Source organism: Andrographis paniculata, unplaced genomic scaffold (genome assembly GCF_009805555.1).
Source record: "Andrographis paniculata isolate CXL003 unplaced genomic scaffold, ASM980555v1 Contig76END, whole genome shotgun sequence".
Lineage (NCBI taxonomy): Eukaryota > Viridiplantae > Streptophyta > Magnoliopsida > Lamiales > Acanthaceae > Andrographis > Andrographis paniculata.
Genome location: NW_026137613.1, coordinates 2,762,297 through 2,834,385, shown reverse-complemented (window position 1 = coordinate 2,834,385; position 72,089 = coordinate 2,762,297). Strand labels below are relative to the sequence as shown.

The 72,089-nt window shown below is 33.2% G+C and overlaps 3 protein-coding genes across 3 annotated transcripts; 1 reads left to right on the top strand and 2 right to left on the bottom strand.

Annotated features, from left to right (window-relative positions):
- Window positions 1–39,307: 39,307 nt before the first annotated feature.
- On the bottom strand, window positions 39,308–42,910 carry LOC127266594 (uncharacterized). Its single transcript, XM_051296879.1, has 6 exons — window positions 42,655–42,910; window positions 42,207–42,338; window positions 41,316–41,668; window positions 40,098–40,193; window positions 39,916–39,975; window positions 39,308–39,808 (listed from the first exon to the last, which is right to left on the bottom strand). The coding sequence occupies exons 2-6, from the start codon at window positions 42,310–42,312 to the stop codon at window positions 39,614–39,616; spliced, it is 810 nt and encodes a 269-aa protein (XP_051152836.1). The 5' UTR covers window positions 42,313–42,338; window positions 42,655–42,910; the 3' UTR covers window positions 39,308–39,613.
- Window positions 42,911–58,216: 15,306 nt separating this feature from the next.
- LOC127266509 (uncharacterized) lies at window positions 58,217–62,978 on the top strand. The gene is made up of 3 exons (XM_051296764.1): window positions 58,217–60,044; window positions 61,069–61,813; window positions 62,765–62,978. Exons 1-3 carry the CDS (start codon window positions 58,217–58,219, stop codon window positions 62,976–62,978), a joined length of 2,787 nt encoding a protein of 928 aa, XP_051152721.1.
- A 7,851-nt stretch (window positions 62,979–70,829) lies between these two features.
- On the bottom strand, window positions 70,830–71,227 carry LOC127266582 (peamaclein-like). The gene has a single exon (XM_051296864.1). It carries the CDS (start codon window positions 71,194–71,196, stop codon window positions 70,936–70,938), a length of 261 nt encoding a protein of 86 aa, XP_051152821.1. The 5' UTR covers window positions 71,197–71,227; the 3' UTR covers window positions 70,830–70,935.
- Window positions 71,228–72,089: the final 862 nt, after the last annotated feature.

Sequence of the window (72,089 nt, the reverse complement as noted above, 5' to 3'; positions counted from 1 at the left end):
CTCTCGCCCAGGCTAGGCCGATCTTGTATAATATTTTATTGAATATTAATATATTTTTTCGTATCATTTTAATTGATTTTTTTTTTTTTTTGTCAATTTCGTAACAATTGACACCTTTATATTTTTGTATAAAATTTATTAAATTAAAAATATATTTAACAAATATAAATCAACTTAATTAACTATATAATATATAACATCCTATATTACCTAACACACCTTCAAAACTCCTTTATTTTTATATCTCTCGTAAAAATTAAATATTTTTATTTACATTTAAAATTTCACATCTTTTATAAAATTATTTTATATTAATTATAAATAAATAAACATATCTTTTTATTTACTTTTTTTAATAAGAGTAAGAAATTTAATTTTCTACGAAGTGATATCCATATAATATATATTTTTTTATTTTGATATAATTTTTAAAATATTTAATTATATATTTTATTTTTTAACTCTATATATATTTTTCTAAAACTATCAATATTATTAATTATATAAAAAATAATAAAATAATATTATAATTCACTATTATAATCGAATTAAATATCATCATATTAAATACTATATTATTATTGAAAGTGTTCAATTAAGTCAAGAGAGTGAGAATATTAGATTGACACATTATCATACATATATATCCTAATCACGCAACATCATTAGGTATTTATAAGTATTAATTCACATATATATATTCGAAATAAAATTAAAATTTAAAAGAATCCATTCCATGTACGAATGGAAAATCTATGTAATATTTATTCCCTTATTCCCCAAACTTCAAAAATATTGTATCGATCAAATATGTCAATTTATAAATTTCCATTATTAGTATATGTCGTATACATTCGGTTAACTGTAAATATTTTGGAAAACAAAAAGTGATGTCATACAATTTTTAAATGTATGAAAGACTTTTAAATATATGAAAGACTTATACAGAATTTCCAAATTACCAGTGGATTACAGATATTTTCGCTTTAGTTGAATGATTGATAAACAAACTAATATTGATGACTAATTGTTATTAAATCAAGGCTCTTTTTACGCACCAACAAAATATTTTTAATATTATCTATCTATAATACTACTATCTCGGTTCCAATTATATTGTCTCATTTTGTTTAGGCATAGAATTTTAGGTATTGTATAATTAGTAAGTAATAAAAAAATATATTAGTAAAAATAATTATAGATTAAGATTAAAATGACTAAATAGTTTAATTAAAATTTTAAAAAAATTATATATTAGGAATTTTAAATTGTGATTAAAGTGTATAAAAAAAATTAACAAATTATATGGAACGGAAGAAAATAAAAAGAATGAACAAATTAAGTGGAACAGAGGGAGTATTATTTTTTAAAAAAAAATATTAAAAAATATTTAATTTTTCTTACAAAATAAATATTTAACTTTCCATAGTTCAAAAACTTAACAAAATCATATCCAAATGACACCTAAATTTATTATTATCATTTTTATATACATAAGATTCTGTTCCTTTATTTTTATTTATTTGGAATCAAAATACAAGTTCAAATATACTTAATTAATTTAAAAGTTTTGTGCATCATCAATATATAAAAATCATCCTTGCAAGGAGTATAGATTTGTGACACTGAAGTCACAGTTCAAAATATGCACACCTCTCTTTTTAATCTTACTTTGGTCTTACTGTCAAATAGAATTTGTATTTATTTAGAGGTTTACCCAATAAATATTAATATGTAAATTAATTTTTTAGTCCGAAATTGGACATTTTTATCATTTTAGTCTCACAATCAGAGCACATAACAAATTAGTCCTGTAAATGGAAAAATTTCGCAATTTTAGTTCTTCAGCGCCGCAGATGCCTACGTGACTAACCGGATGATACGTGTCCACTAGGTCATTGACACATGACGAACACGTGGATTTTTATTTTTTTTTAATTTATAATCTTCATTTTTTTTAAAAAAAATAATTTTTTACAAAAAATATATAAATAAATAAATAAATATTTTTTTAAAAAAATAAAATATAAAAAATAAAAATTCACGTGTCCGCTAGGTGTCGCTGACCTGTTGGACACGTGTCCTACGGCGAGCCACGTGAGTGCCATGTAGGCATCTCCGGCACCGGAGGATTATTAATGCGAAAATTTTTCAGTTATGAAACTAGTTTGCGATAGGCTTCAGTTACAGAACTAAAATAATAAAAAGGTCTAGTTACGGAACTAAAAAATCAGTTTACCCAATATTCAAAATATGTTTAAATCTTCTTTTGGGAAGGTTTACGATGTTGATTTGAGAAAATCAGCACTGTATTTTGAGAAAATCAACACCATATTGATTTTTCAGAACTGTACGCGTCAAATAAAAAAACAACACATGTCTTTATTACACATAGTATATCTTGTTTGTAATAAAACAGTTGATGTTTGTTCATAATTACAATGTATGTTGTATAAGAATATTCATGTGCTAAAATCAACTATTGCGTGTATTGTTTGAGTCTATATTGTGTTATTAGTTCATATTTTATTTTTGTATTATATAATATAAATGATGTGCTATCAATAGTAATACCATGTGTGTCTTGTAAGTTTATTGGGTGCTGTTTAGATTCAGCACTGTAGTTGCCGGTTTGCCGCCCTTTCTTTTAGTCTTATTGTTGAATATATTCCGCATTAGAAAAATGTGGGGTGTCCCTTTAGTTTATAAGGGTGAAGAGTCACTTCACTTATCACCAATTAATTTTATGTTGAAAGTTCGGATTACTTTTCTAACACTTACTATCAAATAGGATTATTGTATTCAACTGGATGTTTACCAAATATGCATACGAAACATGTTTAATCAATTAGGTCGCTAATTTTATGACATTGATTTTGATTCATAAATATTTTATAGTATTGGAGAATTTTGAAAATTGAGATAGATAATCAAAACTAACAAACTAGATAACAGAATAACTGCATTTATCACTTTCCAAACATTGTAACATCTTTATATCATATAACATGAATTATTTTAGATAACTCAACAATACACTTCAAAGTTCTTATGGAAAATTGAGTTCGAAAACAAGATTATACTTTCTATGTTCAGCTCTAACTGCCACACTTCAAAGTTCTTATCGAAAATTGAGTTCGAAAACAAGATTATACTTTCTATGTTCAGCTCTAACTGCCACATTTATTTTTTGCATGTTAGATTTTTTAATATTAATTATTGTATCAAAATTTAATACAAACATACGAAAAAATACAAAAATACTTCTATTAGTGTCTTATAATACTAATATAATCATATTTGTACAAAATATTATATAAATATAAGGATATTTTTAATTTTAAATAGAATGACAAAAAAATAAATATAGGCTCTGTTTACTTGTAAGATTTTACCCATAATTTTACTATTTTAACTTTCCTTTCCCTCCAAAAATATCAAATCAAACATCCAATTTTTATTTACTTTATTATATCAATACATATTTATATCACATCGAATAATTATTTCAGTTCAAAATTTTATCATTCAAAATCAAATCTCAAAATCAAAACATCACAAGTAAACACACCCATAATTTTTAGAGAATGACAGAAGTAATATAATTTTACTTGTAATACACTAAAAATCACTTCATAACCATAAAAATTAATTTAAACTTATAATAGGAGTTGTTGGGATTAATTTCGCAATTTTGAATTAACAAAATTTCATTCAAAATGCATCACCAAGGCTATTGTCCCTAGACCCACGAGGGGCAGCTAAATTTTCCGACTCGTATTAAATTTAAATTTGATATTATTTTACTATATACAAGCTAGCATATGATATTGTTAAGTATAAAAAGTTTATAATTAGGGTTTTGGTTCAAAATAAACAGGAAAGTGGGCCCATCGGTGGGCCAAAGAATTGGTGGATTGTGTCGGTTACAGTTTGGGTCGGACCGAGTTCGGTTAGCAGGCAGGGAAGCCCATCCGTTTTGAGAATGTGGGGTGGTTGGAGTATATAACTAACAGGAACTGTCAGTGGTCAGTTGAGGGCACGTGTCATCAGAAGATTGGTTTTTGGGATTAACTGATAGCAGTTTGGTAACCGATTTGGTGACGGTTCAAAGCGGTTCTGACGGTTCAAAGCGGTTCTGACGGTTCAGGGCGGTTATGAAGAAAATATTTAAATATCTAGGGGAATCAAGGGAAGGGGACATCTTCATTCAGTCAAAATTAAGAATTTCATGTTGGAGGTCACCCTTTACTTATTTGTTTATTACTTTACTGCATTGAAAGCTTATGTGTATATTTATTACCCAAATTCGATAGTTTTTTCGAATTTTACTTTGTATTTTTGGAAATATCTTCAACACATTGGCGACCACAGTGGGAGGAGAAACAAAATTGCTGATCTTACTTTTAACGAAGACTTTATACGTTTGTGGTCCAGTTGGATGATTAGCAGAAACATTATGGCAGGCTCTTAATCTCAAACCAGTACCACCGGTGTCGGAGTCTCCGCTGTAACTTCAAATCCGGCTACATCCGTTCCAACTACAGGGGGAATGCCTCAAGTTCAGCCTGAATGACTAACTTATGTTCAACAAATGAACAATCAACATATGACAACCATACAAACAATGTTGCATGATCAATAGAATTTAATGTTGAATATGCTGGACCAGGAATTATCAAGGGTTACGTTGCATTCAAACACGCCCCCAACATTGTCACCTTCGCGTTTCCAGACGACTTTTGCAGGGCCACCATTTGCAAGGCTGTCATACGTTGATAGTACAATCCCTAGTGCGATGGCTCCCAACCGAACAGATAGAGGAAAGACTCCTATAACATTTCCAAACAACATTCCTTTGGGGCCAAGGGTTGAGAATATTCAACCAAACGTTCTAAGAGAAGAAAGACAAGGAGGGCATATACATGATCCTATTCATGTCTCCGATCATCAACCTTTCCGGTTGGATCCCGAAGAAATTGCGCATGTCTTGAGGATTCATTTCGGTATGAATCCTCACGTGGCTAATCGCCCTGCCTATCAAAGACCCTTTCCAGAAAGGATTGTCAATGAATATCCCCTCTCAAGGAATTATCGACCGCCCGACTTTCATGCTTTTTCAGGGGAAGAGGGATCTTCTACTATCGAGCACGTAGGTTGTTTCATAGCACAATTAAGGGAGATCGGTAATAATCCTTTTTACAAGTTGTAGTTGTTTGGATTATCTCTTACTAGGACAACATTTTCTTGGTTTTTCAATCTACCACCAGGGCAAATACAAACCTGGGAGGGATTGAAAATGACATTCCATACCAGATTTTTCAATCCACTACCAACAGTATGCCTCACTGATTTGCTGGAGATGAAGCAAGTACCAGAAGAATCAACCACGTAATTCATCGAAAGGGTGCATTTAATGAAGGGACGATGTCCTACTGCTATTGATGAGAAAGAGATGACCAACTTGGTCGTCAAGAATATGCATGTACGCCTGAGAGAGGCACTTACAGCACATGATGAGGAAGATTTAGCAAGTCTTGCATCTAAGGCAGGGCGTTTGGAGTCCCATTTTCAAGAAAAAGATCAAAATTTCAGGCGCAACAAAGTTCAGCAAATGGCCAGCATGGAAACAGAACCGTACAATCCTGAAGTTGATCAAATTGAAGAAATGGCGGCTGAGATTATTTCTGGAAAACCGTATGTGTGCCCAAAGTTGAAGCTACTGCCAGGAACTGAAGGGATGGATCAACCTACACTTGATAGTTCTAAAGCTGATGAAATCTTTGATATTCTGCTGACAGATGGATAGATTCGTATTCCGAAAGGTCAACGACTAGCCACTAAAGAGGAGATCAAAGGAAGGTCATACTGTAAGCGGCATAATTCTTTTACTCATAATACGAATGAATGCACGCATTTTCGAAAGGAAATTTAAAGGGCCATCAAGACAGGGCAACTCAAATATGTTACCTTAGGAGTTGAACAACAGCCATTTCCAAAGGTTACGATGGCAATGATGGATGTGTGGGCAAACCCTAAATCAACAAAAGGGCATCAATCAAAGAGACAACAAGAAGAAAAGTTCAAGGTTTGTGAAAAACCGGTAGCAAAAAAGTAGGATAATCAGGATGGCTCTTTCGACGTAGAAATCAAGGAACATATGATGGTTCAGGATCATCCAACTCGAAGGACTGGATTATTCGGAGACAAGTGGGCTCAGAATCGTAAACCTTTACCGATTGACATCGACCTTCGGTTTCCAAGTATGAATCGTACTCAAATTCATAATGCCAAGCGCAAATACACTGCCAAATATGGAGAAAAAGGAAATAGGGAATCTTCTGCACCAAAACGGCCGGCTGATATTCAAGTAGTCTTCAATAATCAGTCAAGAAAACGATCCATACAAAAGAAAAAAGAGGAACAACTTAACAAGAAGGCTGAATGTTTCAGATGTCAGTATTGTAAGCGGATCAATGTTGATCTGATTTTCGAGGAATTTCATCTTGGACAACGAAGGATTCAGTCCGGGAATTGGTCAGGGGAGGAGTTATAGCCGACAGAACCTGAGCCAAGGTCTATCAAATCTCGCCTAGAAGCACGAGTCCAATGTCGAATGACAGAAGTAATTGGAATGAAGAAGAACCTTTGTGGGCAAATTTAGTGCTGATTCCTTAGAGGAACCAGAATGGGCTAAATTATCATACCCCAATTTTCAGATAGAGATTCCCTCAATAGTTTTTTCTCATATTCCAGAAGGAACAACTCCTCATTTAAAGCCTCTTTATATCAACGCACACGTTCGTGGGAAACCAGTACTAAGGTTTTCATAGACAACGGAATAGTTTTCAATGTTATGCCTTTGAAGACTCTCAAGAAGTTAGGGAAAGAAATTCACGATTTATCTCCCGTGGATTTCGAGATGACTAGTTTCACAGGACAACCAACAAAGCCGGAAGGTATGATGGTAGCTCAAATTGAAGTTGGGCAAAGGCAATTTCTACCGTGTTTTTTGTGGTCGATGCAGATACCACGTACTCAGTTCTATTGGCACGGGATTGGATACATGTGTCTCAATATGTACCATCATCCTTACACCATCAGTTAATGTTCATTGAGGGTAGTCAGACTTTTAAGATGGAAGCAAATGATAACCCCTTTTGTGCTTCAGAGAGAGTTTAAGAATCAGTATTTTACTCTGGTCACTTACCCCCTATTTCTCAGGCAGTACTGATGAGTGAATACTCAAGAAAGGATTACAAATTCACTAATCAGAATTCAATGTTCTTATGAAAGAACATGCGTCTTTCACGGCTCATAAGATAGCCAAAGTTCGTTTATAAATATTTTAATGGGTAGCACAAGTATAGAAGATTGTAGAGTACTTATTAATCAATATTATTTAGAACAACTATTGAAAAAGGTAGAGAAAACTAAAAAAATGTTTGATTTTCACTATAAAGATGAATAGTTCCGATGTCCAGATTTGTTAGAAAAAACCGAGCCTACCTTTTCGGCTCAAGATCCTCTTCTTGAATTCAATATAGGAACCGATTTGGTTCCAAAAATTGTCAGAATAAGTGGTTGCTTCTCCGGAGAACAACAAGTAAGGATGCTCGAAGTCATTAGGAATAATATCGACTGTCTGGCTTGAGATTATTTAGAAATGCCTGGTTTGGAGCGGAGTCTAGTAGAGCATCGGTTGCCTATCAGAGAAGGATTTAAGGCCAACAAACAGCCCCCATGCCGGATGAGCCCAGACCTAATGCCTCAAATCAAGGAAGAGATCCAGAAACTCCTCAAAGTCGGTTTTATTCGGCCTTGCTGTTATGCAGAATTGTTGGCAAACATCGTACCGGTAACCAAAAAGAATGTCAAAATGATAAAATGTATTGATTTCCGGGATCTTAATTTGGAAACTCCCAAAGACGAGTACGTGATGTCTATGGCCGATATGTTGATTGACTCGGCGGCAGGACATTAAATCCTTAGTCTTATGGATGGCTATGCGGGGTATAATCAATTTTTCTTGTAGAAGAAGATATTCACAAGACAACTTTCACATGTCCAGGGGCCTTGGAAACTTATGAATGGAAAGTAATGCCATTCGGATTGAAGAATGCCGGGGTAACCTATCAAAGGGCCATGAATTCAATCTTTCACGATCTCATCGATAAGTCCATGGAAGTTTATATCGATGATGTGATCATCAAGTCATCTAATTTTTATTGCCATCTTGATGATCTAAAAAATGCGTTTGATCTGATGAAGAAGTATAATTTAAAGATGAATCCGACTAAATGTACTTTTGGGATATCGGCTGGTAATTTTTTGGGTTTTCTGGTCCACGAGAGAGGGATCGAAATCGAGGCTAACAAAGTTAAAGCAATTTTAGCCATCCGACCACCTAAGACGGTCAAAGAAGTACAGAGTCTTTTGGGTAAGGTAAGTTATTTGAGAAGATTCATTGCTAATGCTGCTGGAAAAATTAAACCAATCACTAAATTGTTGAAAGTCTAAGCAACCGACTTTTTTTGGGGACTAGATCAACAAACCGCATTGGACATTATAAAGAAGGCTCTGATTCAACCTCCAGTCTTAATGCCCCCTAGGGAAGGTCGGCCACTTAAGTTATATCTGTAAAATACTCAAGAGGTGGTCAGTTGTTTATTGGCACAAGATGGCGATGATGGAAAAGAAAGGGCAATTTATTATTTGAGCAAAACTCTTACAGGTCCGGAATTAAATTATACTATGCCTAAAAAGATGTGTTACTTTCTGGTATTTGCGTGTACCAAACTCGAGCATTACATGCTTCCTAGGGAAATACAGGTCATCTTAAAGGTTGATCTCATCAAATTAATTTTGCAAAGGCCTACTATGCAGGGTAGACTTATAAAATGGGCCATCAAGTTGGCCCATTTTGCCTTAAAACATTATCCCTTAAAGGCAGTAAAAGGTCAAGCAATAGCAGGTTTTCTGGCAGAGTTTTCAGGAAATGATCAAAGGGAATCAGGCATAGTCCTTATGTAAGTACTCGAACTTGGTTAATGTTTTTTTATGGTTCTAGTTCTGGGAACAGATCGGGTGCGGGAGTGATTTTGGAAGGACCAAATGGTCAAAAGATTAAGTTGCAACTTCAGTTAGAAGCAATGACTCATAATTCGGCAGAATATGAGGCATTAATCTTGGGGGTAGAGGCTTTGATAGCGAGGAAAGTCCAATCGGTAGTAATACGAGGGGATTCTCAACCGGTAATCAATCAGGTAACCATGCAATACGTTTGTAACTACCCTCATTTGCGTAGATATAGAGATTTGGTATTCCAATTGTTATCAAAAATCTCAGAAGTAATGATTGAATTCATTCCTATAGAAGAAAATCAGCATGCAGATGAGTTGGCTCAAAAAACAAGTAAAAGAATTCCACAGTTAGTTTGTGGGGAGGTCGGATCAGGAGAGGAGGATGTGAGAGGACTGAAATTATTATGTATCTGCAAGATCCAGGCGCGAATGTTCCAGTAGGGATTCGAGTGAAGGCTTTGCGGTTCCAATTGATCAAAGGAGTTTTGTATAAAAGGAAGTTTGAAGGGTTACTCTTAAAGTGTCTAGGATCTGAGCAAGCTTTGGAAGTTATGACAAAAGTTCATAGTGGGTTTTGTGGGGCCCATCGAGCAGGTTTGAATATGAGATGGGTTATCCATCGATTGAGATTCTTCTGGCCAAGGATTTTCGAAGATTGTACCTAGTTTGCAAAAGGATGCCAAGAATGTCAAAGGCACGGGCAGTTGGGTCATTTACCAATTATTGAATTACAGACTATGGTAAAACTGTGGCCTTTCAAGTCTTGGGCGATGGATATCATCGATAAGATGCACTCTCCTTCATCCAAACGTCATTGTTTTATTTTGGTTGCTACAAACTATTTCACCAAATGGGTTGAAGCAACTGCATTAAAAAGTGTGGATCAAAAAGAAGTGATCGATTTCGTATTAAATCAGATTATCTATAGATATGGTATCCCTTACTCTTTGACTACCGATCTGGGGTTGGCTTTCACCGGAGAAAAAATTGTGAAATTCCTGGTAGAGTATAGTATTCGGTTAAATCATTCTTCGCCATATTATCCTCAAGCCAATGGACAGGCAGAAACAGCTAATAAGATTATTGTCAGAATCATAAGGAAAATAGTTGAAGGAAATCCAAGAAAATGACATTTATTACTACCTCAAGCTTTATGGGCACATCGAAATAGCAGAAGCATGGCAACTTGAATTTCGCCTTACCAGCTTACTTTCGGACATGATGTCGTATTGTTAGCCGAAATCCAAGTATCATCAGATCGTACAGATTTCACCACTGGAGAATTCACTGAGGAATATCACCAGGTCATGTTGCAACAGTTGGAATAATTGGATGTCAGTCGACTCCATGCAATTGACCAGATGGTAAAGCAGAGTGAGATCAGAGCCAAACATTATGGAAAAAAGGTCTCTTACAGGACTTTCAAAGATGGAGATTTGGTTTGGAAAACCATTTTACCTACGTACAAGAAGGTTGATCAACTTGGAAAGTGGTCTCCAAATTGGGAGGGACATAAGGAAATTGGAAATAGTGTCTTTATTATAATAAATCAAGAAGGGAAAAGAGTACATACTTGTATTAATTCCAGATATCTAAAAAGGTATTTCCCTGTCTTTTCAGGTAAAAAGAATTCATAAATTATTATTAATTTATTTAGAACCCAAAGAAAATGGTTCGAACCCGAGATAGGGTTCATTCGTTGTCAGATAGGTGAATGCATGGGGGTCTCTCTTCTTCCGAGTCAGAGTCTTCATCTCAGTTATTGGAGATTAACTCCGGTTCTTCATCAAGCAGATCTTCGAGATCAGGTCGGTATCGCTCTCATTGATTATGCATTTCTTATATATCGTGATTAGTACAAGCTTTCATGCCCGTTATTGCTTGACGTTCGCGATCAACTAGAACACGTAGTTGGGAAAAGACTACTCGTTGGATGAAAAATACAAGGTCCTAGCCAAGATCTGGAAGTATGGCCATTATATGGTGTTCAATCAGATCCATATGATGGTCAATATCAGGAAGGCAGCTAAGGATGTCGCGGAGAGTCTCATATCCCTTAGACGTGTTCCATTAGACGAATTACACAGTAAATGGTTCTTCTCCCTCGTTGAGAGAACTTGAATTTGAACTCCAGTTGTTTGAGTACATGCACTAAATCTTATGCATGACCACCGACAGGATGATTGCCTATAAGGAAGGGTTGTATGGCACTTTCCTAGTTGTTACAAGGAACATGGGGTCGATATTGTGTCATTTTATTAATACCTCAGGTATGTTCTAGTTTTAGGTTTGAATTGTTTATTTATCATGAAGGGGTGGTATTATTTATAAGGGGAAATTAGTTTAATATAGTTACTTGAGATTCGGAATTCATAGAGTGATCCTTATTGATAGAAGGGGAAATTTTATTAAGTCAAAAAGGATTACATGGGTCAGTTTACAAAAAGGCCCACAGGGCAATTTTAATTTAGGCCCACTACTCTTCGGCCCTGGTTACTCGGTGACTCCTGGCGGCGGTCTGATATTTTCTAATAAACTGAGACCGGGCTTGAATATTCAGCTCTCAACCCAAGCCGGCCTCATCACGTTGGCACCCTTCAATCAGCCGTCGTTCTTCAGATATATGGCCTGTCAGAAAGGTCTTCTCTTGCCGAAGTGCCTCCAATTCTTTCTCATTCTGCTGAATGATTTCATAGTAGCTTGTTGGAAGGCTTCTCTAGTTTTGGCCAAAGAAGCCTCCAGATCGGTCGGGTCGGAGCTTAGCTGGGATGGCTCGGCGGATGGGAGTCGGATGGATGGAAGATTGTTTTGGAGTTCGGTTAACCTTTCCATCAGCCGATGAAGAATTGGAGCAGCCGCCGAATCTGACGAAGTCTGGAATAGTAGGTCGCCAACTGTCTGAGTAAGACCTTCAAGGGATTTTGGCCCTACGTCCGTAAAAGGATGGTTGACTGCTTAAGCAATGATGACCCAAACTTCATTAGAAATCAGGACAAACGATAGTGAGGCAAGATCAAGGCGACCCTGAATGAAGATAATTCAATAAATTATCAGTTTGATTAATGGAATATTGGTGGGGAAAAGGTATTTGGAAGATTTACACTTACTTCCTGACGAACCATGGAAACGGATGGCGCCAAGGAAGTCGAAGGTCAAGGGCATGGAGGTCGGACGGCCAAGACCCCTACTACCGATTCCTCACCGGCAGACGATTGGCCTCGTGGGTTAAGGACTGGTTCGGAGCTCTTAGATCAGAGGACAGAATAGTTAGCAACCGACGAAATATACATACATATGTAAAAAAGTGGTAAAGGCCTTACGACTTCCTCCAAATTCTGGTTGACGGAGGCTTCCCCCGATTCGGAAGAAGAAAGGTCTTCAACAAAATGTTGAGGGCCCTCAGGACGGTCAGCAGCAGGGTCGGTAGGTTGATCTACTGTCGGTTCTTCACCAGCCTCCGGGTTTGGGGCGGCTGCAGCAGAGGCGGCCGGCTCCAAGTTTGAATTTGGTGAAAGTGGGGGTTGGACCACTTCGGCCATTGGTTCACGTATCGGTCGAGCCGCAACTTCAAGGGCTTCTGCAACGTCCGCCGTCGCCTCCGGTTCATTCGTGGGTAGAATCTGCGAAGGCTGTTGGGAATTATTCCAAGTGTGTACGATTAAAACATCCAAGTATTAGCAAGTGTATGATATATGAGAGGCTTACAGAGGTTCTTGGAGTCGGTAGGGGGAACGATTGCCTCATAGTCAGGTCCATCTCCCGACTAATTACTGACAGAGAAGGAAGAGAGGGCCTCCTAGTCGGATCTTCCTCCCGACTAATCATCGGCGGTGTAGTTTGGACATTGGCGGGAGGAACCTATAAGGAGTATGGTGAAAGTTAAGAGTGGTGATCTGAAAAGGAGATGGAAGTATAAGTAAGGTATGTGGGGCTGGTCGGATAGACGGCTTGGTAGCGCGGCCGGAGTAGAAGTCGGTTGATCGGCGGGAGGTGCTGCTGAGGTCGGATCTGTCATAAGGTATAAGAGTACAGTCAAATATATAAAGAACTTTAAAGTAAATAAGGGATTCATATGCTTATTTAGGTGAAAACAGATCCCTGTTGGCAACCAGGCCGTGTCCATAGGAAGGGATATCGAATATTCCTCGATGGCTTGCTGGTCTATTTCTGGGGTCAGAACAGCCTGGGTTAGGGATGTCTTCCTTTTCTTCTTGGGAGCACTGGTCCCGACACCCTGGGCGGCCGCTTTCTTTCGGGGGGCAACTTGTGGTCGGGCCGCCCCTAGCACTAATGCAGGTTGGGGCAAGAGTATGCCCAGCAATTGATTTTTTACAGGGACTAGGAGGGCCCACGTAACCGACCACCAGTCTCGAAATTTCTCTACGGTTTGAGGGGAGATTTGAAAAGGAATATGAGAGTTGGAAGTAATATAGGTTGTAAGTTGGTTAAGGTAGGCGGGTATAAGTTCGGGGATAACCTTGCCGTCCGGGCTTTGGGTTATGAGATGTGGATGGGCAAGGGGACCTGATAAGCCCTGACGACAGCCGAATTGCCGCGCCAGGAACTGGGGTTGATGATTAAAAGTATAAAAAGATTTCTGCATTTTTTTTTATAAAAACTCTTACTGGCGAATAAAGATATGGGCTTGAGGGCTGCATCCCAAGAAAAAGGGTAGGTCGAATGAGGAAGGGGATCTGGATTGGCTATAGGGGAAACTACAAGGAAAGGCCAGAACAGGACGACTGCATAGCGGACATATCTCACATATACGTAAAATCGGGAGTTATTACAATCATCAGAAACAATGGCCGTGATGATAGGGTCCGATGGTTGTAGACTGGCATGAATAGGACATAGTTTGGTCAGAGCTAGTCCTAAAGAGAGTTCGGGTGAAGGATTTATAGAAGGGCGGCCAAAACAAAAAGCGTCGAGAAAGTATAGACGAAACCAGAGTTCTAAAAATCAAAAAGGACCCGACGCAGCCATATCTAGTTTTTTGGTATCTGTGAGGCGGGTGCTAAGTCGGGACAAACCCTCAAAAAGGTTAGCAAGGAAAATGGTGCCTAGTGAGAAGAAACGACCTGAGGCCAAGTGAATTGCTAGATCTAAGTGTGAAGAGAGAACACACTTAGAGGGGGAGACGATAACATACCTACATAGCTAGAACAGGAAAAAAGGCGGTGTGCTCGAGGTCGATTACAGGGGTCCCTTCCGTCCCCTGCTGGTCGGTTGCGAACTTCGTCCAGCTCTATTCTTTTATTTCTGCCAGTGACCACCCAAGGTGGTCTGCTGTGGGCTCCCGTCCGTCCAAGGAGCCCGATACAGGATCTTCACCCACAATGGGGAGGTGGGCGATCAGGGCCACGTCCAACAGGATCGGGCCAATGGGGCCCGATGGCAGGCAGAAGGCCCTTATCTCCATGTGCCAGAAGGCCGTCATGGCCAATAACACCTTCTCGTGCAAATGGAAGGGGAGGGTGGATAGGAAGTGGCTTGGTCGATTTGTTGGTGTTTCCATTGTTCCTGGAAACGCCCAGTTACGATGGTGTACCAGGTGCGATAGGGCTCTTTGGGATCGTTTAAGTGGGTTTTAATACTGTCGTTTATACGGACAACATTATAAGCAGGGTTGTTAATGGCTAAAGGGTTTTCGGCTTTTAGCACTTCCCTCATCCAGTTGGAATCTTCGGGGGTGGTGCAGTAGGGTCGAATGGTGGGGGTTAAAACCTTGGATGATACGAAGGAAATTTCTGGGTCTGATCCATCAATGGGTAGTGCTGGAACGTATTGGTTGGCCATTGTTAGCTTTGGTTGCAGATAGAAAGAAGTTTGAAGAGCATAAGGAAATGCAGATAGAAAGAAGAGTTTTATTGCTAAAGGAGATATGTGGATAATGATTTTGAATTGGAGTATTTAAAACACCACTGATGAGACCTGAAACGGCGTCAGAGCAGTACTATCACTTAAGCACATACTCCCAAACGTCTTATCATACGCCGATCGAGGAATGACGTTTGGGAGTCAGGCGGCGGGGGCAAGTTGTTAAGTATAAAAAATGTATAATTAGGGTTTTGGCTCAAAATAAGAAGGAAAGTGGGCCCATCGGTGGACCAGGGAATTGGTGGATTGTGTCGGTTGCAGTTTGGGTCGGACCGAGTTCGGTTGGTAGGCATGGAAGCCCATCCGTTTTGAGGAGGTGGGGAGGTTGGAGTATATAACTGACATGAACTGTCAGTGGTCAGTTGAAGGCACGTGTCATCAGAAGATTGGTTTTGGGATTAACTGATAGCAGTTTGGTAACCGATTTGGTGACGGTTCAGGACGATTCTAAAGAAAATATTTAAATATCAAGGGAATCAGAGGAATGAGATATTTTCAATCAGTCAAAATTAAGAATTTCCTGTTTGGGTGACCCTTTACTTATTTGTTTATTACTTTACTGCATTGAAAGCTTATATATATATATATATTTATAACCTAAATTCGATAGTATTTTTCGAATTTTACTTTGTATTGTTGAAAATATCTTCAATAGATATACAATCTACTAATTTTTATTATATCTTGATATACTATATTTTTAAAACAAATAGTATTGATTAATTTTATTTATTTTTGTTATATATGTTGATGCTTTTAATAAAAATAAAGATCAACTAATTAAATGTAATTCGAATAAAAATGAGTACTCTTATATAATACTTTTAAGAGAATATTAGTACTATTTAGAAATACTACTTAAAGTATCTCTAATCCAGCACCATTGATACAACTGACGCCAAATCTTGCGCCATTTTTTGGCATTGCTAGAGTGCAATGCCGATTTTGGTATTACACCGTAGCAACGCCAAAAAATGGAATTGCTTTTTTTTATTTTTTTATTTTTAAAATTTTAAAATTTTTTATTTTAAATTTTAAATTTATTTTTTATTTTTCTAAATTTTTAAAAAAATTATTTTAAATTATAAAAATAAAATATTGTTTAAAATAATATGAAAAATTGAATATTTGAAGAATAATAATAAAAATTAAGTTATGGTTAAAGTAAAATTACTTTAGAATTAAAATTGGATAAATTGATGGGTTAGAGATCACCTTATATAATATTAGGAATTGCTCATTAATTAATTTCGTGTTTTTATTTAATTTAGTGGTAAATAATTGTTGGGATGTAATATATGTTTGAATATTGATATACAAAACAAAAATAAAACACAGACCAAACACAAAATATTTTTTTTTAATGTTTTTCCTTTATAAATTTATTGCTTTAATATATTTATATATATTGTGTTATTTATATATACTGTGTTTTTGTATTTCAATCATTGTTTGATACGACATTTTGTAATAGTAATTTTTCTTAAAATTGTGATGAAATAAAATATATATATTAAAAGTATATGGTTTTAGAATTCAATTTTACTTAAAACACGAGTTGAGCATGACGTTGAATCAAAAAAAGCATTATTTAACGAAAAAGAAAAAAAGAAAACTTCATCCATATTGTAAAACCCAATAAATTGTGACCTAATGGAAATAAGATTTAAGTTTATTTTCCCTCAAAGGTATCGTTTAGTATTATACTACTAGTATTTATTATTATTATTACAAATCAAACATTTTTTTTTATTATTTAATACTATCTTTATCTCATATTTTTTTTGTCCGATTTACTGTAAATACAAAATTAGCTAGATAAAATATAATTAGTAATTAAAAAATGTATTAATAAAAATATTTATAAATTAAAATTAAGATAATTAAATAGTATAATTAATATTAAAATATTATAGACTATAAAATTTTAAATATAATTAAAGTGTATAATTATATTTTCTAAAAAAAATAAGACAAATAAAATGGAATGTATAAAAATAAAAATAGTGAATAAACTGAAACGGTATATTAAATAAAAAATTAATTTTTATTTAAAATATTATATCAAATATTATTTAATTTATATTATTATAAATTAACATCAAAGTTAATTCCAATGTTAAATAAACAGACACTACATTATTATTATTATTGTAAGAATGAAGAATTAACGGGTGAATAGTAGTAATGGAAAATGGCATGCAAGAGTTAGTGGAGGAATTTAATATAAAGTGTGGAACACATATATTAGTTGACTACTATGACTTATTGCAACCATTTTTTTATTTTTTTTAAATGCCGTGGGAATTCGCAGCCGCTACTCGAAAGTGCGCATTGGGTAAACCCCATGCCGAACCTAATACTCCGTAAATCAAGTTCGACGGAAAAGTCACACTAAACGAACCATATGTGGCAGGTGGATCTGAGGCGTCGGGGATTTGAACCCATGACCTCACGATCACAAGTCCAACTCCTACACCACCAGGTCATACCTTACGGGACATTGCAGCCATTCTTTCAATTTTCGGGGTGGGGTGGATTATATGAGCAAAGAAGAAATTGCCTCGGGCCGCTTACGTGTCAAGACAATGGGCGTGTTTGGCAATTAACTGATAGCTGTTAGCTGATTCAATTAGCTGATAGTTGTTAGCTGATTCAATTAGCTAGTTTGACTAGCTGATTCGATTAGCTGTTTGTATTAAAATGTTTGGTAAAACAACTGTTTGATATTAGTTGTTTATGCGTAAACTGACAATTGAGGACATTTCTATTTTATTTTTGTTTCTAATATATTCAATTATGTTTTTTTGAGTTTAGAATATTTAAAATTTTTTGTTATTAGTTATTGAAAATTGTAAAAGTGTTATAAAAGTATTTATTTTTATTACAGTTAGATTTAAAAAATAATATATTTTTATTAAAATATATAAATAGTTTTTCTATTGAAAATGCTGTAAAATATAAAATAATAATTTTTTTGTGTATATATTTATTATGTTAGTTATCCATTAGTTCATTATATTTATAATTTTTAATATAGATGATTTATTTACTTTATTTTTAGTATAAAATTTATATAATGTAATTTTAATATAAAAAGAAATTATTAATATTTATATTTTCTATTTTATGTTGATTTTAATATATTTATATATTTTACAATTAAAATAATTTTATATAAAAAATAATTATTTTAAATTTATAAAAGTAAAACTATATTATAATAAAATATTCTAATATAATTAATAAATAATCAAAATATATTTATTTGTGTAAAATGCATAATAAATTTTTAAGGGCATATAAGGAATAAAAAAAAATTTTACAGAAAAGCCATTTCAAAACGCTAGGTAAATTAGCTTTTCAGAAATTAGTTTTTTGAGTCCAAAAAGCTATTTCAAAAAGCTAATTTACCAAACATCTAAATTAGCTTTTTGACTGGTCAAACAGCTAAAAACTGTTCAATAAGTTAAAAACTCTTCAAAAAGCTATTTGCCAAACACTCTCAATATGTGTGTATTTTGGATGTAATTCTGTTTAAACCGTGCAATACTTTTAATTTTGGATGTAATTCTGTTTAAACCGTGCAATACTTTTAATTTCCCAATACACTCATTTAAGTGGCTGTGTATAAACACATCGACTGTGTTTTAAAAATCACACACCACTCTCCATCAAAATTAAATTATAATTGAATGTTGATAATCATACAATTTCTCAAATATCTTAACCAGAAAGTAACACAAATCTCCCTTTATATACACAACATATTATTTAAATGCTTTTATAATAAAATATTGTCAAGGTTAAAGGCATTCAAGATTTATTTTTTTTTAAAAAAAAAAATGCTGCAAAAAAGGTGGTAGAATCTAACCCAACAATATGTAGTCATAACAAATAGTTTGTCATACTCTTCTTATACTCCATCCATCCGTCCAGTTCTATTATGTCACTTTCTTTTGAGCACCGCCGCTAAAAATAATATGTATTAAAAAGTTAATAATTTTTAGTTTAGTTGATTTGATAGTTATAATAAAGTGAAATATAATTATTTATTAATATTTTATGAGTAAAATAGATATTAAATTATTTTGACATAAATAATTTTTTGTATTTGAACAAATAATTTATGTAATTATTTGTGATAATACTATTTATAAAAAAATAATTTAGATTATTTATAACAAATTATTTGTAATTACTTCAAATATAAATTTTTTAAAAAAATATGTTTGGTAAATTCACAAAATTTTACTATTCACCAATTTTTTTCTCTTAAAATAACAAATCAAAGTCTCATTCTTTATTATTTATATTATATTTTAAAAAAAGTTCAGGTCAAGAATATTACATCAATACATATTTATATAATATCAAATAATTATTCAAATTAAGAAATTTTAGTATAAAAAATTTAAACTCCCAGCCAAATACGTCATTAGAGTTATTTACATAATTTTTCTCTAAAAATATCAAATTCAACTTTTATTTTTTTTATATTATATTAAAAATTACTTTCATATCAAAATTAATACATATTCATGTATCATCTAATAATTATTCAAATTAATAAATTTTACTATCAATATTCAAACCTAAAATGTGAATCCCAACCAAATATATTGTTAAGATTATGTAAAAGTATCAAATCAAAATTATTCATATAAAATCATTCATGAATGAGTTTTTTCCCTAAAAAAAGTATCAAATCAAAATCTTATTTTTTATTTTAATATTATATTAAAAAATAATTTAATATTTACAATATCACATCAACAATTATTTATATAAAATAAAATTTATTTAAATTTAAAAAATTTACTATTCAAAATTAAAACAAAAATTTAAACCTCAAACAAAATACACAGTTAGATTTTATTAACTGAAATTTTCCTTCCAAATATATAAAATCAAACCCTTATATTTTATTTCTATATTATATTAAAAATTAGGCAAAAATTGTTCATAAATCCCTTATGATTTTGAAACTCAGAGTAAATCTTCTTTTACTTTAAAAACTGTATGACGTCCCCTTATACTTTAAAAAATATTGCATGAAATCCCACGATAGTTTTAAAACTCAGCATAAATACCCACTTTACTTTAAAAAATTGCATGACGTCACCTTATACTTTTAAAAATATTGCATGAAACCCCCCGCCGTGCATAACATACAGATAGAAAATTATTTTCTCATCATACAAGGGAGTTTTCATGGTGGTGGAATTTTATGCAATATTTTCGAAAGTACAAGGATGTGTCATGCAATTTCTAAAGTACAGAGAGATTTTACGCTGAATTTCGAAATCACACGGGAGTTACGAGCAATTTTACCTAAAAGTTAATTTTAAATTCAAAACATCATTCTAATATATATTTATAATATACCAAATAACTTAACTAAATTAAAAAAAAAATTATTATTCAAAATTCAAATTCTAACTAAACACATCCGTTATAGTCTATTTATCAATTTTTTCTTATTAAAATATCAAGTTAAACTTTTATTTATCATTTTTATATTATATTATATTAAAAATTAAATTTATATTTAAAATATCGTATAAATACATATTTATATTAAATCAAAAATCTATTTAAATTAATTTTTTTATTATTTACGGAAAATCCAAAATTAAAATCTCAAATCAAAATCAATACATCGTTTAAAGTTTATTAATTATGAAATATTTTTTAAAAGATATTTAAATTTAAATTATTTTTTATTTTTTAAAATTTCAACTATGTCCGGCATAAGTTCGAATTTTTATATCATTCTCTAATTGAATTTTCAAATTCTTGGGTCATGTTTATTTTTATCAGTTTTTTTTTTAAAATGAAATTAAAAATAAATTTTTAAAATAATTGTGATTGAAAAAACTAAATAGATAATTTGGATGAGTTAAGATTTGATTGTGATTAAAAATTTTAATTTATGTTTTTAGAAAAGTGAGATAATGAGATGAGACAATTAAAAAAAAAAATAACGTAATTGAGTGATACGAATGGAGTATTTGTTAGTTAAAAAATATATATATATGGCATATAAATAAATTGGATTAAATAGTAAAAATATCCAATTGGTTAAATATTCATTAATATATATATTTTTAGATTATAATTATAATTATAATTATAATTTTTATTTTTTTTTTTTGTAATTACAACTTTTATGATAGAACAGTGGGTGGGGATGACATATATAATTATAACTTTTACTCGAACAATTAAACAAACTCAATTCATTTTAACAGTTCTATGATCATTGAAGGAATATATATGATTGTTTTTATGTATATATTGAATTTAAAGTGTTTTTACGGTAGATATGAGAAGAGCATCAGTAATATAAAAAAATAAAAAAAATTATTTTTTTAATCTTATAAATGATATTCCTTATATCTTAATTTCGTAATTGAAATATATATGAAAATTGTCTCATAAATATATATATATATATATATATATTGCACAATTGGTCTTTCGGTGCTAAAAATACGCACGTGACACCCGCCTAACATGCCGGAACACGCGTGTCCGTCAAGTAGGCATCACCTGATAGACACGTGAATTTTTTTAACAGATACGTAGAGTTTTTTAAATTTTGTTGAAATTTTTAAAAAATAAAAAATATAATGGATGCGTATGTTTCAACATGCTAATCAAGTGTCCTGTTTGTATCTTCGGCGCCAAATAACTAATTATACAAAAAAAAAAAAAAAAATTACAGGACAATTTCTTTAAAGATTCCAAATTACGAAAATAAAATGATTAGAGGGATTAATCATGAAACTAAAAAAAATAGTTTTTCCTAAAAAAAATATTTATATTGATAGATGTTTTTTTTTTTTTTTTTTTGACTTTTTAGTTTCAAACTCAAATAAATACTATTCAAACACACACAATTCTCAATAATTATATCATTTGTCTCAATTTCAAAGTATTCATTTCATATTTTAGTAGAGATAATAATTATACACTAATACCAAAATACATTTAACTTTTACCTAAATTACAAAGCATACAATTACACGTATAATTACTTTATACGTAAAGTCAAATGACAAAAATATTAAAATCTCTTACATAATTCCACCAATCAATAAAATACTATTATTTTTTAATCTACTATAAAACTCCAAATGACCATTTTAGAATGGGACAAATAGAGTATTATTTCATCATACAAGATATTATATTGAAATATTATTTAAAATTAAAAATCAAATTAAAATTTCAATTTCTAATCAAAACAACTTTTATAATATTAATCCAGAAATATAAATATATCAAAAAAAAATAAAATTATTGAATGAACTCTCTCTGCGTATATTTATATATATGGAGCTCTTAAATTTTAGCATACTGTGAATGTAAATTCCCCTAAGTTATTTTGGCATATGAACTAATGGTGTCTTAATTTCTGCAAAGACTTTTCAAAAGACAAAAGACATATTTGAGGAAAGATCAAAATATGGAAACTCACTCCTTCCATTACGATGCAAAGAAAAATTAGTGTGGAATCTTTTATTCCAGGAATGTGAGTGATTTACTCAACCGGATAGGGTTGAAGATTGGTAATGTGTGATTTGGAGATCATACTTTAGAGAGAAGAATATTGAGTGAAGCTCTCATCCATCTATCCATATCGATTCCCATTAGTTTTGAATGAGTTTTTGACAGAAAAATTCGCCGGAGAGGTCGAAGGTGTTCGGAATTAATGGAGTTCCAACCGAAGGGAATGATCAAGCTCTGGAATTCTCTGCTGTGTGGTCGTTGTTAGTACGATGTTGTAGCAACGAGAACCTTAGGAGGTATTTTCCTGGGTTAGCCATGACTAGCATTAGAGTTAAATGAGTTGTGGTTGTTTGTGTCCTTAATCAGCACTGGTTAGTGAAATTCCTCCCGGATCGGTATCCCCCAGATGTAGATTGGTTGATAATCGAACCGGGTCAACAAACACCTTGTCTTATTGTTGTTTTATGTTCTGCATTGTTTTTCGTTGTTGAAACGTAATTATAACTGTGAACCGTCCACGCTTCGAAAATTGACCCTTTAAAGTGTTCGAATGTGTTTTGTTCGATAAATCATTTCCCAACACATACTTTATCCATTCCAACACAAAAATATTAATTAAAGACATTATGCATAAGCTCATTCTTAAAAGGAATGCAAAATGATGTGGCAAACACTTACATGCGAGAAATATTATATTCTCTCTATATAAATATATATTACTTCATCGTCGTCGAAAAATAAATATATATTTTTTTAATACGAGTTTTAATATGATGTATAATTTTTATTTTTATAGTAAAAAAAATATAGAAAAAATAATAAAAAGTGATGCTCTCTCCATCACAACCCAAAAGGATTCTTTGAGATTTTGTAGTAATTTAAAGAATACTAATGTTTTATTGAATAGTGTAGGTGTATAAGATGATTTTAATATATTTTTATTTATAATTTATGTATAATTAATTATATATATGTAATAATATATTTATAATTTATATAAAAAATATAAGTATTAAGTGAGACGAATAAAAATAATAAAATGATATTTTCAGTTGGGACAAAAAAAAATATAATTTTCTTATTAAAAAATAAAATAAGCCTTTTTGTGACATAAAAATAATATGAGCCTAATTTTTATGAGGGAGTATATACGAACATATATTATAACAATAGTAAGATATCATTTATGAAAAGTATTGATATGTTTTAAATTGTTGATAATTCTCTACTGAGAAATTAGAAATATTTTAATTTTGTTAATTGATCATGATAATAAATTGAGAAGTATGTTTATTTTCCTGGAAAAAAAAAATCAATTAACCAATATATTTTATTAATTTTTATTATTATTTTAATTTATTTTTTAGATAATTTATTATTATTATTATTATTATTATTATTAATTTCAAGTATGTGGAATTATTCCTTTAATTTCTTTAAAAAACACCTAATGGAAAACAACCCTTTTATGAGTTTGAAGTTTTGAACACGTATATTTGATTGATGATTTTTTTATATTTTTTATTTTAATAATAATATATTTTTATGATATCTAGAAGCACTAACTCATTTTTTATTATATATTATAGTGATTAAACATACATAAGTGATCCATACTGGATTTGATGAATCTTAGAATATTTTTTATTTTTATTTTTAATAATGAATTATATATATAACAGGAGTGTGTGTAATGATCTTATCGTTACAAGGTTGTCTCCCTTTAATTGAGTTATTTAATTTTTGGGGTGATATGATATGAGGTCATATAAATTTTATCAATTATCTCTGTGTATGCTCATCTTGTTTGTATTTTATCTTTCCAAAAAGTATCTAAATTATAACTAGAAGTGAACCCAAGGATTAAGGGTTTGTTTGTTTGGGTTTTGGAGTAGTATCTCATACTATTTCAATTAATATTTTATATTAAACTGTGAGATTATTATTATTATTATTATTATTATTGTTGTTGTTGTTGTTATTATTATTATTTTGTGTCTGTGGTTTAAAATGATAAACAGATTAGTTTGTTTTTTTTGTCAAGTTGAAGTCAATCGATGGCAAACTATCTTTTTTCAAATATAGAAAAAAAATATAGAAGCAATAAAAAATGGCATGATCAACAGGGATTATATTGACAATCTTTCTTGTTTGTTGGTACAGCTGAAATTTTGTATCATATGCCTTTTTTTTTTTTTTTTTTCTTTTTTTTTTGTTATAAACAAAGTGGGACAAAAAAATTTACATGAGAACAAAATCCAAATCTTGTGTGTATTTACTAGTTATTATGGAGATAAAAATAATTAAATAAGAGCAATTAATTAAGCATAGAGATTCTGGTAAAAAGGACAAAACTTAATCATCAAAATTAGGACAATTATATATATTATTGGATAAAATCATTATATATATGCAATCCAATTTGTGACCATTGTTGAATGGTTGGTCAAAGTAAATGCGAGTGGATTATGTGTTAATGCGTTTTAGTTATGGGTTTATTTACATGGATCATGAGCTGAATTTCATATAATTCACTATAGTATAGATCAGGTAAAAATAGACATGGTTCAAAAAATTGATCCGAACTCAATAAAAAAATATGTTGAGCCTGAAAATATAATCTTGAAAAAATCTTGATCATGTTTGGCCCGGTACGAGTATGAATGGGTTGTATCCAACCTGGCCGATTTGTAAATTAAAAATAATTTGTAGAGGCTCTTGTATATATGAATATATTTCTTATTGTTTGATCAATAATAATATGTATTATATGTATTCATGGGAGTAAATTAACTCTAACCTCTCCATTGATTGTAATGTGTGTTTATATTTTTGTCTTGATTAGTAGTTTGATGTCATGTCTTGCAAGCTGAATAACAATTAAATATATGCTCACAGTTAATTATTGTGACTGTATTTGAATGATAATTAAATATGACTGAATTATTGTATTGGATAAAAAAATGTGTCCAGTAAGAGATGAACTAGTGATGTATGGGTTGGACTTATGACTGTGAGGTCATGGATTCAAATCCCCGACGCCTTAGGTAACCTGCTATACATGGTTCGTTTAGTGTGATTTTCCCGTCGAGTATGATTTGCAGGGTATTAGGTTTGCTGGGGGTTTACCCGGTGCGTATTTTCGGGTAGCCGCTGCAGGTTTCCACGTCATAAAAAAAAAAAAAAACAAATGTAACAATACTGTATGAATATACTATATGTAATGAAATTAAATATTAATTGGATTGTCTTTAACTATGATATATATATTGTGCATTCATACAATATAACTATGTATTTTTATTTAACAATGTTTGTATTTATATTGTGTTAATAATTTTTTTACTATGTGCTATCAACACATATATTACGTGTTGTCTGTCCTTATATCATATGTTGTGTGTGACTATGATCTGTGCGGTTAGTTTGTATTCTTTCTAAGTGATTTTATTTAATAGTTCATGTATTCTTTGTATTTATATCATTTATTGATTGTATCTTTCTTATATATTGACATGCACTTGTAAATGTTTTAAACAATAAATAAATAAAAAAAAGAAAAACAAAATTTTAAAATATATATGAAAATGTACTTAATTGATAAAGTATCATAAATTGTACTAACTATTCGTTGAATATATCGAATGTTCGACTTCTCTAATGTTAATGAAAATAGTGATGCATTCTTGAGTCGGCATATCCTCAAAAAATTGTGAAATATGTTGTAATATTATTATAGGGATAGCCAATAGAAATATTAGTTATTTCTACCGCTACCCACTATTTTATATATTGTATATAATATATATTATTAATGCAGTGTATATATATAATAATCTAAATGTATGTATATTATATATATATGTAGATATGTATGTTTGTGTGTGCGTTGGTTAGCGTATATATATATATGCAATAATTATTTTGTATGTATGGATGTAAACATATGTAAATATATAATATGATTAAAAATGAAAATGAGAATGAAGAGGAATTCGTCTGCTCCTATTTATTTCGTTAAAATGTCACTATTTATAGGCCATTGTATATTACAAATAAGGTTGTAAAGTTTACAATATATGATACACGTCGATGATATGTGGTAGTGAATTAAAGCATTCACATCTTGATATATAAAGTAACTACGTATATAATACTTTCACATTAGATGTTTTTATATAAAAAATGTGTTTCGTTAAAACTTTACTAGAAAAATATTTTGTGGAAGAAAATCCTAATGAAAGAAAAAGAGTACAACATTCTTGTGTTTATTTGCTCCCCCCGATCTGAATATTATTTGAGATCCCTAAACCGACGCATTCCAATTTTCTTTACCAATTTTTTAAATATTGCAGTCAGTAATGTCTTGGTTAATATATCCGCCAAATTATTATCTGATCGAATTTGTAGCACATTGATTTCACGAATTGATTGGTTTTGCTGATGCAGGATATTTATATAAATTTTTAAAGTTACACACATTGTTTCTTGACGAATGATTTGTTTAGTATGTTTAACTTCTAGTTTGTTCTTTATGGAACTTCTTTTTGTGTTTTTGTTTAATTTTGAATATATATGTATGTGTTATCTTTCATTAGAGACCAAGTTTGTCCAATTTGAGTGTAAAATGAATTTTTAATAATTTTTACAATACAATTGCTATGTTATTCCGAAGTGAGCAGACTATTTGAGTTAAGATATAGTTGGATGTAATTAAAACTAATTTGGTCTTTTAAATATAACTTAGGAACTTTAGCTTGTATTTGGGACTAGTTTTATAATGTTTGACCAACAATGAATTTATGGTGAATTTATAAGATCCGCGCAAAATTTGAATAAGTTGATTGATCGAATTTATTGATTAGGTGAAGTATGACCGAACCAAGTCTCACGGGTCGGTGGTAGTAGAGTTGGGTAGCTTCCCCTAAGTAAGTTAAGAGGTTACATTATGCATATTTGAAATGATTGACCATCTAACTATGTGTCTTATTTATATAGGTCATTATAATTATATCTCTTTATGTGATATGTGGTGAACTCTCTACTAAGAATTCATAATTTTTGTAAGCCGTGGATTTGGCTAGACTTAGCCGTTGATTGAGAAGTCAATTATTAATTTGTGTATGTCGTGGATTTAGCTAGACTTAGCCGTTGATTGAAAAGTCAGTTATTAATTTGTGTATGTTGTGGATTTGACTAAACTTAGCCGTTGATTGGCAAGTCGATTTATTAGTTGAGTATGTCGTAGATTTGGCTAGACTTAGCCGTTGATTGGCAAGTCGATTCATTAATTTGTGTATGCCGTGGATATGGCTAGACTTAGCCGTTGATTGGCAAGTCGATTCATTAATTTGTGTATGTCATGGATTTGGCTAGACTTAGCCGTTGATTGGCAAGTCAATTCATAATTTGTTAAGTCGTGAATTTGGCTAGACTTAGTCGTTGATTGAGAAGTCGGCTAATGTGTTTTGAGCCGTGGATTTTGGCAAGTTGTATTTGTTGTATGACTATCATTTATTGTTGGTAAATTATTTCCTGCATTGCATATTTAATTCCTTACTCGGCTTTAGGTGATGTTTACTATCATCTTCCATACATAGTTGATTTTCGGACCTTCATCCACTTGATGAATTATAGGGTTGAGACTTTATCGAGCATGCATGACTTTTCATGATAATGTCCGAACTTATGATTTTACATACTCCCTATTTTGAGATCCCTACTTTTGAGATGCATTGAGACTTTTTTTTAATACATGTAAAGACTTATTACGATTACATGTTTTGAAATGCTTAAGGGTGTTGAATTTTTTTTAAAAAATTTCCGCAAAGAAAAACATTTACACTCATTATTATGATGTTTTAGCCTTAGCATCGGGGCACATCACGTTTTTATTTTTTATTTTTATGTGATGTTTTGGTGTTGGCGTATGACATTTCAATTTTTTTTTTTTTCTTTATTTGGGATGTTCCATATATTGGTATCAAATCATTTTACTTAAAAAACCACAACCTCTTTTCAGAGAGAACATTAATCATGAAATTTCTTTTTGGGCTCCGGGTGCATTACATATCATGTCAAGCATTGCTAACTGACCAACTCTTATGCGTAGTCTAACTTGATTCTTCTAACCTTTGTGCCCTTTTTCGCTATCATGTGATGGTATGTTAAGATATGTGTAATAGTTGTATTTGTAGTTGCTTATGAATTGGATCTTTCTCTATTTCATAGGTTGAGATGGCACCACGTGGTACAAGTCGTACACGTGGTAGAGGTCGTGAACGAAGTTTCATGAATAGCCCAAGGATTGGACTTGGGATTAGCTTTATCCCAGAGACTGATGAGATGAGCAATCTAACCGAGAGATAAGAGTCAGACCACATGGTTGGGAATGAGGTCCCTTCACCATTGCCGTCGGCAGCGGCCGGGGCTCTATCTGAGACGCCAATTGGAAAAAGAGTACCCCCGACTACTGAGGAGTTGCCCTTGTGACAGAGAAGGTTGCTTGAGACATTCCAACAGCAAATGGCACCTCATCAGGAGTAGTTCGACCTCCTGCATGAGCATAATGCACTACTAAGACAACAGTTGAGCCAGCAGCAAACTCAGACAGCTACTACGATAGTCGCTCATGAGTAGAACTTTGAGGCTTATCATGAGGACTAAATGTATATTATTTTTGTTGAATTAGAGACCAAGTATGTTTCATTTGGATATAAAATGAATTTTATATAAATTGTTAAGGTTACACACCCTGTTTCTTGACGAATGATATGTTTAGTATGTTTAACTTCTATTATGTTCTTTCTGGAACTTCTTTTTGTGTTTTTTGTTTAATTTGGAATATAGATATATGTGTTATATTAAAGTAGAGACCAATTTTGTTCCATTTGGATATAAAATGAATTTTATATAAATATTTAAAGTTACACACCCTATTTCTTGGCGAATGATTTGTTCAGTATGTTTAACTTCTATTATGTTCTTTTAGGAACTTCTTTTTGTGTTTTATTTATTTATTTTTTTAATTTGGAATATATGTATGTGGTATCTTTCATTAGAGATCAAGTTTGTTCAATTTGAGTGTAAAATGAATTTTTAGTGATTTTTGTAATACAACTGCTGTGTTATTTCGAAGTGAACATATTATCTGAGTTAAGATGATATTCTGGATGTAATTAAAATTAATAATTGCATTTTTGGTCTTTAAAAAAAATTAGGAACTTTAGCTTTGATTTGGAACTATTTTCATAATGTTTGGGCAAACGTGAATTTATGGTGAATTTTATGAGATCTGCGCTAAATTTGAGTAACTTGATTGATCGAATTTGATGATTAGGTGAAGTGCAACCGAACCAAGTCCCATGAGTCAGTGGTAGTAGAGTTGGGTAGCTTGCCCTAAGTAAGGTAACAGATTAAATTATGCATATTTGAAATGATTGACCATCTAACTACGTGTCTTAGTTATATAGGTCATTATAATTATATCTTATTATGTGATATATGGTGAATTTGCTATTAAAAATTCATAATTTTTGTAAACCGTGGATTTGGCTAGACTTAGCCGTTGATTGGGAAGTCGATTATTAATTTGTGTATGTCCTGAATTTGGCTAGACCTAGTCGTTGATTGACAAGTTTAGAAATGGATTTCCACTTATCAGCCGAGATTCGTGATTTTTCAACAGCAATTCATTTTTTTTGTTCGGCCAGCAAAAGACATGTGACAACTCATAGTATTTTTTAAAGCTTCTTTCGCAATACTCCTGTTGCAAAACCATGTTAGAGACATGAAAAGTTGAGAAAATTTTCTCCATCATATCAATTTCAGATATATTTTTGTCATAGCGGCGCAACTATGATATTATTTTAAACATCGCATAATTGTATTCTTGGACTATTTTAAAGTCCTGAAGCCATGGGCTTTGTCATTCGCTTCGTGCCCTTGGCAACAAAATCAGCCTCATGTGATCGTATTTTTCTTTCAATCTCTCTCACCATCGATGTGATGGCACAAAAAGATCATGACATTTTCACGATCTTGGCTCGTGGAATTTTGATCCCGTGCAATGGTATTTTTCAAGCCATTGATGCTAGATGTATTTTAACCTTGCGAGCCCAGACCATATGGTTTTTTTCCAGAAACGAGAAGAAAGAAAATTTCTGTTTGGCAAGACTAATCATAATAAATAAATAACATATAAAATATTACCTTACGAAAATTAAAATATACAATTGTGTTAATAACGTATTGTAATATTATTATAACAATAGCAAATTAAAATATTAATTATTTTTATCACTAACTACTATTTTATATATTGTATATAATTTATATTAATGCAGTGTATATATATAATAATTTAAATGTATGTATATTAGATATATATGCAGATATGTATGTTCGTGTGTGCGTTGGTTAGTGTGTAAATATATATGCAATGATTATTTTGTATCTATGTAAACATATAAATATATATGATTATTAAAAATGAAGATGAGAATGAAGAGAAATTAGTCTGCTCTCATTCATTTCATTAAAATATAACTATTTATAGATTATTGCATATTACATGTAAACACGTATGATACACGTCCACGATATATGGAGATGAATTAAAACATTGATATACAAAGTAGCTACGTATATAACATAACACACTTTTTTATTATTAAATAAATAGCTTATTTGTTTAGTACTCCCTCCGTTCCATGTCTGCTACACTGTAGACACGGTATTTTAGGAGTGGTGTAATTAGTAGATAATTAAAAATATATTAATGAAAATAATTATCTTATAATATAAATAATTATAAATTAAGATTAAGATAACTAATTAGTTTAATTAAAATTTAAAAAAAAATTAAAAAATTTAAAATGAGATTAAAGTGTGTAATTATTTTCCAAAAAAGGAAAGTGACACGGTATGTGGGACGGACAGAAACAACAATGTAGACATGATATCTGGGACGGTGGGAGTATTTAGGAGGTACACAATTTTCAAAAAAAAATATATAATATATAATATTTAATATCTATATATATGTATAATAAAAGTCAATAAATATATACTATTTTTTTCTATTTTTTTTTAAAAAAAATTACAGTTTTATACTCCCTCCGTCCCACATATCATGTCCACGTTGCCATTTTTGTTCGTCCCACATACCATGTCACTTTCCTTTTTTGAAAAATGATTACACACTTTAATTTCATTTTAAACTTTTAAATTTATTTAATTTTAATTTTAATTAAATTAATTAGTTATCTTAATCTTAATTTATAATTATTTATATTATAGGATAATTATTTTCACTAATATATTCTTAATTATCTACTAATTACATCTCTCCTAAAATACCGTGTCTATAGTGTAGCAGACGTGGTATGTGGGACGGAGGGAGCATATCCCACAACAAAAACATCTAAAATTATAAATACAAAGCAAAATAGTCTCTTAGAAGTTGAATAGAGAACATATTTTGTTTAATCAAAAGTCTTAATTTTCTAATGTAGTAACAATACTTTACACACAAATAGCAAAATACTCTACTTTTACACAAATTACAGAAATATCATTACTTTATGTGTACTTTTTATGGACAAAAATATTAAATTATCTTATTTCTTAATATGCTATTAAAGAAACAAATGACTCATTTGAATGGAGACAGAAAGTATTTCAATTATAACTAATTTTACTATTTATTATTTTAAAATTTTGTTTTAATTAATCAAATACCAATAATAATATTTATGAAATTGAGTATTTAATATATTGTATACTCGTTTCAAATCAAATATTTGTATTTGTATTCGCATTTGTACATGTATTTGCTTCGATTTTCTTACCGTTAATGATTTTATTTGAAAAGAACATATAGGCCAAGATTGAATTGGGCAAGAAGGCACTCGAATCGTAAGTGGAAATAAGTCTTTAAAGTGTTCGAACACTTTACAAAATAATGATTGAATTTATCCTTTTCAATGCTCACTTTTCGTGTGCCAACATAAATTGCAACATATTTTAAATACTCTATTCATCAGTTTCGATAAGTATTCATTTTTTTTAAGCCAAAATTTATTGAACAATTATATTAGTACTTTTGAATATAAAATACTATATTTGTATAATTTAATATCATTGTATTTGTATTATAAAAGATTAATAGAGGTATTTTTGTCATTTTCTTTTGATTTGGACTACGTATTGATATAATAATTAATATTCAAATATCAACATGCAAAAAGCTCATAGTACTCTTCTTATTGGAAAGATGTAATAATATTTTTTCCATTTGACTTTATGTATAAAATAATTATATTTTGTAATTATATATTTAAGTAAAAATTAAGAGTAGAGTATTATGATACTAATGTATAATTATTACTAAAATAAAAAAATACTTTTAAATGAGACAGACGAAAATTGAAAAAAAAAAAATAAAACTTTAAAGCTAACGAAGGGAGTATATTTTAAAGATAATGATAAAATAATTCTACTTAAATAGTTTTTAAAAAGTAAAATTATAAACAAATAAAAAAAATAAAATAGAAAATCAATTGGCCGGTGGTTATTCATTATTAATGTGTGTTTATTGTATAAAGTTCGGACAACATAATTGATAAGGAGACCAAACTTAAATATCAACAAATAAATGTGTAACATATTTCATCCATCCATCTTTTTGCCTAAATAAAGATGGAATTTGACTTTGTAGGAAACAATGGGACTTGGTGATTTTCTTTTAGATCTTAGTTTTAAATTTTTACTTTTTTTTATTTATTACCTTTTTTTGTCACAAACATAGTGCAATATTTATTTCAACAAAAAAAATTCTCGTGTACGAAAATGAACTCACGACTGTAGTTATTTTTTGAGCCGAGTTTCTCCAACGTCGAAGTAGGTTTCCACCCGAGAGAGAACCAAGGTGAGGAGGGAAGCGACATATTGGTTTGGAGATAAAACGAGGGAAGCTTCTCCAACGACGAGCTTCTTCAACGCCAACCTAGGGTTCTGCGGGGATGAGGGAAGCGACGATTGGTTTGGGAATAAAATTGAAAACTGTGCAAAATTATTGTGCGAAAAATATATTTTGAGAGTGAAGAACTTAACCTTTGTGCGTATTTTTGTTTGATCTTGAATATTTTCCTTGACACGTGGATTTCACGTGTGTATAGAAAGACCTTTAGATTGTATTCTTTTGTGGGTTTTACGTTTTTACTTTTCATATTCTTTTCTTCCCAAAAAAAAATATCACATCAAAAAATTACTTTTTTTATATTATACTACAAATTTATTTTACATTCATAACATCACATCAACCTCTATTTATATCACATTAAACAACTATTCAAACTCAACTTTTTACTGTTAAAAAATCCAAACCCAAAATCTAAAACTCACAAACAAACACATTTTGATCATTGTATATGCGCTTAAGTCCATTGTAAATTTAAGATTTTAATAAATTTAATTGCAATTGGTTAATACTCCATCTGTCCGTCCAATTAGAAAGTATACATATTTCTACTTTTGGACGTCTAATTACAAATTAAACATTTCATTAAATACCTCATTTTTTTCCACAAATACCCTTACTTTACATCACCTCATTACTTTTACACCAAAAAGCAATAACAAAAATGTCATTACATTACTTTTAACTACCCATTATAATTAAAATATTATTATTTCTTAAACACCGTGTCAAAAGTAAATGTTTACTTTGCATGTGGCCGGAGGGAATATAATTTATATTCTTTTGTTGTTTTCGTTTATGACAAACCATAATGTTACTTAGCAAATAGGGCATCAAATTTGTACATTTATTCCATCTCAAAAGTGTGACTTTATTTACACAATTTTTTTTTTTATTTCCATCATATACTATATATTTTTTCAGTTATCAATTTATTTTGTATAAATACAACATTTTCCTAATTTTACAAGAATAGAAATTCAAAACACATTAAACAAAATGTTCTATAATGTTAAATATATATAGTTGGGTCTAATAGTATATTATGGGCCTAGCCCGTAGCCCAAAGTAGACTATATTTGTTTATTTATATTTATATGTAAATTAGTTTTGTTAGAAGTAATAAGATAATGGTATATAGTTAGGTCTAATGGTTTATTATGCGCGGATGGTGTCTATGCTACAATCGGGATGTTCGGCTACATATCATTAAATTCGATCCCAAGTCCCTAAGGTTATGTTTTTTTGTGGATTTTATCACTGGTCTTTACTATTCAGATTTTTTTTTTCTTCAAAAATATTACTTTAAACAATTACTTTCTTTTTTATATTATACTACGAATTTATTTTACATTCAAATCACACATTAACTTTTATTTATCACATCAAACAACTATTCAAATTCAACTTTTTACTATTCAAAAATTCAAACCCAAAAACTAAAACTCACAAACAAACACACCCTAAGTGTCTTTTTCTTGGGTAGTTTCGTGTTCAGAAGGATTATCGGCGTTATCATCGAAATCTTAACCACCATCTTGTCTCTCTGGACGTAGTCTTTCTTTGAATCTACTAGTTTTCCCTTAGATTTATGTTCCTACTTCCCTTTCATATGATGATTGATTGGTTTATACTGAGTCTCCACCTCCAGCTCTGTCTATTGGGTTTCAAGCTCACATTTCATATAAGACTATTCTTTTTTCACAAGTGTATTGCCGTCGTCCGAAACCCACTCTGCCATGCCCTGCACTAGTCTCTTCTTCATCTGTAGTTTATGCTCTATCCGTTGAGTCCATTGAGTCTCTGTTTGCACCCCTGAAGCTATTGAGGATCATTATATTGCTCTTCGTAAAGGTAACCGTCAGTGTGTTTATCCTATTGCCTATGTTGTTTCTTTTGAGGCACTTCCTCATTTTGGTTGGCATACTGTTATGATTGATGAGATGAACGCACTAAACTCAAATGACATATGGCAGTTGGTTCTATTACCGAAAGGAAAACATTCCTTTAGTTGTCGTTGGGTCTTTGCAGTTACGTTCCATACTGATGGCTCTATTGCTCGCCTCAAGGCGCACCTTGTGACTAAGGGTTATGCTCAAGCTTATGGTGTGGACTATGATGAGACGTTTACTCCCATCGTCAAGTTGACATTTGTTCGTACATTGATTTCTTTAGATGCTCTCCATAATTGGCCATTGTGGCAATTAGATATGAGCAATGCCTTCTTAGATGGACCCTTTGTTGAGGAAGTGTATATGGAGCAACTACCTGGGTATGTTGCTCAGAGAGAGTCGGAAAAAGTATGTCGTTTGTGAAAGTCCTTATATGGAATGAGTCAAAGTCTTTGGGCGTGGTTTGGCAAATTTAGCCACGCAATTGAGAGTTTTGGGATGATGAAGTGCAAATCCGATCATTTTATATTTTATCATTGTACAAATTTTGACATTAATCTTCTTATAGTATATGGGATCTTAACTTTAAAGGAATTCATCCAATACAGACTAAAGATCTTTGTGAGCTACGATATTTCTTAGGAATTGAGATGTTCATGAAGAACGGTATTTTTCTCTCCAAGTAAAAATATATTCTTCATTTGTTGACTATACAGGGAAAATCGAAGCTAAACCATCCAGTGCTCCTATGACACCAAACCAAATACTTACGAAGGAAAGGACAACTTTTGGAGAGCCTGAAAGATATCGAAGACTAGTAGGTATATTAAATTATCTCACTATAACCCGAACAGACATAGCATATCCTGTTAGTGTGTAAGTTAGTTAATGAGTACACCTACAATCCGTCGTTGGGAGGCTTTAGAACAAATTTTGACATACTTGAAGAGCACTTCAGAACGGGGAGATTGTTATACAAGAACTGTGGGCATGATCAAATTGAGTGTTGTTCTAATACTAATTGGGCAAGCTCTAAAATTGATTGTAGGTCAGACATTTGGATCTTGTGTATTTGTAGGTGGCAACCTAGTTTCATGGAAAAGCAAAAAACATATTGTGTTATCTAGATCAAGTGTTGAATAGAGTATCGAGCCAAAACGCATTCTATCTCTGAGATTATATGGATTTGTCACTTCTTGCCAAAGTTGGGAATCCAAATCTTGGCTCCAACAAGATAATCAAACAGCCATTCACATAGCATCAAATCTTGTGTTCTATGAGCGAACTAAACATATTGGTTGTCGGAAAAAGATCCAACAAGAAGTAGTTATTACAAATTATGTCAAAACAAGAGACCTACATGGCGATCTACTGACCAAAGCTTTGCTTAGCCCTCAACTCAAATACCTTTGTGACAAGTTAGGGATGTTCAACATTTATGCTCCAATTTGAGAGAGAGTGTCATGTATTGCTAAATACATATATTTATGGTTGAGTCTAATTGTATATTATGGGCCTAGACCAAAGTAGGTCAGATTTTTGTACTTAGATTTATATGTAAATTAGTTTTGTTAGAAGTAATAAGATAAATCGCCATTTACACCATAGTTGTCAATAGCACGCTATAACGGCGTAGCGTAGCGTAAATGCACTTTGCTGCTCCGGCCATTCCGCAATTTTGCATTTACGCAATAGCGGTGTAGCGGCCTGTAGCGGCACTCCGCTACATTACGCTATACCGATATTGTAGCTTATTGGATTATTTTTTAACATGTAAATAATTAAAATTTAACTTTAACTTATAAAATATATTTTTTTATTATAATATAGATAAAAAATATATATATATATTTATCTTAAATCTTAACTAAATTTTTTGATTCATTCCAAGAAAAGAAACACATTAGAAAGCCAAAAGTTGCAACATTTTATTTATATCAAGTATAACCAAAATTTGTTAAATTACTAGGGTAGCAATGATGTGATTGGTCCTATTATTTTAAATGATTCCAATGAGTGATTAATTAAAGAAGTTGATAATTGCAAATGATAAGTTAGTTTTTCATAATGATAATTTGACTAGGGGAAATGTTGTTGATGCTAATAGGTTTTCTATCTTTACTATGATACAAACATTAATACATCAATGAGAAAGAAAGCTATAGCTACTTTTAATTCTAAAAAGGGAAATGATATTACACAATGTGACGAACATACAATTGAATAAATGGATGGGAATGATGAAGATGATTATAGACAAAAGTAATTAAGCAATGATGATGATGAAAATGAGGAAGAAATTTTTTATCAGATTTTGTTATGATCATATATATATATTGACATTTTATTGGTTTGGGTGATAATTATGAAATTAATTTATAGATTTTTTTATGTATTTTTGTTATAATTTTGTATATACAATAATTTATATATATTTATTTAAATATTTAAATAGCGGTCATACTGCTATTCGCTATCCCACTATAACATTTTAGATGATTGACAACTATGATTTACACAAAGTATGCATCTAGTCGAAAAAACCACATCTAACATTAAACAGAAAAGAAAAAAGCAATATATTGTATAGTAAACAAAAAGCATAAGATTATACAGAGTTTTTGAGGTTTTGAAAACTTTTTAAAATAGTAGAAAATTGAATTACTGTTTTGTTAAAGAAAAAAAAAATATGATGAATAGTATAAAAAAATTCAAAAATATCTTTACATTCAGAGCTATGCTAATTTCAGAGGATATAAAATGGATCTGGCAAACTTAGAAGGTAATGAACTATGTTTGCGTGTGAGCACGTGTGTATAAAGCAAGTCGCGTACTCTAAGAAGGCCAGGCGAGAACCACAACCTCGAAGAACATGGAATTTGCCGTCTTAGGCCTTGTATTTCTGAAACCACAAAATACATACTTGTATATATGCCAAAAGCTAGAAATGGACATACATATAGAGATATATATCTATATATGTATATACATATGTATGTCTTGCATATCCAGAAAAGCGAAGAAAAAAAAATGGCTTATACGAATGAAGAAATGGCTAATTAACTTACTTTTCTAGAAAACAGACTAAATGGCTGAAGCCTCAACGCTGATAACCTCCATTGCGGTGTACCCAACTTGAACCGACACAACTGACCATTAAGCAAATAAGGTTTCGACACATTTACTGAAACCTGCACCCATATTCATGTACTTGCTCTTCTTGTGCGCACTAGATACGTTTTTCCTCTCAAATATCATATGCAGATGCTGAGAGATGCTATACTAAACCACGTCACTCGAGCATTTGTAGTATCACTCTCTATATTCTCATTTCCATTTCCCTGCACATTCAAGCAGAAGCATTTTCGGTTGCACTTTCTGGAGCATAATGCAGCACTTCTACAATGTATATAATCAATACGTAAATTAAAATACACAAACATTTTCGTTATTTCAAGCCCAAGTAGTATAAATCTCTTAAGAGGATTCACATAAAGCTCCATCACAACTTCATATTCGCCAGAAAAGATGCAATGATCAGCCAGTAGATTTTTTTTGAATAATACGGCAGCAATAAACCAAACTCAAGAATTTAAGCTAATTAGGCAAGAGATAAACTTCTCTATCTTAATTTGACTAAGAAAAATGAAACAAACAACGCAGCATGACTGGAAAAAGCATCGAGTACGAAGTTTAATTTAGAATTACCTGCGGGACAATTTATTTAGCTCCTCACAAACTTGCTTGAATGATACCTAGAAACTTTCTCATCTCAAGATCCAGATCCTGCCGGGAAATTTAGCTTATACTCTAATAGCAGTTAATATACAGTAGTACTGAACAAAAGAAAAAGACCGACTACCATAAATGTATGCTTACTTTGTATAATGTACACTGTAGATACTTATCCACAACTCTCGTGCACATAATTGTAAATAGCAAAGTAATGAAGCTCAATAAAGAAAGTTAAGCTTATTCCATTTGTGTTCACAATCTTTCACACTCCAAAATTTCACAAAAATAAAATAAAATAAATTTTTTCCCAAATATGAAGAATCGCCAGACCTACCCAAACAGAGTAAATTAGTTCCACGGCATTCTAAGCTGCAAATTTCATGATGAAAAATCAACTGCATTCAGAAACGCAACACAAAAACTAGAGGTTTACTACATAATCGTAGGTTCTAGTGTTTTAAGTGAGATTTCTACCTCTCACATAAACCCAAAACTAATGAAAGTTCTGCAACCACCACAAGCTTTCAGGCATTCTCTCTATCCTCATCCACAAAATTAACATCAGTTGCCTCGTATTGGAAATCACGATCATCATCCTCCATAGTTCTTCCATAGAAAAATTGTTTGGTCCCCATTGTAGTGAAAGGCATCAAACCAAATGCACGTGCTGTCTTAATCTCCCGAGCAATCTTCCTCTGGGCCTTGGCACTGATCCCAGTCTGCCCCACAGAGCCAAAATTCGTGAAAGAAAGATTAGGTACCCTATTGCTTTCCATTCATATAACACTACAGGCAAAGGCCATGAAAATATAAAAAATTAACATACCTTGCTCCTCTTGATAATGATACCCGCTTCTGTGATGAAGTTGGCAAGAAATTTCACATTCTGACCACAAATGAAGCAACAGGAGTAAGTAACTAAACTGGACACTCTCTTGCTTGTAGAATGGACGGGAAACAAACAGTATACTTTCTGAAAAGTAGAGCAATATAAAATTCAATGCACACCCTGAAATCAGCTTTGTTCAACACTTCTTCAGTTGTAGTTTCGAACCCAGGCCTCTTGACAGGTTTACGTACCCCAGGCCTTCTCAGGTCAAGATCCTACATAAATTTGTAGATACATGTGCATGTGAAAATATATATATATATATATATATCAATGCAAGGTTTGGTATATGAATAACTGAATGAAAAGAATAAGCAAATTGAAATCATACAAAATGTCTAAGTTTAACATGGCCAACCAAACATGTGGATATATATACAGAGAACTTGATCAAAATCATAATAGTCAATAGGGAACGATAGCACCACTATTACACCGGGGATGACACCACCACTCCATTGCGGTGCATTATGCACTTGCTATAGTAACGGCTTGTTGCAGTGGGGCAGTACAGAGAATTTCAGGGGAGAAATATAGCCATTCTCTATCAATAGAGTGGAAAAAAGAGTGCAACTGAAGAATAAAAAAATATACATCTATCAGATTTTAAATCTCTTATTAAGTTTGGTTATCTATATATCAAAGCATTAAATATCCAATTGTTTTTGTTTATATAACTATATACAATCATATATTTTGAAATATTGTTTAGTTCAACATATGAATATATGTTATAATTGAAATGATAATTATGATATAAATTGATAGAAATTTTTTTTTTTTTTTTTTTTTTTTTTTTTTGTATTTTGATTGTAATATTTATATATTTAAGCTTTTAAATGGCATTATCCTGCTATCTGCTAATGGTTTACAGAGCCGTCCCTATTTACTGCTATCCAAGATTAAGAATTATGATCACATTCATTCAAATCATGAATTAGAGAACAATTTGATCCAAACACGATATTCATCTTGTAAACTTATTCCTTTGTTGCAATATTTTTATTGTCTAGCTGATACCATAAGTAGATGGATTAAAATATCTGAATATACATGTCAAGCCAATCAGAGTATCGCAATATTTTTCTGATTATACCTATAATTGAATTTCAGTTAACTTTACAAATTGGAAACCAAAAGGCATTGTGGCTCTAGCTCTGCAGACCAGAAGCCATGAAGGAATCTAGAGCATTACCTAAATGTAAAATTAGAAATTTAGAATGCTTACGATTGATTATGAGCAATCACAAAGATATCAAGAATGACAAAGAAAATACAAATATTAGAAGGAACCTTGCAACCAGCATATTGCACATGTTCAACAATAAAATCCATACCTTTGTATCATATGTCATCCCAGGCATGAAATTAACATCTGGCCTGAAAGTATAATCCTCTTTAACTACTTCATCAGGATCAAACTCAAAGTACATGGCTGCTTTCTTTAATTTATTATCCATTCCATCAGCCAATGAATTGTACCCCTCGTCTAGATCATCCATCAGACCTGATTTGTTCTCAAAGTTATACGAATATCCAATCCCAGATCTATCATGTGCCTTCTCTGCCCTGTCAAGCTTTTGGTAAAACGAGAATGAGCTGAGATTAGGTCGATTCCCATCACCAAAGATCCGTTGCTCGAAATCATCGACAGACTCTGATGAGTTTAAATTCTCCCTGCCACTGGTACCTGCATATTCCAGGAATATACGGGTGTATTCTTTTATCAAATTTCCCCATATTTCTATTATTCACCGAAAATATTCCCCCAAAACACATAAAATTAAACATTTATTTTTTATCTTTGATATTATACTAAAAATTAATTTTACATTTAAAACATCGTATCAACACTTATTTATATCACATCGTATAACTATTTCAATTCAAAAATTTTACTATTTAAATCCCAACAAAAAATCCAAACCCCCAAACAAACACACCCTACAATTCTTTACCAATAAATAGGCCTTCCTTTTCAACAATCATTAACATTTCCATTGCAGGCCCCCTTTGAATAAGAAGAATACAAATTTCTTAATGCCAAAAAGCCTTGGTATGTTACCTTAAACAAATGATCTTCATTATTAAACATCGGGTAAACGAGATAAATGACATAATCGATAAGCATAGACAGAAAATATCATATTTGAACTTCGGTAACAAGGGCAACCAAAAAAACCAAATCAAATAAATGAAAACCTTGACAAATGGAATGTATATAGAACCTGAAAATGGACTGGCAGAAAAAGCCCGGATTATTGTATGAGGAGTTTGAGATCGACGAAATAAAGCAGCGTGTGCAGACCGATATAGGCTTGGATTGAATTTCATTTCCCCGTCGACGAAAGGTAGACAGACTGCACTATGCCAACAAAAATTAAACTAATAGACTCAACAGAAGAAATCTAAAATCAGCACTGTTAATTACAAGTATCATCAAAACCCTAAATGCCATATCAGCAGGCATTTGAATATATGAGAACTGTATATAATTCAAAATTAGTATATACCGTTTATACCGAACTACGAATATAAAGGTTATACTGAATTTTGTTTAAAAGAAATTCTTCATTCTGATGCAGAGCAATCTTCGAACAGAATTTTCACCCACACACAGCTTCTTGCATACAATAATACAATACAAGGAACAAGAAACACATCGCACAGTCAGACCTTGGGAATGATTGGTCGACGAGGCGAGACTGCAAATCGGTGATTGCGACTTCGGAGTGGGGAGGAGACGCGCCGCGCGCGACTGCGACGATGGGGAAGGGCGGCCGCCGGCAGCGCGCTCTGCGAGGAATCGATTCGGAGAGTGAAGGAGTACGTATGCTGCTGCCGTATCGAATTGAATTTGAGAACGAATTTGGGATACTAGGGTTAAAGTCTTCTTTTTTAGAGTTTTATCCCTGCTTGTTTTGTACACACAAATGACTTACAGAAAAATAAATATGACTTCATTTGAGAATTAAATTATTTTTTATTATCTAGATTTATTTCTCATATTTATAAAGAACTGCAAAAAAGATGATACTTAAGAATGTGTCAGATTTTTTCTTTTTTTATTTTATTTTTTACTATTTAACTTCTATAAATTTTTATAAAAATAATTTTTGTTCATTTTACAAGTCATTTTTTTACTATTTAACTTTTATAGATTTTATAATAAAAATTATTTTATTTTATAAATATTAAGGGAATGAGAAAATTATAAAAAGTATTCTTTATATATATTTTATTATCAATTTTGTTATTTATTTATTTTGTTAACAATTGTTATTTAGGTTATATTTGGTAGCGCGTGGAACAGGTGTTGTGTTGTGTGAACATTACGACAGTCAAATGACAAAAATGACGATTTTTTAAACGTCTATAATATATTTTATCAATAAAATAAATAAATAAATAATAGAAATAATAATGGAGTATAATGAAAGAATATTTAATGCAATTTTTTGTTATGGATGTGTAATATAGATAGATAATTGTTTGATTTAGAAATAAATGATTTTATCTTCTCTAATTCTTTTTTTTTTCACACACTAGATATAGAGATAAATAAAATTGAAAAAACGCAGTGTTGTATATTTATTTATTTTAGAATTTAAATTTTTACAATGTGGTCTATATTTATTGTTATTTTTTATTTTCTATTATTTAATTTTTACAATTTTTATATTATTTCAATTTTATAAAATATTATATTTAAATTTTTATTAAAATATATTATCAGATTAAAGAAATAATTAAATAAATACAATAATATTTTTTTATCCAATTTATTATTTTTTAGTGATTGGTTTAATATTTTTTCTTAGCAATATACTGTCCTTTTTATATTGTTGTATTTTATATATGGGTACGGATCTGGTGCTGATGGGTGTACCATCAGCACCACGCTGATAAAATATGAGCCACACATCATAATAGATTAGATTTTAACGGTTGAGATTAAATAGAGGCTGGATGGTAATTTCGGAATAAGGGTAAAGGGTTTATGCTTCTTCTATTTGTACAAATCCTTCTTCTTCAATACGCATTCTTCTTCGATACGGATTCTTCATCAAACTCGCATTTTCCATCAAACTCGTTCTCTCGATCCTACATTGTCATCAATCTGTTTGCAACTTTAATTCTTCGTCTTCATCTTCTTCAGCCCGTTGCCTCGTTCCTAATCGACGACACAGACGCGCGCAGGGTTCTTGATTTCATCATCACCGGTTGCTCCCAAGATTCGGTAAGTATTGAAAGTTTAATCGTTCGTTAAATGTTTCTCTCATTCCATGTTACCCAAGTGAAATAGTTGTTCTTGTTGTTGTAGTTTTGGAAAAGCCCTAGTCCCATTAATCGCAATTCTTCGAAAGAAATCAACATGTCAAAGGATCTTATCATTCAACTGCCTTGCGTTCCGAGGAAGGTCGTCCACCTCAATGAATCTTTACAGAAACCCTGTCGAGATTCGATTCGGAGGTATATTCAAACTAGCCATTTCAAAGGATTGTTCCATGTGAAGCCAATGGCTATTTCCGTGGCTCCTATCATGAAATTATTGAGTTATTGGGACCCTAATAGCTAGTGCTTTCATTTATCTAATGGGAATAAGTGGTATATTACCGATCGGGATGTTGGTGTTGTCTATGGGCTGCCATATGGCAAAAATAAGGAACTTATTTCAATGTACGAGTCTGATTCTTTTTACAATTTTGCTGATAGATTTAGTTTAGATATGGAACTCATAGGAGCGGATAAAAAACATATAGTTGAGTCTTCGTTAAAGGAGTTACTAGATAGTAGTAGACTAAGGAGTGATGTTAATTTTTGGCGGATATATGTAATGTATTGCATGTGTGTCTTGCTTACGCCCATATCAAATGCGAAGATTAATCATCGCATATTCCAGTTCCTTGAGTCGAAGGAGTTGGCAAATGAGTTTAATTGGGCTGGTTTTGTTCGGGATAAGATTGTGGAGGGTCTGGATACAATGTCTAAAAAATTCAAGAAAAAAGCTTTGGTTAGTGGAAGGCCATCTGGGGACATGCATTGCTTAATGGTAAATTAAAATATCATGATCACTTTGTTTTCTTTTTTGTTTTATTGTTTTCATTGTGTAATATGCTTTTTTTTTTTTTTCAGCATATGTTTTTTGATAAGTTTCACAACGAGAAATGCGGTGTGCGCTTTTTTTCATGTCATCTCAATCGAAAAATAACATTGGAAGATGTTGCCAAGCTATTCGGCCCTAAAAAAGTTCGATCTGCAAAGGTTAGATTTTGTCATCCAGTTTGAAATATATACTTTGGATACGCCGAGTTCATGGTTTATTTGGCCTGCTGGTTGTTCCACTGTGATATGTAAAGCATTTTACTTGTTGATATGATGAGTTAACATCTCTGAAATGCCAGATTTGATGCATTAACTGGTACAGGGGAGGATGGTATACATATTGTTTGTTTTTTCCCACTGGTTTCTCCACTGTGGTATAAGCAATACTTATTCATATGCTAAGCAATCTTTGTTGATATGCTGGATTAATATCTCCGAAGTGCTGGATTTTGATGTATTAGCTGATACAGAGCAGGATAGTGTACATGTTTGTTTTTTCATGTTGAGTGGTCCACTGTGATATGTTAATCAACAGTTGTTGATATACGGGATTAATATCTCTGAGATGCTGGATTTGATGCATTAACTAATATAGTAGGATGATTACATATTGTTTGTGTTTATGTTGATTGTTCCAATATGGTATGCTAAGTAATACTTGTTGAAGTGCTAAAGTAATGATTTTGGATTGTTGTCTTGATTCCTTGATACAGTGGTACAAGAATGAGATTATGCGGGTGTCCAAAAAACTCCGCAATTTAAAGAAAGAATACAAGAAGAAATGTGAGGGCCATGAAGATGACATTGCTGATGGCAGCAAATTTTCTGAAAAAAAAATGTTAGTGATTTCAATGTTATGAGTTGATCTGTAGTATATCCATTGCTTTTCTTATACAATTGCAGTGTATATAAGCCTTAATCCTGAATATTGTATAGAAATTTTTTGAATGTGATTTGCCCCGGCCGGAGGAAGCTGTCAATGAAGATGAAGGTCTTCATGGACATAATGTAGAGAATGTGATTTAAGTTGTATGAGTTTGTAGTTTTCATCTTGTTATGTTATATAATATCAATTGTTTTTCTTGTACAATTGCAATGTATACAAACTTTAATCCTGATTATTATCACAGGAATTGGTTGGGTGCGATTTGCCTCTGGAGGAGGAACTTGCCCATGATGAAAAAACTACTGAACAGGTATTTGTAATTGATCATTGTTAGATAACCATTATATCCTCTATATTTTGAATTAATTAAGAATATATTTTTGATCATTGTTATAGCAGCAAGTGCAAACTGAGGGAGCGGATTGTGAACCTCCCACAAAGAAATAAAAATGCGATGCAGAAATTGATGTTAACCCAATGAGTCTTTTTTTACTTGGGTTAACACAGGATTTTGAGAATGTTGTCAGACCTATGAAGGAAGATTCGCCAACCAAAATTACGCTGAGTACTTGCAAGGTATAACTAATTATATATTGCCTTTTAGCTTTGTTTATAATTGCATATATGAGACCTTTTTTAAGACTAATGAATTTATTTGGAAGGAAATTGTTTTATATGAGTCAACTGAACGAGAAAACATCCACTCTCCAATGTCCTCCCTTCCCCAGCTCCAGACAAAAGAAATTAAGGTTCATCGCGATCGATTGCCATCGAAAGTTTTCTGTTCTCCCTATGAAACTTCCTCCAGTATTTTTGATGTGTTCAAGTTGAGTGAGGAGGAAGAGAGGACCGTCAAGTGGGCATTTTATTTACAGCGCGCACCAGCGGCTGACTTGGGAGATATTATTTTTTTGGATGGAGTCACTGTGATATTCAAGCATGATATCCAGAGATTACGTCCATCATCCGACGTTGCAAGCAACGTGGTTGATGCATTTGGTACCTTTCTGAATAGAACAGCTTTAAGAGAAAGCAAGCACATCGGTGTTCCAATGCCCAAGTTTTGTGTATCATCCAACGTGGCTGTGAGTATATATTTACATGTGCATAAAATATGTATCGAAGATAATTATTGATCATATATAATGCTAACTCGTTGAGTATTTGATGCTTATGGCAAACCTTAACTGATGCTCTATTTTTCTATGCATCTAGTATATGGTGCGCGTTGAGATCGAGAATAATTTTCCCCGGAAAACTGACAAAGAACTGGTGAAGGAATGAGAGCGACAATTGGACATAAAATACCTTGGCAATGATCGGATTGAATACTTAAAGGCTGACAATGTGAGAGTCTTTTTATGTATATATGGAATGCTGAGTTTAACAAGCTGAGATGATGATATGATGCTTTATGATATGCTAAGTTGGTTTTGTGTATATTATTGCAGTTCTTTTTTCCATTCTGTCGTTCGAACCACTGGGTGTTGTTTTCTGTGTCCATTCTTCGTAAGAAAATTTTTTATTTCAATAGCTTAAATTTTGTTGATGGATGGAATTCGGACTCAGTGATTTTTGAATGACTTTTTGGGTATTTTCGACGGGCTGCAAGGATATTATTTCCCGACCCACTGTGGGATGCTCCTTATACAGTTGAGTTGCCACCCCATGTTATGCAGTCGGATATCCACAGTTGTGGTGTTTTCACTATGTTCTACATGGAAAACTGATCCATTGACTTGACTGGGCAGGTTTGTGAGCAAATTGCCAGGCGTGAATTTTTGGATAGATTGCGAAAAAGGTAGTGTGTACAAATCTTATTGTAGGAGGAGAATTGTAATATTAGGGATGTGAAAGAGAGGTCATTGCTTGCTTCTGGTGCTGAGATTGCATGCGCTGAAGATGAAAAAGCTGATGCGCAGCCGTTTAAGGGTCGTATTAAGATGGCTGCATGAAAACGTGTTAGTGTGTAAGGACAAGGTCGAGGGCGAGGGCGAGGGCGTGGTCGAGGACAAGGTCGTGGGCAAGGCAAAAATTGAGTGTATATATATGCTGGCAATAATTGAGTGTATATATATGCTGGCAATAATTGTATTTTTTGCATAAATTCATGCTTAATACTCAGGCTGCTCGATGTTAAATCAGGAGATGCTGACCGGTACATAATAAAATGATTGGCTTCGTGTATATATATGCTGGCAGATTTGTAGAAACTGCTTATTGGTGCTCAGGATAATGCTTATTTTTATTCGACAAAATCCATGGTCTTGTATATGTAAGTGCTTAGCGTCAATTATTCACAATACTTTCGTAATAAATCATGTATGAACTGACAAAAAATCAATTTCCTTACATTTATCCCAGTGGTTATCTCTCTTATTTATCCTTCGATGCTTCTTTTGTCTCTCATAGTTGCTGATTGACACCTTTCTTTTAATTCTTCTTTTTGGGTTGTCTCTTGGCTTCAATATTAAATGGTCTGCAGTGGTTGTATTACGCACTTCTCCTGTAGCATGAAGAATCGATTAGTTTAATATTATATATATTTCAATGAATATAAAATATATACAAAACGTTAATGTTGTTTTCATTCGTCGGCATTCCTCCATACAGATTTGGGCATGCAACTTTGTTGCGAAGCAATTCATTGAATTTATGTAAGAATGAACTGTAATTCTTCGGCTCAGATGCTATTAACTTTGCAGAATTCATGAACAAGTGGCACAATGATTTGTATCTTCCTGAAAAATCCATTTCCTCCCGATTAGATGTTAAGCTTGCGAGGTGCTGCTGTAACATCCTCCTAACATCTTTTCTCCATCGATTCAATATGTATTTGTCTGGGATGTTTTTGAACTGTGCACACCCTGTTGCGACTAATACATCCATCGTGCGTATTGAATGACAACACAACATTCCAGTATTTTTCCACATATTGCACGTGCACTCAATTGAAGACTCTTGAATATTGGCGTGCACAAGATATTGATCGCTTGTCTTCTCCATATTATATACAAGATATGTTGTCTTTTCATCTAAGCATTGTGTTATGAATCCAAAGGATCTTTGGTGTTGCTCTAGAAACCATTGAAAGACATTCGGTGTGTAGAACATAGCTGCAGATTTTATCAATGGGTTGAACATATGATTTGTAGCCAACCGTCTGTCCCATGCGAATAAATCCTGTTGTTCCTCTTTTTCTCTATGAGTCTCCGCCACTCGTTGAAATTGATGAAGAAATTGAACAATATTATTGTCCGGTTGTAAAAACCTGTTCAGTATACTTATGTTCAATACACATAATATACAAAGAACAAACTCAGCATTCTAATCCATTGATTTCAGCAGACAATGCAAGTAAAGAAGTATGTTCAGTTGCTAAAGCTTAGGGGCTTGTAGGTTGCCTTTTCTAACCTTTTCAGTGAGAAGTTAAGTGATTCGCTCAGTTGTGTTGTTCTCATCCCTGCAGTAAAGTATTGTCTTGTCCAAGCCGAAGACCATTGTTGTCTCAATGAATAAATATTCAATAGCCACTTATGAGGCCCTTTGGGGAAGCATGTCTGCAACATATATACTCCCACTTGAGGCTGAATTGATTTTCATCTTGTACCCCGTAGAGAATATGTTGAAACATCTCACCAAACCTGTGTGTACAATGCAAGTAGAGTAGTTGTAATTGGTGTCTTCGACCCTCAAATTCATTATTTAGCTGTAAGAATTCCAACATACCTTGTAGTGTAAAGAGCACTGAGATTTTTTTTGGCATTTTGTACAATATGCCATGTGTACAGAGCATGGTATGTCGTTGGCATTGTCTCTCTTAGTGCTGGAGCCATAGCCAAATCTTGATCCGTAAAAATGGTTTTCGGTGCTTGTCCACACATACACTTCCGATTGCGGATGAGAGACACACTTCTGCTTTTCTCGAGCACAATCACCAAAAATGAAGTTAGGTAACTTCAAAAACTTTGAAAGTCTTCTGATAATTCCTTGCTTGCTTAACTTCATCAAGCTTTGTTGGTTGACATGGCCAAGTCTTGTATGCCATAGAAGGGCTTCATCATCCTTTAGATTAATGCAACATCCACTAGTTTGTCAAGTAAGTAGCGGTTGTTCCTTGACCTTTTTCCAGTCATCACACATTTCTTCTTGTTGTTGTACACCTCACAAGAATTCTTAGTGAACTTCACTTGTAGCTCATCGTCATATAACTGACTGATACTGATGATATTAGTACTCAAGCCTTCAACAAAATATACCTTCGACAACTTTGGTATATCTTTGGCTTCGAGAGAACCATAGCCCACAATTTTTCCTTTGGCTCCATCTCCAAATATCACTTCTCCACAAGTGTCAGCTACATAATTCTTCAATAGATGCTTTTGATTCGTCATATGGCGTGAACATCCACTATCGAAATACCATCGGGATGAATTAGTTGGTTCTTGACTAGATAGGATAACATTGCACATCATCTTAGATTGATCCTTCTTAGGTCTTCATTCCATTATGAAATTCATTCTTTGTTTCAACTTCTCTGAGGGCCAATAGTCCTATTTTCCAGACATCAAATCCCTAGCCATCTTGAAACAGTGAGATTCAGCATGACCAAATCGAAAATAGTATTTGCAATTACTCTTCTGTTGTAACGACGAGTTGACACGTCTATTCCTTCTGCGATTTTGATTTTGTTTCTCTTTTCTGTTCTCTTTGGAACTTTCAGTGTTCCTCTCTTATGAAGGTTTCTCTGGAATTTTCACATCAATAAGCAAACCACCTTTCACAAACATAGTTGGTTTCACCTTAATGGATTCTTGATAACCAATCCCACGATGATCTCCAAATGGCTTTCCAATCGATTAAACTTCATCGAGTTTGTCTTTTCCTTTTCTGAGTCTATCATTCCCTTCTCTCAGATCATCACACTTCATTTTCAGCTGCTTCACTTCTCTCTGAAGTCTTTCATTGATTTCGAACATTTCTTGATTCAATTCCTCAGTTTTTCAAATCGAGCTTCCAAACAGTAGACTGTATTGATCAAATCCTTGTTTCTTTTTACACAAATTTTTTGTTCGACTACAACTTCCTCATAAGCTTCCATCAGCTCATAGATGTCCATCTCGATTGTGTCGTTGTTGGTACATTCTTCTTCAGGAGCACTTTCTTTTCCTTTTCTAGATTCTTCTTCTTTGGCAACAAAAGCAACAACGCTTTCATTATCATTTTCATCTTCAGATTCTTGACTGTCTTCCTCATCACTCCAAGTAGCTTGAAATGCATGCTTTCCTTTATTCTTGAGTGTTGCACATTCCACTTTTACATGTCCAACTCCGCCATATGCAAAGCATTTCGGATCACTTGAGTTTTCTCGCCTAGAAACAGTGTTTAACTTCTTCTTATAGCTTTTATCATAAGCTCACTTCCCTTTGCTGTAACCAACACTTTTCTGTTATGGATATTTTCGTTGTTTACTAGTTGTTTTACCACCATAGTGACCTCTGTTCCCGAAATTGTGGAATTTTTTAGCACGCTTTTCACTTATCATCTGAGACAATTTCTTGGACAACAGAGACATTTCTTCATCAGATTTGACAAGTTCCAGATCTTCAGCAGTAAGAACAATCCCTTTTGAGCTTTCTTCTTCAATATGATTCATCTCCCAATTTATGAAAATACCATTTAAGGTTTCAAGATTCATGTTCTTGGTTTTCTTCTTATCCTCAAGAGTAGAGACTTTGATTTTGAACTTTTTGTTCACACTTCTCAGCATCTTTCGAACCAGCCTTTGTTCATCATAATCTAAGCCAAGAGCATATGTTTGGTTCACCACATCTTTGAATCGAGTGTAGAACTCAGACATTATTTCACCATCAGTCATTTTCAAGGCTTCAAACATACTTTCCACCATTTAGAGTTTTGTTTCTTTAACTTCAGCAGTCTTTTCGAATGCATTTTCCAAGGCTCTCCATGCATCATTTGCTTTCTTACAATTTGAGATGACACGAAATTGAACATCATCAACAGAAGCAAATATGACATTTACAGCTTTGGCATTTCCACCAGTAACAATTTTTTCTTCAGCTGTCCACTCAATTTTCGGCTTCAGACCAATCATTGAGGGGTCGTTCTGAGTTTCTCCTGGCATAAATTTTGTTGGAAGAGTCCAACCAAGCTCTACTACTTCCCAAGTTTCATCACCAAGAGTTAACAGATAGGCCTCCATTTTGTTTTTCCAATAGGTGTAGTTGTTCCCATAGAAAACAGGTAGACGAATGACGAATGGATGAGATTACTTCACACTCATCTTGAACCACAGACAGATCTACTCGAAGTATTGAGCATGCTGAATACCAGATGTTGGAAATCGCAGGGAGGAGTGAGTAAGAGGTCCAATGCCTCCGAGTACCTTGCACAGCGGAACTATGAAACGTTCGATGTAACCACAACTTTACAACGTAGTTGTATCACGGTTATAACAGCGGTGTGTGTGCGTGCACAAATCAATGGCTGAATAAGTGCAGAAAGCAAACAACACACCAAGTTTGTTTACCCAATTCGATTTTCTAACCTACATCTGGGGGATTTCAATCCATAAGACTTAACTAAATCAAACACTTGGTTTACACCATATAAGTCACCAAACCGAACTACCCACCTATCTTTTACCCAAGCTGCATTTAGTTTATATAAACTCTCATGGATTGATTGTTACTACACCGTAACGACACCAGCAGACCTGCAGCCAAGCTATGAATAAGGTTGTATATCGGTTGAATGACTCTTTCGGTTTCAGCTCCACGAAATCCTTCTTATCGTCTTCAAACCACCACGGATAAGCTCTCTCAACACACAAACAGATGGAGAGGAAAACTACTCTCTAAGTTCTGGATTGTCTTGCACACACACAAACATACATGCAAACAAAACACATATATACACATTAGAAGACAAAGTGTGTACAAAGGCAATTAATGCCATGCAGGACAAATGAGATGTCCACTGTCACGTCCTGCTTCCTCTTCCACACGAGACACGTCCCTTGTCTCAAAGCATTGAATGCACAGTAGGTTTGATCCTTGCAAACTTGATTCCTCGACCAGGGCACCGGACAGTGCCAAAACTGTGTTATAGAGTAGCTGTGACAACGCGTCAGCATGTTTGTACATTGCCAAAAATAACAAAAAAGGATTTGGGGGTTTTGCTTGTACCAACATGGACTAAAAAATAAGTTTACCCATTTTACAATATTGTTTATCATATAGCTAGTTAATACTAAGAATTCTCTATATCATTTATTGTTTTTTCAACACTATATTTTGTTCAGTCCCTTGCCCCAAATAGATCCACCGCTATATTCAGCCCATAAGAATTTGGAATAATTGGCTCATGCATATTGCATATGAAATAATGGATTTGAAAGACAAATTGAGAACAAATTGTCATGTTTAGCCAAAAAGAAGTTGAAAATAATAAAAAAAAAAAGTTAAATTTAGATAATTTTTTTGGAGTTTAAAATTAAAAAACTTGTAATTAGTATTTGATATGATATTTTATATGAGAAAAATATATTTAATAAGATATTTTTTAAAAATTGAGTAGTAACAAAATCTCCAAAATTGCATAAATAATGGAGGAATTAATGGAGAAAATGAGCAAATAATGAAGAAATTAGTATGAGATTAAAACAAAGCACCATAAAAAGCTTAGCAATTCCAAATTTCTCAATTATTTTTCCAAAATGTTCTTTATTTTACCTTTTTTTTTTTGTATTTTTTCATGTTCTAAATATTTTGTTTATGTTACTCGCTCCGTCCCACATATAATGTCATACTTTCATTTTTGTACGTTTCACATATTATGTCATTTCTTTTTTTTTTTGGAAAGCATTATACATTTTAATCATATTTTAAATTTTATAATTTATTTTAAACACTAAAAATATATATCTAAATTCAATTAAATATCATGTATTTTGGAATAAAATAAAATTCCAATAAAATAAATATATGATATTTAATTATGCACATATGTTAATTTTTGTACAATTAATATCAACCATTAATGCAAAAATTTATTTAAAATGAAAGATATCGTACAAATATTACGTGCATAAATAAAGTTATAACAAATTTGGTAGCAAAATAAATAAATCGTGTCAATAAATGAAGTGTTATAATTAATATCTTCCGAGAAAAGAAATGATATAAAGATCTTGGCGAGAAAGAAAGACGTACAATCAAATACTTCAAGAATGAAAAACGACATCTAATGGAAAGAAAAGATTATAAAATCTTCCTATTGGCCAATCAGGACGCGCCACGTGGCATTATTCGAAAAGGAAGTCGAGGCCACCCCTCTCCTATAAATAGGGGTCATAGCTAATTTATTCGGCACACCGAAATCACATAGAGGATTCAAACAAAGGGATAAGTCTCTAGACTCTCTCTATATTGTTCTTCGTGTACTTCGAAGCGTTCTTCGTTGAAAGTCACTGATTTGGACAAATGATCCAATATTAGTTGATGAATCTATAGAGTTAACGTTTCTCGTCGTATGCCAAAGCCGTAGGAAGGATCAAATCTCCAAAAGCCGTTCAAAAATCTATCAAAGCCAAGGGAAAGCCTCAAAAGTTCCTCCCAAAGCTTCAAGATTTTCATCGCGTTTTTCATCAAAAGCACCAACCTGACTCTATTCGATCCAAAAGTCAAAGGGACACACCGCCAAAAGTATTATGGAGCACCAAGTCCACCTCCTTGAAGATAAAGGTCTCGGATCATCCAAAGAAGACATCAAATCCAAATCCGATGACCAAAAGGCCCACACAGAGACCAACATTCTCCAAAAGCCAGCAACGCCAAATCAAAGATCAAAGTCTCGAATTGTCCAAAAAAGACATCAAATCCAAAGCCAGCGATCAAATCATCCACACGGAGACCAAAGCCCTCCAAAAGCTGGCAAATCCAAACCAAAGATCAAAGGCTCGGATCGTCCAAAGAAATCAAATCCAAAGCCGACGATCAAATCTCCGCACGGATACCAAAGCCTTCCAAAGTACGACAAAGCCAAACTGGAGACCAAAGTCCTCCAAAGTTTGGCAAAGTCATCTACACAAAGATCAAAGTTTCCAGATCTATCAAAAGGAGTCTTAAACTCCAAAGTCAACGATCAACTTCGCCACACGGAGACTAAAGCCCTCCAAAAGCCGACAAAGCCAAACCAAAGACTGAATCCTTTCGGATCAAACAAGCCATCCATATCCAAGTAGGAAAACAAATCGACCCGAAAGAGAATCAAATGATCCATTTAGAGAATAGGACACATATTAAATTCAAATCAAATATAATTTTTACAAAATTTGTGTTTATTAAAAATAGCACAATTTTTTGTTTCATAGATTTTTGGCACACCAAGTGGGACCTATCTACCTTTCATCTCTCTTTCCGACAAACTTTCAACAACCTGGCTTCCTTCAAGATCAAAACCTTCAATATTGCATTGAAAGTTTCTGCTTAAGCCGTCGTCGCCGTCAAAGGAGTTGGCGTACCCATCGCGTCAAAAACCTTAAACACTTCGACAAATGCTGGAATCACAACACGAAGCATGGCCAAAACAGCATTGTTATTCTCCGAGGACAATCCTCCAAAAATCATAGAGCAAAGTCCACTATATAAAGAAGACGATAACTTCGAGAGTACTGCCGCACAATTTACCCCTCAACAAACTGCAAGTCATTTGACTGGATCAAATTTTGCTCAAGTAATGACTATCAACGCGTCAGATATTGAGGACCAGCTTGCCGCATTGGCCAAAATCATTGAAGGGATGTCTCGACACATGCAACAACAAGATGCCCTCATCGAAAAACTTCTCACAAAGATGGACAAACCTGAAGAAGCCAGCCATGCCATTGAAAAGCAACCATTCTCCCCGGCGGCCCAAAATAAAGCGAAAACATCCGCGGATCAACGCCATGGTAAAGAAAAAGTGGTGGAACCAAATCCATTTCAAGGATCCTCCAACTCCTTAATCTATATATCCTAACTTGACAAATACATCAAGGGGGCACTCATAAGAGAATTCGAAGGGAGTTCAAGGCCAACGCACACTTACGCCAAGCCTTAAACTGCAAGGATTGATGCCCTCAAAATTCCAATAGGCTATCAACCACCAAAGTTTCAACAATTTGATGGCAAAGGCAACCCAAAACAACATATAGTGCATTTTGTCGAGACATGCAACGATGCTAGAACATACGGAGACCTCCTAGTCAAACAATTTATGCAGTCACTAAAGGGCAATGCCTTCGACTAGTACATCGACTTAGATGCTAGTTCCATCGACAATTGGGAACAACTAAAGTACAAGTTCTTGAATCGGCTCTACAATACACAAAGAATCATTAGCACGACCAAACTTACCAACAACCTTCAATGGAAAGATGCGCTAGTAATTGACTACATCAACTTCTGGAGAAGTTTAAGTCTCAACTGCAAAGAAGGTCTTTCTGAGGCTTCCGACATAGAAATGTCCATTCAAGGAATGCAGTGGGGCTTGAAATACATTCTACAAGGGATCCGACCCCATGCTCTTGAAGAATTCACCACTCGTGCTCATGATATGAAATTGAGCATGATGTCTAGTGGAATATATAAACCGCCTACCCAAGATTTTTTAGACGATGAGAAATATAACACTTCAAATAGTGGGGGGAAATCATACCTTCAGCACTCCTGGAAACGAGGATAAACTTTCTGCAATCTCCTGGAAACGATAATTAACTTTCTACAATCTCTTGGAAATGAGGTTAAACTTTCTACAGCCTCCTAGAAACAAGGATAAAATTTCTACAATCTCTTGGAAACAAGGATAAACTTTCTACAATCTCTTCGAAATGAGGATAAACTTTCTACAACCTCCTAGAAATGAGGATAAACTTTCTGCAATTTTCTGAAAATGAGGATAAATTTTTTGCAATATCCTGAAAATGAGGATAAACTTTCTACAGCATCCAAGAAACGAGGATAAACTTGATAAACTTTCTACAACCTCCTAGAAACAAGGATAAATTTTCTCCAATCTCCTAGAAACGAAGTTAAACTTTCTATAAGTGATGAGGACGTCCAATCTTCAGCCATTCAAATGCCCGTGGGACCCATCACTCGAAGCCGAGCTCGTCAATTTAAAAAATCCGTCACTGCATTGATCAGACGATTTTTCATGGAGAATCAATTTAAGAATGATGCTTGGAGACCACTTAGCCCTCACCTGACGCTCCTTCAATGGGACCCGCAAGAATCCCAATTGAAAGATCAAGAGAATCGCTAATAATGGAAGGTTATCAAGGGAATCATCACTTATGGAGAGAATCACTAAATCATGGAAGTATATCAAGGGAATCATCACTTATTTCCTTTAATTATAAGTTTCCATATAGTATAATTCCATATCTAAAACTTTCCTAATTATTTATTTCCTTATATTTAGACTTACCTTTTGGTTTGTTTCCTTTATTATTTGTTGCCTTTTATTTTCCTCAAGGACCTCTATATAAGGTCCTTGCCTATCATTGTAATGCGAACCTTTTTTACATCTTGAATTGAATTTCACTTTTATATTTTCTAGTGTTAGGGAGTGATTTCCTCGCATTTAGAATCTCAAATCGGGTCTTTGGAGTGATTCCATCGGTTCGTGGCTTCTAATATTTTGCAGTGGGATTTAGCCTATTGTTTTTGTTTTACCTGTGGATTGATTTCAGGTCCGAGACTTATTCTCGTGGTTGGTTATCATCCATACTAATTCACATACTGATTTCAGAGCTAGTTGATACAATCTCTTGATTGATATCACGGTTCTTATTTGAAAAAAAAAGCAAAAAAAAAAAGTAAAAAAAAAAAAAAAAAAAAAAAAAAAAACGAAAAAAAGAGGCAAAAAAAAAAACGAAAAAAAAAGTTATTATCAAATATTTATATTTGTCATTTACTTCTAGTTCGCGAATCATCTTTTCTTTTATCAAAAAAAAAAAACAAAAAAAAAATCTATTTAGATTATTTGTCTTCTACCTTCATTATAAACTTATAATCTTTTGGTTTCCCTACTGTTTTGGATTTTTTGGCTATCGTCTTTGGGAGAATTCCATCGATTTGATTTGAGTTCTCTTTGCGAGACGGAGAGGTACATAAGGTGTGGAGTGATACACGAGAGTTCTAGTGAGGTTATTTTCTTTTTTTTTTCTTTCTTCTATTTCTAATGGCAGGGGGTGAAGGATCCAATTCTCAACAAGTTGATGTACAAGGTCTTCTCAACACCATTCTACAAGAGTTCAAAACTCTTCACCATTCTGGATTGGAGTTGATGAATAATAGGATGGATCAACTGGAAGAGAATCAACAAAAGTTACAAGAGAATATCCGACCGTTACCTGAAGCTCAGAGGCGAAATAATGTTCAACCGCATTTGAGGCCAAGACGCAACATCCAGCCCCCATCACCACACAACACTGACGAACCCGATGATGAGGAGTTTGGAGAAAATTGGGAACGACCTAAGCATCATAATAACCATCACCGACGGGATGAAGATGAGGCGATCAACTCAGTCAAGTTCCAAGTGCCACCGTTCCAAGAAAAATCCGACCCTGAAGCATTTTTGCAATGGGAGCGAAGGTTAGAACTAATCTTTGATGTTCAACAATTAACTGACCAACAAAAACTCCGTGTGGCCGTAATGGAGTTTTCAGATTATGCGCTTGCATGGTGGGACCAATTGAGCATCAACCGCCGCAGAAATAGGGAGGCTCCAGTGCGTACTTGGACAGAACTTCGTACACTCATGCGAAAGAGGTTTGTTCCCCCTCATTACCATTGTGAAGTATTGCGGAGATTGCAGAGTATACAACAAGGGTCGCGGTCAGTGGAGGAGTACTATAAGGAGGTTGAAACACTTCTTCTACAAGCCGATATCCATGAAGATCAGGAGCAAACGATGTCTAGATTCTCGAATGGACTTCAAAGGGATATTGCTGATGCGGTAGAGATGTACCAATACGTGGACCTTGAGGAGATGGTACACTTGGCCATAAAGTTGGAGAAGCAACTAAAATCAAAGCGGATGCAAGGTAATCAGTTTAAACTTTCTCCAACTGTAGGGTTTCCTAAAGCGCCGCTTCCAAAACATATCAACAAAGGAAAAGAGATAGCGGGAGTTGATTCGACGCGCCCTAAGCCGCCAACATATGCCCCCCCAAAGAACACCACCCGTAGCCGAGATGTGTTATGTTTCAAATGCCAAGGCCGAGGACATTTTGCGAATCAATGTCCAAACAAGCGTACTATGGTTCTTACGATCTCCGGTGAGTACGAATCCGAATCAGAAACTGAAGAGGTTAATGAGGCAAACTCCTACCACCAGGAAGCTGTAGAATCCATACCGGAGTCCAATTTGACGTTAGTCACTCTCCGAGCTCTTAGCACTCTTCCAAATGAGGTTGAAGACACCGAACAACGCGAAAATTTATTCCATGGAAGGTGTAAGATCGCGACTAAGGTATGTAGTCTTATAAAGATCGCGACTAAGGTATGTAGTCTTATAATTGACGGTGGTAGTTGTACTAATGTCATTAATGACCTCGCAGTGAAAAGACTTAATTTGAGGATAAATTTGCATCCAAGGCCTTACAAACTACAGTGGCTCAATAATTGCGGGGAAATCAACGTCACCAAACAAGTGTTGGTGGAAATTGAACTACAAGGTTACAAGGATGAGGTAAAATGCGATGTAGTTCCAATGCAAGCATGTCATATTTTGCTTGGGAGACCATGGCAATTTGACAAAGAAGTTGTACATGATGGCCGCCGTAATCGATATACTTTCACACATGCCGGACAGACCATAGTTCTAAAGCCGTTGAGTCCTCGAGAAGTAAATGAAGATAAAAAATACTTGTACAAGCAGTTTGCTAAAGCAAGAGAGAAAAGGAACCAAAGGAAAGACAACAAGATGGTGGGCTATGTCGCTGAATCAACTCTATGTGAGGAATCCAACTTGAAGCCCTTCTTAGAATCACCCGCAACAAAAGGTACTCCGCATACAAGTGCATCTACTCTTTCATATAGCCTAACTACCCCACAACCTTTCAAATCTTCATCCTCACCAATAAATACGTCTGCCCCGAGCCACTCTCAAATACTCTACCCTTCTACTAAAAAATCAAACACGAGTGTAGTGATTCAGGGTGAAACCAGCTGGAATCTTAAACACGAGAGTGAGAGGTCTAATCTTTTTATGTGTAGGAAGGAAGCTTTACGCTTAGAACATGGAGTTCATTGTCTGCTATTACTTTCTAAACCTTCTTATTTTTCCATGAATGACTCTAACAAACTTCCATCTAGTTTTTCTAACTTATTGCAGGCGTATGATGATGTTTTTCCTGATGAAGTACCCCATGGTTTACCACCCACTCGTGGAATTGCGCACCAAATTGATTTTGTCCCGGGAGCATCAATTCCTAATCGGCCAGCCTATCGAGCCAACCCGGATGAGGTAAAAGAAATACAAAGGCAAATGGAGGATCTACTGAGCAAAGGTTGGATTCGTGAAAGTCTAAGTCCTTGTGCTGTACCTGTCCTATTGGTGCCAAAAAAAAAAATGGAGGGTGGCGCATGTGTGTGGATTGCCGAGCCGTCAACACTATAACAGTTAAGTATCGTCATCCCATTCCTAGATTAGATGACATGCTTGATAATTTGTGTGGTTCTGTAATTTTTTCAAAAATTGATTTAAAAAGTGGCTATTACCAAATTCGGATGAATCAAGGTGATGAATGGAAAACTGCCTTCAAGACTTCTTTTGGTCTATGCCATTTGGACTTACTAATGCCCCAAGCACATTCATGCGATTGATGAATCATATTTTAAGGAATTTTATAAATAAGTTTGTGGTAGTATACTTTGATGACATACTTGTTTATAGTACTTCTATTAAAACACATGTTGAACATTTACAAGCAGTTTTAGATGTTTTACGGGCTGAGAAGTTATATGCTAACTTGAAAAAATGCGACTTTTGTGTCGACAAGTGCAACTTTTTGGGTTTTATTGTAGGAAAAGATAGAGTATGTGTAGATCCTGCGAAGGTTGCAGCCATCCAAGAGTGGCCTACACCTACTAGCGTACGTGATGTCCGCAATTTCCATGGCCTTGCAAGTTTCTACCGTCGATTTGTGCGGAACTTCAGCACTATTGCAGCACTCTTAACGGCAATTACCAAAAAAGAGGATAAGTTTGAGTGGGGAAGTGAACAACAAAATGCTTTTGATACTTTGAAATCGAAACTTACATGTGCACCCGTACTTGCTTTACCTGATTTCTCTAAACCGTTTGAACTTGATTGTGATGCCTCTGGTCTAGGTATTGGCGCCGTCCTCTCGCAAGAAAAGAAACCTGTTGCATTTTTCAGTGAAAAGATACATGGCGCTGTGTTGAATTACTCAACCTACGATAAGGAATTGTACTCCTTAGTGCGGGCGCTGCAAACATGGCAACATTACTTACGTCCTCGTGATTTTGTTGTGTACACTGATCATGAATCCCTCAAGCACATCAAATCCCAAAGTAAGTTGAGTACGAGACACATCCTATGGATCTCCTTCATTGACACCTTCCCCTATGTTGTTAAATACAAAAAGGGTAAGGAAAACATCGTTGCGGATGCATTGTCACGCAGGTATGCACTTGTTACCACACTTGAGTCTAAGCTATTAGGTTTTTCGTATTTAAAAGAATTATATGCAACTGACCCTGATTTCTCCGATATATTTGCCAAGTGTAATTCTCATGCATTTGAAAGGTATCATGTACGTGAGGGGTATTTGCTACGAGAAAATAAATTGTGCGTTCCTAAATGCTCCTTGAGAGATTTGTTGATTTGGGAAAGTCATTCGGGGGGTTTGATGGGACACTTTGGTAGGAACAAGACACTTAACTTGCTGCAGGAACATTTTTTTTGGCCACGAATGAAAGTCAAAGTTGAAGCCGCAATTCGTCGGTGTATAACGTGCCTCTCGTCGAAGTCTACTGTTCATCCACACGGTCTGTATACTCCGCTACCTATTCCTGAATCCCCTTGGGTTGATATTTCTATGGATTTCATATTAGGTTTGCCTAGGAGTAGGTCTGGTAAAGATTCAATATTTGTTGTGGTTGATCGATTTTCAAAAATGGCACATTTTATTCCATGCACAAAAACCACTGATGCTTCGCATGTTACTTCATTATTTTTCAAAGTGGTTCTTAGATTGCATGGTGTTCCAAGATCCATTGTTTCTGATAGGGATTCTCGATTTTTAAGTTATTTTTTGAAAACACTTTGGGCTAAATTAGGTACAAAACTAATGTTTTCCACATCACACCACCCTCAAACTGATGGTCAAACAGAAGTTGTTAATCGAACTGTGGGTAGCTTGTTACGTGCCTTAGTTAATGAGAATTTGAAGAGTTGGGAAGAATGTTTAGCTCATGCTGAATTTGCATATAACCGTACGGTTCATAGCTCTACGAATTGTTCTCCATTTGAGGTTGTTTACGGTTTTAACCCATTAACTCCTCTTGATCTTATGTCATTGCCACGCAATGAGCACGTTAGTTTGGATGGCAGAAAAAGGGCTGAATTTGTACAACAACTTCATTCTCAAGTTCGGGATAACCTAAGAAAAGCAGCTGACAATCACACAAAATAAGCTAACCGTGGGCGCAAGAAAGTTGTTTTTGAGATAGGAGATTGGGTTTGGCTACACTTAAGGAAGGAAAGATTTCCAGAATTGCGAAAGTCAAAACTTACTCCCCGTGGCGATGGACCTTTTCGAGTGTTGGAACGCATTAATGATAATGCCTACAAACTTGAACTCCCAAGTGAGTACCAAGTCCATGCTACTTTTAATGTTTCTGACTTAAACCTTTTTGATATAGCGGATGAATATCTTGTTCGGGAGAACAAGAAAGCTTTTCAAGAATGAGGGAATGACGAGGACGTCCAATCTTCAACCATTCAAATGCCCGTGGGACCCATCACTCGAAGCCGAGCTCGTCAATTTAAAAAATCCGTCACTGCATTGATCAGACGATTTTTCATGGAGAATCAATTTAAGGATAATGCTTAGAGACCACTTAACCCTCACCTGACGCTCATTCAATGGGACCCGCAAGAATCCCAATTGAAAGATTAAGAGAATCGCTAATAATGGAAGGTTATCAAGGGAATCATCACTTATGGAGAGAATCACTAATCATGGAAGTATATCAAGAGAATCCTCACTTATGGAGAGAATCACTAATCATAGAAGTATATCAAGGGAATCATCACTTATGGAGAGAATCACTAAATCATGAAAGTATATCAAGGGAATCATCACTTATTTCCTTTTATTATAAGTTTCCATATAGTATAATTCCATATCTAAAACTTCCCTAATTATTTATTTCCTTATAGTTAGACTTACCTTTTGGTTTGTTTCCTTTATTATTTGTTGCCTTTTATTTTCCTCAAGGACCTCTATATAAGGTCCTTGCCTATCATTGTAATGCGAACCTTTTTTACATCTTGAATTGAATTTCACTCTTATATTTTCTATTGTTAGGGAGTGATTTCTTCGCATTTAGAATCTCAAATCGGGTCTTTGGAGTGATTCCATCGGTTCGTGGCTTCCAATATTTTGCAGTGGGATTTAGCCTATTGTTTTTGTTTTACCTGTGGATTGATTTCAGGTCCGAGACTTATTCTCATGGTTGGTTATCATCCATACTAATTCACATTCTCTGCACTATCATTCTTCTTCATTCTCTTTTCTTTTATACATATTTTTAATCCATTTGTTCTATTGAACTTTGTGGGTAAGAAAATTATGTTGGTTATAATTATACGCAGCCGGGCCGTGTCATAGACTCCTTAATACAAGAATAAATTATTTAACAAAAACAAAAAAATTCAATTTGTTTTTAACTACGTTATGACTTGATTCCTTCACCGAATATGTAGGCAACTTGGAATATAACTCCGAGTTCAATCAATTGTGTAAAAAAAAACCCTAAAAAATAAATTGGGCAAAGAAAGAGAAAAGCCCTAAAAGATAAATTGGGAAAAAAGATGTCCCAAAAAATTCAGGTTTAAAAAAATCATTTGGACAAAAAAACCTTGTCCGAAAAAGAAAAAAAAAAACCTCTTCGAAAAAAACATTGGCTAAAAAAAATTCAAAAAAATGATAGCTATGAAAAAAATAATTTCAGTCAAAAAATAATTTGACTTATGTTTTAAGACTCATTCACGCCTTAAACGTTTTGCGTCGGCTTAAACAAGCCTTGAGAAGGCATTTTGTAGACACTAAAAATATATGTCTAAATTCAATTAAATATCATGTATTTGAAATAAAATAAAATTTCAAGAAAGTAAATATATGATATTTTATTATGCACATATGTTAATTTTTGTACAATAAATATCAATCATTAATTTAAAAATCTGCTTAAAATGATATAAAGATCTTGACGAGAAAGGAAGGCGCACAATCAAATTCTTCAATAATGGAAAACTATATCAGATGGAAGATGAAAAATTATAAAATCTTACTATTGGTCAATTTGGACGTGCCACGTGACATCATTTAAAAAGGAAGCCGATGTCACCCCTCTCATACAAATAGGGGTCATGGCTAATTCATTCGGCACACCGAAGTTATATCGAGGATTCTAGCAAAGGGGTAAGTCTCTAGACTCTCTCTGTATTGTTCTTCATGTTTTTCGTGTCCTTCGAAGCATTTTTTGTCGAAAGTCACTAATTTGGATAAATGATTCAATATTGTTAACGAATCGATGAAGTTAACGTTCCTCGTCGTATGCCCAAGCCGGAGAGAAGATCAAAACTCTAAAAGTTGTTGAAGAATCCATCAAAGCTAAGGAAGATCATCCAAAGTTCATCCCAAACCTTCAAGGTGTTCGTCGCGTTCTTCACCAAGCATCAACTCGGCCCTCTTCGATCCAAAAGTCAAAGGAACAAACCGTCAAAAGTGTTACGGAGCACCAAATCCCCCACCTCAAAAATCAAAGCCTCGGATCGTCCAAAGAAAACACCAAATCCAAAGCCGACGATCAAATCACCCACACGGAGGCCAAAGCCCTCTAAAAGTCAGCAAAGTCAAACCAAAGATCAAAGCCTCGAATAGTCCAAAGAAGACACCAAAGCCAAAGCAGATGATCAAATCGCCCACACGGAGGCCAAAGCCCTCTAAAAGTCAGCAAAGTCAAACCAAAGATCAAAGTCTCGGATAGTCCAAAGAAGACACCAAAGCCAAAGCAGAAGATCAAATCGCCCACATAGAGAACAAATCCCTCCAAAGTCCAGCAAAGTCAAATCAAATATCAAAGCCTCCGATCGTCCAAAGAAGACATCAAATCCAAAGTCGACGATCAAATGGTCCACACGGAGACCAAAGCCCTCCAAAAGTCGACAAAGCTAAACCAAATATCAAAGTCTCGGATCGTCTAAAGAAGACATCAAATCCAAAGCTGACGATCAAATCGCCTACACAGAGACCAAAGCCCTCCAAAAGCTGGCAAAGCCAAATCGAAGACCAAATCTCTTCGGATCAAAGAAGCCATTCAAAACCAAGTAGAAAAATAAATCGACCCAGAAAGAAAATCAAATGACTCATTTAGAGAATATGGTCCGCTTTAAATCCAAATTAAATATAATTTGTACAAATTTTGTGGTTATTAAATATAACACAATTTTTTGTATACATTTATAATTTTAAAATTTTTTAGTATACTAATTAGTTATTTTAACTTTAATTTATAATTATTTGTATTATATTGTAATTAATTTTACTAATATGTTTAAAATTATTTACTAATCATATTCCTCTTAAATTCTCGTGTCTACAGTAACACTGACATAATACCTGATACGAGGGAGAGTATTTCATTAGTCTTCATTTGAATTATTATTTTTCTGAGTTTATTTATGTATTTATTACTGTAATTTTTATTCTTTCAACCTATTAAAAAATGTAGAAGATCGTATGTCTAGAAAACTTGTTTGAAATAGCTTGAAAATTCCACTTTCACATCATTCTGGCCAGTCCAACATTCTAGTAGACCGCTGAAGGATAATTTTTTTACGACAACAGTTTCATAATATAACTATGTTTTCTTAAATTTATAAATATCTTTTAAATAATCTAAAGTCTCGTGATTTTTAACGGTATGCGTTTATGTACATTATTTAGGCTCCATTTGGAGATAAATTTTAAAAGTTTTAGCAGTTTTAAAATAGTTGTGGATTCTGTGTTAATCTGACCAAGTTAGTATGAAGCTGATTTGATCAAATCAGCATATGTCATACACATAACAAATATATATATTTACACATAATACAATATATATTAAGTTATAATATAACATATGTTGAATTATAATACTTCCTCCATCCCACATACCGTGTCTGCTACACTGTAGACACGGTATTTTAGGAATGGTGTAATTAGTAGATAATTAAGAATGTATTAGTGAAAATAATTATCCTATAATATAAATAATTATAAATTAAGATTAAGATAACTAATTAGTTTAATTAAAATTTAAAAAATTAATTAAAAAATTTAAATGAGATTAAAGTGTGTAATCATTTTTCAAAAAAGGAAAGTGACATGAAATGTGGGACGGACAGAAACGGCAACGTGGACATGGTATGTGGGACGGAGGGAGTATAATATATGTTGATTATCTGTAATCGGATCGGCACTTGATCCAAACCATTTTAAAATATTCTGAAATAGTAAAAATCTTTGATATTTGAGATGTGATTCAATGAAAGAAAATTATTAATTTGATATTTTTAAAAAATATTATTGGTAAGTAGACTAGTTTTTTAAAAAATATTTACATAATCATAGTTTTAATAATTGATTATTTAATACTTTTAGAATTAAAAGTATTTTAAAATGTTTAATATATTTCAAGAGTTTTAATCATATCATACGGTAAAAAATTAGCAAAAATGATTTAATTGATTGTATTTTGGTCTGTAGCGTTTTGTTTAAAGAAATAATATAAAGATTGAATTAAATAATTTGTTTGAAGTGATATGAATAAATTCTTAATGTATATTTTGAATGGAAAAATATTATATATTTTATATTAAAAGGTTTTTGAAATTAGAAATTAATCAAACCCAAAAGCAAGATTACTACTAATTAATCAAAATTAAACAACCACAAGAATAACAAAAAAAGAGAACTCCCTGACAAACAAAGTGAAGATCGACGATGGCGTCCACACCTAGCAGCAGTGGTTCCCTTCTCCGACGGACAAACCCAGGCGGTAGCGCGGCAGCAAGACAACAGCGGGAACGACAGCAATTCCGGCTACTTCCTCTGGAGACTCCCAAGTGACTCAACAAGAACGATTTAGAGAAACTATTGGACGGCTAGTCTACAACTTCTCTAGTTTTTGAATTGACTAATTTAGGGACTAATCCAATCGCCTCTAACAAAACCCCAAACCGACGAAGTCCTACCTTTTGGAACCCTAAGTTGACTAATCAACGCACTGATTTTAACCTCTCGAGCACTAAGAACACACAAAAGTACGAACTCACCGGAAAGCCGAAAACGGGAACGGTTGAGACTCACATAACAGAAAACCCCCAGTGAGAATCACCCTAAGAGAGAACAAACGCATATCGAATTGACTTGAGAAAAGGAAAGATAGGGTTTTAACTCAGTGCGGACCAAGCAAGTCGGATCTGGGTTACAGGGCTTTGGGTTGCGGATCAGATTTTGGGCCAAATTTTAAAATTCTCCATCAATTTAGCCATGTCATCACCGAGGGTTGCTCCTGTAGGGATGCATCACAACCAAGTGACCCTTCTCGCCAAGTCGAGTCGTATAAGAATTGCCCGGGAATATTTACCAATACACAATGAACCTACACTCACAACATACGTTCAGTATACCTTGTACTCATAAGCAAACATTAGTCTTGAAAGAACTAATAGCTCATTCAAAAAATGGACAACTTAACGTAAAAATAGGCAACATGCGAACTCCACCTAAGAAAGTAATCACAAAGTTTATACACGACATGACACCGCTAAGAAAAACATCTGAACACTTATACTAAATGATTCTATCACATTCTTGAACACTCATAAACACAAATACAAGCATATATCACACTAAGAAATTCAACATCGACCAAAAAGAAGCTAAGAATATAGGTTTGCACACATTATCACAAAGAGAAATAGTTATATCACAAAGCCTAAGCAAACACTATCACAAAGCTTAGCAGACTAATATGCAATTAGACAAACACTCAAATATTCCCGGGAAACTAACAACCTAGATTATTCACTTAGTCTAGGAAATACAAACACAAAGCACAAAGACAACAAATAATCAAAATAAAATCACAATGGAAGAATCAATTTACTCCACCTAGCAATAAAAATACATATTATCAATCATATGAAAACATGTATCGACTATTCCCAAGAGATCAACAAATAAAACAAAAAATATTAAACACACACAACTAAAAACAACAAACAACCAGGAATGCTAAAGTGTTTTTTTATTTTTTTCGCACAAGAAGAAACAAGCAACATTGGTTTATTAAAAAAAAAATTGCACAAGATTTTACACAAAACAGAATTTCAACACCTGTTTTAACAAGAAAAAAAGCAAAAATGCCAAATTTTAAAAGAGTTATTATTTCACAAATATTCGCATACTAAAGCAAGTAAAGAACAATCAAAACTCAATCAATATACATCACCTAAAGATTGACTACACAAAACCATATTTGATTAATCATTGGACTCAATTATTTGATTTGTATTATTTACTTGACCTTTCATATTTACATTAGGACACTCTTTAATATAATGATCTACTTCATCACAACCAAGCATTTTCTAAGCAATGACTTATAATTTTTTCTTTGTTTTTCTTTTTATTATTATTTGATAATTGATTATCTTTATTGTTATTGTTTTGGTTATTCATATTGAAAGTTCTACCTTTTCCATGCATAACTTTGCCACTTGAGTTTTCAATTGATTTATTAGCTAATAAATCTAATTCCTTGTTTTTTATTACTATATCTAAAGTAATGTTATCTCTTTCATATTTAATTGCGGATTTAACATCACTATAGGAATCGGAAATGACATTCAAAAGCACAATCGGAGAATATTCATCAATATATTGATCTTTACTCAATTTTATATCTTGAATTAGTTTAGTAAAGATATCTATATTGTCATCAACACTCTTCTTAGTCTCTAGTTTGAATTGGAAAAAATTTTCAAGCAAGAAAAACTTATTTGACAAAGATACTTACGTGTACAATACATCTAACCTATCAAACAATTGTTTTACACTAAAAAAACTTACCTACTATCCTAAGCACATTATTAGTTAAATATAACACAATAAACACACATGCACACTAATCCATATCAACACGATTTTTAAGAGGTGTATCATCATCAAAAGTACCATTTATTTCTCGAAAAAGTTTTTGAGTAATTAAAATACTTTTAATTCTTTGTTTCCAAATAGTAAAATCTTTTTCCCATTAAACGGATGTATATTAAAAAAATACACATAGGAGCAATTATTTAAAAGAAAATATTTGCCCACAAAACAAATCACTCAAAAAACACAATCCAAGCAATTAATTATCAATTAAGTACAACATTTACAACAACAACAAACTAGGGCCTCAAAGAAAACAAGATTCTCAATATCACACAATCAATCTCTGCAATCGAAAGGTTCACAAAATAAAAAAATCCAATCTACAAACAGCATATTCATCAAAAAAAAAAAAAAGCTTTAACCTTTTACCAAAATCGATTTATTACCAACGATCGATTTACTCGAAGATGTTGTCCGTACTCGATGCTTTGACAAATTTTGGCTCTGATACCACTGGTCTTTTTATTAATATGTCAAACAACAAAACCATCAACTAAAATGTGCTTCCAAAGTTAATATCTAACAAACTAAAAGGTTCTTGAAATTAGAAATTAATCAAAGCCAAAATTAAGATTAATACTACTTAATCAAAAACAAACAACCACAAGAATATTAAAAGGATAGCACTCCCTGACTGAACGAAGTGAAGATCAATGATGACGTCCACACTTAGCAGCACCAGTTCCCTTCTCTGACGGAAAACCCAGGCGGTGGCGCGGCGGTAAGGCAACAACGGACAACGGTGGGAACAACAACAACTCCGGCGACTTCCTCTGGAGACTCCCAAGCGACTCCACAAAAATAATTTGAAGAAACTATTTGACAACTCAGTCTAAAGCCTCTCTAGTTTGTGAATTGACTAACTTAAGGACTAATTCAATCGCCTCCAACAAAAGCCCAAACTAACAAAGTCCTACCTATCGGAACCCTAAATCAACTAATGGATGAACCAATTTTAATCTCTCGAATGCTAAGAACACGCAAAAGAACGAACTCACCGGAAAGCTGAAAACGGGAACGGTTTAAACTCACAGAACAGAAAACCCTCAGAGTTAATTGCCCCAAGAGTGAACACACGCAGATTGAACTGACAGAAGAGAAGAGGTAAGATGGGGTTTTAACTCGGTGCGGGCCAAGCGGATCAAATCCGGATTACAGGGCTTCGAGTTGCGGATCGGGTTTTGGGCCAAATATCAACAATATATAATATATATAATGTAACATAATATTTAGAAAGAAAAACATAAATTATTATAGGTACATATGCAAAATAAAATGTAGAAAACACAACAAATATATAGGCACATACTAGATATAAGGCATGTAAAGTCTATATAAGGCATGTCGAACAACAAGTATTCAATATTGTCGCATGAATTATAATTTTTCGTAAATTTTACACCGCGAAAATTACAACAGAATATTTTCTAACTTATTAAGGGCATTTGGGATCACCCTTAGAATTTTTCATGTCTCTGTAACACGGACACTCATCTTTATTCCCAGAAGTTCCCGGGGGCACACAGTGGCACTTTTTGCAGCAAATGCCGCAATATTTGAGGCACCGATCCATCCGCCCCGCCTTCGAGCACCTCTCCCCGCACTTGTTATCGCAATAACTGTCTGTCTCTGCCGCCGCCGCCGTCATCCAAACTAGGAGAAATACTATTCCTACAATTGCCAATCTCTTCCCCATTCTCGTGACTCAAATAATATAGTTTTCTATTTCTATCTATCTCTTTTGCTCGATTGATCTGTAATATATATAGAGAGAGATATGTGTGTATATATATATATAGAGAGAGAGAGAGAGGAAGGTTGCTTTGCGTGGAATTAATTAATTGGGAGAAGAAAAACAGCAGAAATATTTGATCGCCTACAAAACCTGGGCTTTAGACATGTCACATGTGTTCCCTTAGACTTGTTCTTCATGTCAAGCAACCCTGCATATTCTAAGCAACCTTAATTATGTTTGTTTGTTTTTAAATAATAAGAATTCTTAATTTAAATAATTGTTTGATAGTTTTTAAATAATAAGAATTCTAAATTTAAATAATTGTTTGATATAATATAAATTGAATAAAAATATTATTTTCAGTGTAATGTATAAAAAAATATTTAATTTGATATTATTAAAAAAAAAATTGACAAATACTAACCCCACCAAATACAGTATCGGTGGTTTTATTTTTTTTAACCCTAAACCCTAAAATAAACGCAACTTTTTCCAACTAATTAAATTAACATTTTCTTAGGGTTTGTTTAGTTTTATTTGATTTTGAATTATTTTTATTTAAATTTTGATTTAAATAATATTTTGTAAAAAAATATATATTTTATTAAAAATTGCTACTCAATAGTATTAATTTTGGCTTGAAATTGAAACAAAACACACCCTTATATTTTTACACAATTCTCTTTAACTAATAATAAAAATACTAAATGTGTGTTTTGTTAAAAAAAAATAATAATAAAAAAAAATAAAATAAAATTCTATGTATATACTTATTTTGTTATATTTTTAGATAAAATAGTTCCTTTTTTTTTTAAGATAAAAGAATTCTTTGAATGAGAAATATGTGAATGTAA

What these genes read in the sequence shown, in the direction of transcription:
- LOC127266509 (XM_051296764.1), top strand. Translation starts at nt 58,217, where the DNA reads ATGGCAGGGGGTGAAGGATCCAATTCTCAACAAGTTGATGTACAAGGT. An exon ending in AGAATCACCCGCAACAAAAG is followed by an intron (nt 60,045 to 61,068) that starts GTACTCCGCATA and finishes GTTTTATTGTAG; the next exon opens with GAAAAGATAGAGTATGTGTA. An exon ending in AATTCTCATGCATTTGAAAG is followed by an intron (nt 61,814 to 62,764) that starts GTATCATGTACG and finishes GCTACACTTAAG; the next exon opens with GAAGGAAAGATTTCCAGAAT.
- LOC127266582 (XM_051296864.1), bottom strand. Translation starts at nt 71,196, where the DNA reads ATGGGGAAGAGATTGGCAATTGTAGGAATAGTATTTCTCCTAGTTTGG.
- LOC127266594 (XM_051296879.1), bottom strand. Translation starts at nt 42,312, where the DNA reads ATGAAATTCAATCCAAGCCTATATCGGTCTGCACACGCTGCTTTATTT. An exon ending in GGATGACATATGATACAAAG is followed by an intron (nt 40,194 to 41,315) that starts GTATGGATTTTA and finishes AAATTTATGTAG; the next exon opens with GATCTTGACCTGAGAAGGCC. An exon ending in TGAACAAAGCTGATTTCAGG is followed by an intron (nt 39,976 to 40,097) that starts GTGTGCATTGAA and finishes ATTTGTGGTCAG; the next exon opens with AATGTGAAATTTCTTGCCAA.